We start from the raw sequence: 72,089 nt of genomic DNA, 5'->3' as shown, positions 1-72,089 counted from the left end.
CAGGTCCTGTCAGGACTCTGCAGGTGGAGATACGGTGGACCCCCTCCCACCCGCTCTATGGAGGTCCACTAAAACCAGCCCATAATAGGTTCCCATTTACCCTCTCAGCACTTAGTGTGCTGGAGGCAAAAACACTCTGGTTTTACATCACTGACCGCAGTATGCGCAGTGGCACGTATCTCTCTTTGCATACTATGCCAGTGATTCTGTCACACCCTATACTGTAATAATGTTCTCCAACCTGTAATAATGTCCTCCATCCTGGCCCTTGTCTTGTAATAATGTCCCCCGCACTGGACCCCTGACTTTGGCATGCCAGCATGGGCAGCGCATGGAGTCATAGTAATCCGCCGCTTGTCACTGGCAAGCCAACATCTTCCCAGGAACAACCTCCATGCTACGGCTCTTCAATACATGTGTGCAAGCGTACCTACAGTAGAAGAATTGATGCTTTGATGCTGTTTTGAAGGCAAAGGAAGGTGACGCCAAATATTGATTTAGTTTCGATTTCTCTTTTGTTCATTCACTTTCCATTATGTTAATTGTTGTATGCATATATGCATTGCATATATTCATTATAACTATACATATGATGTTGTCATGAAAATCATAAAAACTGGTAATTAATGCCTATTGTTCACATAGCAGCAAATTATTATTTCGTGTTTTCAGGGATGATGGTAAATGTTGTGTTTTCTGCTGTCAAACCCTATCACAGGCATTTTGATTCATACACCATTTACCACAAAACAGAGCAAGGGTTATTATAGAGGCAGCGGATCAGTGCATTACATTTCATTCTTGCGTGGCACAATGTAACCTCTATGTTCAGTCTAGTATAAAACAAATGACTTATGCTTTTCTCTTGTTAACAATGTTATGTCCTTGTTACAGTTGCTGAAATGATGCACATGGTATTAAAACCTTCTTCTGCAGCAGTTCCTTATGCTGCAGGGATTAGTGAACACTGAATTCCCCCGCAGCAATAAGTGGTTAAATATTTATTTGCTGAGTCGATTAGAAAGACAGCTTTAATGATACAAGGAACATGTCTCATGAAATTCCATCACTAACAGACACACGCTTTCCATCTAGTTGATCTAAACCTAAATAAATGGTGAGGGAGGAGCACTAACGGGCAAGACATGAAACGTTCCTACTAAGGGCTAATGCACACTACGAAAAATACGGTAACGTGCAGCACTGACAGCACCTACAGATGTGTAAGCTGCACAACTGACGCTCCATGTTGTGTAGTAATCTTTCTTATGTTTCCATATCACGTTCACACTTGCGTTTGGTTGGTCTGCGAATGGCTGCGTACTTCTTCCCTTAAGCTCCGCCTGCTTCCGCAGGCGTCTTGCGTCATCCTGCATACCTATCTTTAACATTGGGTATGCAGGGACATGCGTTGTATGCAGATGCGTCCGCATGTGGCGTTTTGACGTGCCCGCCGAACGCAACAAGTTGCATTTTCTTGCGGTCGGCGTGCACATCAAAACGCTGCATGTGGATGCAGGATAATGCAGGAGGCATGTGGAAGTAGGCGGAGCTTAAGGGAGGAAGTACACAGCCATACGCAGACCAGGCAAACGCAAGTGTGAACTTGGCCTTAATGAGCCTATAGGCCCCTGTTGTTATGACCTGGTGGTTACGGAGAAGCACTGAAATGACCTGGTGGGTAAAATGAGTCATGGGACAAGCTCTGGGAGGTGGTAGCTTTACTGACCGCAGTTCCTAATCCTAACACCAACACTAGAAATAGCCGTGGGACGTTCCTGTCACTCCCTAGACGCCTCGTCACAGCCTAAGAACTAGCTACCCCTAAAGATGGAAACAGAAAACTATCTCGCCTCAGAGAAATTCCCAAAAGGAAAGATAGCCCCCCACAAATATTAACCGTGAGTAGAGAGGGAAATGACATACACAGAAATGAAATCAGATTTTAGCAAAGGAGGCCAATTCTAATCTAGATAGACAGAAAATAGAAAAGGATACTGTGCGGTCAGTATTAAAAACTAAAAATCCACGCAGAGTTTACAAAAATGATCTCCACACCGACTCACGGTGTGGAGGAGCAAATCTGCTTCCCCAGAGCTTCCAGCTACCCTGAATATTTCATAATGACAAGCTGGACAAAAGAAACATAACTTAACTGAGCAGTAAGGTCCAAAGCAAATGGACAACCAAAGAACTAGCAAGAACTTATCTTATGCTGAAATGGACAGGCCATCAGAGAAATCCAAGTAGAGATCTGAATCCAACCCAGAGAACATTGACAGCTGGCATGGACTACAGACCAGAGCCAAGTTAAATAGCAAGGCCAGTGGAGCCGATTAGTGAAAGCAGCTGCTGCAGAACCTCAAGGAGCAGCAGTTCCACTCGAAACCACCAGAGGGAGCCCAAGGGCAGAACTCACAAAAGTACCATTCATAACCACAGGAGGGAGCCCAAGAACGGAATTCACAACACCCTGTGCTGACAAAGGAAGATCACTAAATGTCATTGCCACAGTTTGTGCAATTCTCAATGGCTTTCGTTTACCGGCAAACCAAATGTAGAGCTTTCAAACACAGAGACTTCTTGATTTGGAGAGCCACAAGGGTATTTTGTACTGACTAGCTGGAGGTCATCTATGTCTGACCGGTGGGAATGCGACCTCCCCACCTCTGCTGATCAGCTGTTCCCGGTGTCGGCAGCTGGCAGAATTATATTTTTTTTCCCAGATTGTATGTAAGTTCTTATTTTTTCTATTACTATTTGTTGTTATTTGTATATTTTGCTATTTATATTGTATAACTAAAGCTCTGTTGGCCAATGATGAAAAACTATATCTTCTACCCAATAAATCTTAAGTCCCTGTCTGGCCATCTGAATTGTTAAGAGATGAGTGATTTGCATCCAGCTGTGGCACAAAGCTTTGTCAATTTTGTCATAGTTGTATGGTCTTATTATACATATTCCATTACATAGCACGTTCTTATCTGTTTTGTTGTCATTATTCACATTTATTTGCCAGGCAGCACTCTCTCTTGGGGATTTCAAACTATTTTTTGGATGTTTGTATATATCAAGCAATGCCCTTATTATATTGATGCAGTCTCGCCATCTGGGAGTATGTGACAGGCAATATATACCAAAATGCATAGCTTGTCAGTGAGCATTGCATGTTAACGGGCCCCACGCTGCTGCTGTAAATAATAATGTTTTATGAGGACTTTTTAAACTATTCAACTTAATCTGTATGTAGGGGATTTGGAGCCTTGTACTAGAGCAATGAACTGACCACAATAAAGAAATCCTGAGAAATGTATCAGTACAAAATCTTTGATCTGTCTAATTTGCCAACTTCTGAAAAGGAAAGTCTAAGTGGGATTTAATTAATGATTGCTGGACATGTGTGAAACACATTTTATTGATGTATTTGATAAGAAATATTAATATTCATTGAATGCATTTCCACTGCGTTAGGCAGAGACATATGATCAATTAATTTTCATAGTTTCATATATAGTTTTGCATGGTGTGATTTGTTTTTACTTTTTTTTGGCCTCTATTTTGTCTAGGTAAACTACTGTCATTGCTTAGTATGCCTAAGGGAAAACTACCATTGAGCTTCATTAGCATTCCAAGATTAAATTAGGTCCACCAGGCTCCTATTAATGACATTTTAGATCAGGAACTTGATTTTTTGTTTGTCTACATGCTGCCCTAGTGATTTTCTATAATTTTTCTACTCTGGTTTGTATTTTTGCTCATTTCAACCATGATATCTATATATTATTAATCGTCTTGTTTATTATTATATATTTCTGTGCAGGTTTATGTATTGTATATCAGGTCTTTATGGAATGCAATGACAAATCATCACTGATTTCTAGCTACTAATAAAGCTTAAATCCGTAACTCCTATGGATTTCAATTGAGAGGGCAGCATTGAATTGGAACCTGTTTTTTTGGATAGAAGAGTGTCCCCATGGTGGGGGAAAGTCATGCGTCTTACAGTTGCATCAGGAAATGTACTGTCGACCTACAACTACGGATCATCACTAACTATCATAGTAGATGCAGAGACATGGGCGACATCATGAATCGTCATTGGCCTATATTGAGAGAGGATCCGGAATTGGCTAAATTGATTGAAGGAACATCAAGGATTGTTGCGAGGAGAAGTAAGACCATAGGTGAGATGATTACACATAGCCACTATATTCCTCCTAGGTCGCAATTCATCTTTAATTCAAAGGGACCAACTTGGGGTTCCCGACCATGTGGTGGGTGTAGTGCATGCAGGTACATGGTTAAGACTGATGTGTTTATAAATTCCTCCAATTCCCGTACATTTAAGATAGTACATTCTATTAATTGTAGAACTACAGCAGTAGTGTATTATATTACTTGCCCTTGTGGGCTCATTTACATAGGGCTTACATCAAGACAGCTACGTGTACGGGTTTTGGAGCACATAAGGGACATACGAACAGCCAGATTGATAGGATTTGAGGATTCACATAAAGAGGAAGTTGCGAAGTTAAAAACAATCCCTTCCCATTATCGGGAATTTCATCCTACAGGAACAATTGAGATGCAGGTCAAGGGTATTGATGTGGTCCATTTGGGGGCTCGTAGTGGTCATTTGATGAACAAGCTGGCACAGAAGGAGTGTCGTTGGATAACGACACTTAGGACAATGAAACCACTTGGTCTTAATGATCAATGGGGATTCTCTAGTTTTTTATGATTTGGGTTTTGCTCTCTTGCTGATCATTAGTCTCTATGCCATTGAATTATGTAGATATTTGTTATATAGATATATACCTTAAAGATTGTTAATTATAGTTTGTTATTTTATTGTGTATTCACACATACATATTTATTAGTTTTTTTATTTTTGGTTTTATCTTTTTTCTTTTTAGTTTCTTTTTTGAGGGATTTATAGTCGTATGGATGTTTTTAACTTGTTTTTTGTTTTAGTACTTCAGGTCCACTATGTATGTAATAGGAGTAACCACTAATGACATCTAAAGGATAAGAAGGAGGATTCCATTAGAGTGAAGAAAAAATCTATATTGGAAGACACGTTATTCACTTCAAGAATTTAATTTATTTATTTATTTGTTTTCACTTATTTAGTATATACTATTATATTTATTTTTATATATTGTAAAATGATTTGGCGTTTGTCAATATTTATATTTCACTTTTATATACATGGCTGGTGGTTATTATTTGAATTATTTGGGTATTTATTGGTATAATTTTATTAGGTAGATTTTATATGCACTTTTTTATTCATATTTTTTGTGTCACTTTTACCTTCAATATATATGGTCGCTCTGATATGTTATCATCCTCCTATATCTGTATTAGGTCGGGCTTATTGCCAGTTTTCTTTTTTGCCCTTCTCCTAGCCAGTACATCTTATGGCTGCCCCGGTGTTGTGCGCTTGGTCTGCCTCCCTGCACGTGTGCCTTGTCACGTGCCCTGCCTGTGACGTCGCGGATGGTGCGACTGCGCCCTCTTGTGACGTTGCCGCAGGGCCGGTGACGGGATGCTGTGATGTGTGGCGGTGGATCAAGCGCCGTGTTACACACAGGTGAGCGGCGGATTTTTTATTGGCCGGATTTAATTTTGTGGATCTATATACACTCACCGGCCACTTTATTAGGTACACCATGCTAGTAACGGGTTGGACCCCCTTTTGCCTTCAGAACTGCCTCAATTCTTCGTGGCATAGATTCAACAAGGTGCTGGAAGCATTCCTCAGAGATTTTGGTCCATATTGACATGATGGCATCACACAGTTGCCGCAGATTTGTCGGCTGCACATCCCAAAGATGCTCCATACAAGGCAGGATGGATCCATGCTTTCATGTTGTTTACGCCAAATTCTGACCCTACCATCCGAATGTCGCAGCAGAAATCGAGACTCATCAGACCAAGCAACGTTTTTCCAATCTTCTACTGTCCAATTTCGATGAGCTTGTACAAATTGTAGCCTCAGTTTCCTGTTCTTAGCTGAAAGGAGTGGTACCCGGTGTGGTCTTCTGCTGCTGTAGCCCATCTGCCTCAAAGTTCGACGCACTGTGCGTTCAGAGATGCTCTTAGGCCTACCTTGGTTGTAACGGGTGGCGATTTGAGTCACTGTTGCCTTTCTATCAGCTCGAACCAGTCTGCCCATTCTCCTCTGACCTCTGGCATCAACAAGGCATTTCCGCCCACAGAACTGCCGCTCACTGGATTTTTTTTCTTTTTCGGACCATTCTCTGTAAACCCTAGAGATGGTTGTGCGTGAAAATCCCAGTAGATCAGCAGTTTCTGAAATACTCAGACCAGCCCTTCTGGCACCAACAACCATGCCACGTTCAAAGGCACTCAAATCACCTTTCTTCCCCATACTGATGCTCGGTTTGAACTGCAGGAGATTGTCTTGACCATGTCTACATGCCTAAATGCACTGAGTTGCCGCCATGTGATTGGCTGATTAGAAATTAAGTGTTAACAAGAAGTTGGACAGGTGTACCTAATAAAGTGGCCAGTGAGTGTATATACGACTATAGCCCTCATTTCCTATCACTCCCTGAAGAAGCAACGTGAAACGCGCGTTGGAGTGTGGGATAGCAGCAATACCACGTGGGAAATTAATCCTGGTTAGTATATGGAGTTTTCACTATGCACTAGTCACTTTCCTATTAGGGTTTATTATATGTGATTTGGTTATGTGCACTCTATGGATATGCTTTAGTTATTTACTTTCTATTTATTAAATATATTAAGCTATACTACTTGAATTTAGATATATAGTTATAAGCACTTTATTTATTTATTAATATTTATGAAAATAAAATTTGATATATATAATATGGGTTTCCCTATTTATGGTAGATGAACTTATATAAAAACCGTATGCTATTGTTATGGAATATTCAGGTTATGGGTGGTATTCTGCTCCCTTGGGTTTTTAGACTTGTTGTATATGTTTTTTAATCGTGTTTTTTGTGTCAGATTGGATTGGTGTTCCTAATAAAATTATCTATATTTTGAACATTATTTGTTTCTGTATTATTTATTTATCTTTCCCATATTTATATATATTTGTTTCAAGCGGTTTTCTTTTTTTCATTAATATAGTTGTCTGCTTGATTTTTTCATGGATTTGTGATAGGTTCTATTTTGTGCTCCTATTTTTGTTGGTTTAAAATGTACTGTCGACCTGCCTGAAGCATTTCTAACAATCAGATTTTAAAATCTGTTGGACACACAGCCAGGATTAAGGGTACCGTCTCACATAACGATTTACCAACGATCACGACCAGCGATACGACCTGGCCGTGATCGTTGGTAAGTGGTTGTGTGGTCGCTGGGGAGCTGTCACACAGTCAGCTCTCCAGCGACCAACGATGCCGAAGGCCCGAGGTAACCAGGCTTGATTTTTACACCTTAACATGGACAAAACAGAATTCATCATCTTTTCCCCATGTCATTCAACCCGACAACAGACCTATCCATCAAAATAAATGGCTGCTCACTCTCCGCAATCCCACAAGCTCGCTGCTTCGAGGAAATCCTTGAATCTGCTTTCTCATTCAAACCACATATCCAAACCCTTTCCACCCCCTGTTGACTCTAACTCAAAATTATTTTCCAGATCCATATATTCCTTAACCAAGAATATGCAAAAACACTATTCCATGCACTTATCATCTCCCGCCTTGACTACTGCAACTTCCTGCTCTGTGGCCTCCCTTCTATCAGTCTCGCACCCCTCCAATCTATCTTAAACTCTGCTGCCCGACTAGTCCATCTGTCCCCATGCTATTACCTGGCCTCTCCTCTCTGCCAATCCCTTCACTAGCTCCCCATTGCCCAGAGACTTCTGTTCAAAACCCTAAATATGACACAAAAAGCCATCCATAACCTGTCTCCTCCATACATCTGTGACCTAGTCCTGCACACAACCTCCGATCCTCACAAGATCTCCTTCTCTACTCCCCTCTAATCTCCTCTTTCCACAATGGCATGCAAGATTTTTCCAATGCATCCCCCTAATCTGGTACTCTATACTCCAACACACCAGACTCTTGCCTACCATGAAAGCCTTCAAAGTGACTCTGAAGATCTACCTGTTCTAACAAGCCTACAACGTGCAGTAACCCTCGTTCCATCAAACTGCTGCACGACCACCCTATTGGATCCTCACCCATCCCTTGTAGACTGCGAGCCTTCATTGGCAGGGTCTTCTCTCCTTCTGTACCAGTCAGTGCATCGTTCATGAGTATTGTACTCGTTTTTATTATGTATACCCTTTTTATATGTAAAGCACCATGGAATAAATGACGCTATAACACTAAATAACACTAACAATAAAAAATTAAAGAGTAGCTGTTAAATCAAAGCTTGTCCCTGAAAGAAAAACAAGCCCTAGTATGGTTGTGTAAAAAAAAAAAAAAAGGAAAGAAAAACATAGTTCTTAGAATGAAAGGATGAAAAAAACTAAAGCAAAAAAAAAAAGGAAAATAGCCAAAATAGCACATTATTTCTCATCTGTAACATCAAGCCATCCCATTAGCTGCTTCCTGTATATGGATAGGTACGGATATGAAATGAACTGCTGTTTTCGTGCCCAAGTGGATTCATAGTATATATTTCAACATTAAGCAGATTATTCAGAATAGATATGTCGGTACTCAATGTTTCTCTAATGTCTACTCTTTAAAGGTCACTGTCCTTCAACAAGGGTGACTAGGAATTGCAAAAAACATTCAATATTTGTATATCCCGACAGATTATGCCGTCATTAGAGCTGACATCTAGGATCATCTGTAGGATATGAAACGCAAGGACATGGATAATGGAGAATACTGCGCACCATTCCATTTAGCTGCCTTCAAAAAATGCAAAAATATGTAAAGAAGTGAAAAAGTAGGACAACTCAGGCTATGAAATGAGAATTACTGATGTCGGTTATAGCATGCAAAGAAGTTTTAAGATGCCTTTATTATAAGCTGTGGTTTGTGTGTATGTGGACATGATAAAAAAAAACACAATTGATGGCCATTAACTGGTATCCTTGTTTTCTGCAAGTTCTGATCACGACAAGCCTCAGCAGTATCTCCTTATGTGCTCAACCTGTTTTCCCCTTCAGCATCTCCCATTCCCATCTTCATAAACTCCTACAAACAACAGATGTAAGTTCATTCCTAACTGAAGACAGAACTGTAGACAGACTTTGAGAGTAGTGAATGATTAGTTCATTTGAGAAGAGTTGATTGATAAGAAAAGAGTGGAAGGAAGCATTTTCTTCTAATAAGGTATATTACAAAGTTTCTTGTCTTCATCACTTGAACTGTTGAATGGTGAAAAAAGACTGAAGTTACATTTACAACGTTTATTATAACCTCAGAGCTTTGAACTGATTATCAGAATTGTTAACAATATATAAAGAATTGCTTTATATAGTTATATAGTATAAAATGACAAAAATTGATGTTAATTAAAGTGAATTGATAATAAAGCTAATATAATCTTGTTTTTGTATCCTGTGATACAAAATGGTCAAGGTAAGGCCAATTTTGCTTTTCAAGGATAGAACCCATATCCAATATAGTCTATGGACATGTTTACATATCCATTTTTTTTTTTGTTCATAGACCAATCGCCCGCAGAAATAAAATAGAGAGGTACATTTTGTCCGTAAAAAAATGGATACTGTAATTCTTTTAGAGATTAGTGGGTAGGGACTGCTTGCATACAAGAATAACAGATATCACAATGATGGTAAAAACAGACACATGACCCAATAATGCATAAAAATTGGATCCAGTACAATGAAGAAAATCAGTCTGTTTTTTCTCACAGGCAAAAAAAGGAATGTCTGAATGAGTGGTAGATGGCACGAATAGCTATGTCCAGTGATTGGTTGCAGTGCTGTGGATGTGACGACACCACTGCAGCTTGTACGCAATCATTGGAGCATCAGTGGAGATTAAGCACTCTACCCAGGGAAGGTGCGTACCAGCTAATTACAGTGTGTCCGTAAAGTCATGGTGCACTTTTGACCAGTCACTGGAAAGCAACAAAAAACGATAAAAATGTGAAATCCGCTCCAAATAAAAGAAAAAGTCTCCCAGTTTCATACCTATCACCTTATCATGCATCAGGCCACACCCACATGTTCACTTTATGGGGTGTTACGTTCGTACTCAACATGGGCATGAGGACGTCACAGACCTGGAAGTGTATTAATCAGAGTTCAGTTTATCAGGGGTTAATCGGACTGGGGGCTCAGCAACAGCTTAAATGAGTTTGTGTTGTTTGATTGGTTCTTGTTATCTCTCCTCATGACCAGGTCTGATATGATTGGGACAGAGAAAGGGCGCCAAAATGTAAACTATAAAAGTGCACCATGACTTTATGGACACACTGTATTATTTTTAGCATGGTCACAATGGAAAAAAAAAAGTAAAAAAAAAAAAATGTACATGCATAAGTAAGTAGACAAAATGGTATCTTCCACTATTAAAAATATTCATTGACTAGATCATAAATAATTTAATATACTTACCTGACACTGCTGCCTCTGTCATCACTCTGTGCGCAGTGATTTCGATGGAGAAGGTGGCCCTCCCTGCATTACCATCTCAGCAAGTTGTTGTAACACCTAAATAAAGGTATAGGTATTGCTGAGTGTTATTGCACCGTTTAGGTTGGTCGGGTGTTTATTCTGTCCCGCCTATTGTGGGTCTGGTCAGAAAATGATATTACTATCCCATTCTGTGGCCATTTGAAAATACCACACCCTGTTCAAACTCTCATGAGTCTGCCTGGAGTTGCCAGTTATTGTACTTGGTTTTACTCCTAGTGCGCTATCCTTTCTCTTGTATCCGAATTCTGAACATTGTTTGTGACCCCATCTTCGTCTGGCCCTGTGATTCCCCGAAACCTTGAACTTGGTTTTCTTGACCCTGCTCTGACAGACTCTTTAGTACCTGATCGTAGCTATTCCTTTGACTTAGCTAGGTGTACTGATTATATCCCAGTTATTGTTACTCTATTTATTGCCTGGCACATGTGACCACTCTTGCCTCAAACTTGCTACATTTCCAGACACTACTCCATGGACGCAACCCAGTGGGCCCAATTTTAAATCCTAATCTTTGTAGAGGAAATAACTGTTAAAAGGTGAAGTCCAGCGTGACCTGATACCTGATAAGTGAAGTGTTTTGCACCAAGTCTGTCTGATGAAAACTTTTTGAACCTGAATACCCTTTCCCCTGAAATCATATGAATAAAACTTACTTTTTCGTGCCACGTCATTCTGCTGTCTGAGCATTGTTGGTGTAAACCATGTAGGGATTCACGCTCTCAGGCAATGCGGTTTGGTTCAAACAAGTGCAATTCTATTGCTTTCATAAAACTCCAAGGGATTCAAAACCAAAAACAATATCTTCTGGCACCAAAGGTATAAAAGCAACTAAACAATTCATTCAAAAGGCACATATATGTCAGTTCAGTCTCGCGCGAACAGTTTACAGTCCTTTATACCGGAGCAAACATTATACACAGAAGAGGCACAATCCCACCATTCTCGAATTCCAGCAGATTCAGGCATCAAATAGAAGTTTTCCACTCGGTGCACAGTTCACACTGAACAGGCTGCAGCTTCCACATGATTCTCTCCATCTCCAACACAGACTGCTCAGCTTTTCCTTTCTCTCAGCTACAGCTCACATTTTGTCTGGTCACTCACCAGCAAACTTACACACCTAGTGAACTCAAGCCCTGGTTCTTAGTCAAAACTATAAATGTGCATCTAATCAAGACGTTCAGTACTAGGATTTAACCAAGTTCTACCTGGCTTTGCTACAACCCATTGATCAGTTATTATTTTCCAGATTTTCATCTGCATACATGATGAATTATTGTGCCCACAACACTTATCATCCTCATGTAGTACCATGCTTGTTGTTAGTATACTGATCCACTTGATTCTGGTCACTATAAAGTGTCAGTCAGGCTTATAAAACTTAATTAAAAACTTGTATTAATTTTTGGAAAATGTTGCTTGGCAGCAGTAAATGACTGAACATCGGATATGTTGGCCCTGGCTTTTTTTCTCAGCTTGAAATTCAGCTCAACCATACTTTTCATCACCAGTTGCCACAAGGTTGCAAAAGAGATATATTTCATTTTGGAAAGCTTGTAAGCAGCCTGGGAGACAGCTGGGACTGATATATTGTGCGTGTCATTTGGTTTATGATTGATTTTGTGTTATTTTTGTTTTGCTTGCTGTGAAACTTCTGACTGCTATTAGAGATGATTGCAACTGTCCTGAAATGGAGCCTTTGCTTGTAACAGAGCAGTTTGTTGATAAGATGTGGATAAAGTCTAAAATTCAATTGAAGTTAGCCATTTCTCTTTGGCGGCTGCTTCTGCTCCATGTGACATGTCTAACAAAGAGAAGAATAGCCATGATCAAAAGATGGTACAGTATCAGTGAACTACATCCACCAGTAAGTGCTGCCACCAGTCAACATAAGACCTGTCTGATGATCAATGTGACATCTCTCTTTGTACACCAGATGTATAGCCTCTATGTACCCATTCACAAAGACAATTGTACACATTTTGTAATAAGCACGTAATAGCAGTGTGGCGTGTACCATATTCCCAAAGCACACTGGACTCACATATACATTTATATATGAACTCTATATGCTGCAGCATAGATTGATTCAAGATCCTTTTTCAATACTTATGAAAATTCTGTTTGCGTTAAATGGCAGAGGAGCTTGAAAAACTTTCTACTCAAAAATGGAGTGAAAAAATAAAAAAAGTTTGAAAAGAAAGTAAAAGTTAAAAAAATATATACACTATGTGCAGAATTATTAGGCAAGTTGTATTTTAGAGGATTATTTTTATTATTGATCCACAACTATGTTCTCAATCAACCCAAAAGACTCATAAATATCAAAGTTTCATATTTTCAATTATTAGGCAACTTACTAAAAACAAATACATTCCCATCTCACTTGTTTATTTTCACCAGGTTAACCAATATAACTGGACAAAAATTAGAAACAAACATTTCTGACATGCAAAAACAAAACCCCAAAAAATTAGTGACCAATATAGCCACCTTTCTTTATGATGACACTAACAGCCTTCCATCCATAGATTCTGTCAGTTTCTGGATCTGTTTACGATCAACATTGCGTGCAGCACCCACCACAGCCTCCCAGACACTGTTCCGAGAGATGTACTGTTTTCCCTCCCTGTAGATCTCACGTTTTATGAAGGACCACAGGTTCTCTATAGGGTTCAGATCAGGTGAACAAGGGGGCCATGTCATTATTTTTTCTTCTTTGAGACGTTTACTAGCCAGCCACGCTGTGGAGTAGTTGGAGGCATGTGATGGAGCATTGTCCTGCATGAAAATCATGTTTTTCTTGAACGATACTGACTTCTTCCTGTACCACTGCTTGAAGAAGTTGTCTTCCAGAAACTGGCAGTAGGTCTGGGAGTTGAGCTTCACTCCATCCTCAACCCGAAAAGGTCCCACAAGTTCATCTTTGATGATACCAGCCCATACCAGTACCCCCCCTGCACCTTGCTGGCGTCTGAGTCGGAGTGGAGCTCTCTGCTCTTAAGTGATCCAGCCTCTGGCCCATCCATCTGGCCCATCAAGAGTCACTCTCATTTCATCTGTCCATAAAACCTTTGAAAAGTCAGTCTTAAGATATTTCTTTGAAGGAACAGATGATTGGCCTCGGGGAGACCAAAACATCCAACACCGCGGAGACACCATCACGTGTTTCTCAACGCAGTGATCCAGAACACTGCCCCCATCCCTTCTGGGAAATATGCAAATGCATGTAGGATAGCTGCAGAGACACCATCACATGTTTCTCGACGCAAGCAGTGAATAGCCAGACCTTTCCCCGGGAGGGAACAACCACGGGAAGGGCAGCATCCAATAAAGGAAAACATCCAATACAGGAAAACCACCTATGCCAAGCATGGTATCCATACACAGACAGCTGTTTCGGGGTGTTTGCCCCTCATAAGTGTGGAGTAGGAATCTGGCTATTAGGAGCAGTGCCTAGTAAAAGGCTGTGAAGGAACAGATGATTGGCCTCGGGGAGACCAAAACATCCAACACCGCGGAGACACCATCACGTGTTTCTCAACGCAGTGATCCAGAACACTGCCCCCATCCCTTCTGGGAAATATGCAAATGCATGTAGGATAGCTGCGGAGACACCATCACGTGTTTCTCGACGCAAGCAGTGAATAGACAGACCTTTCCCCGGGAGGGAACAACCACGGGAAGGGCAGCATCCAATAAAGGAAAACATCCAATACAGGAAAACCACCTATGCCAAGCATGGTATCCATCCACAGACCGCTGTTTCGGGGTGTTTGCCCCTCATCAGTGTGGAGTAGGAATCTGGCTATTAGGAGCAGTGCCTAGTAAAAGGCTGTGAAGGAACAGATGATTGGCCTCGGGAAGACCAAAACATCCAACACCGCGGAGACACCATCACGTGTTTCTCAACGCAGTGATCCAGAACACTGCCCCCATCCCTTCTGGGAAATATGCAAATGCATGTAGGATAGCTGTAGAGACACCATCACGTGTTTCTCGACGCAAGCAGTGAATAGCCAGACCTTTCCCCGGGAGGGAACAACCACGGGAAGGGCAGCATCCAATAAAGGAAAACATCCAATACAGGAAAACCACCTATGCCAAGCATGGTATCCATCCACAGACAGCTGTTTCGGGGTGTTGGCCCTTTTACTAGGCACTGCTCCTAATAGCCAGATTCCTACTCCATACTGATGAGGGGCAAACACCCCGAAACAGCTGTCTGTGGATGGATACCATGCTTGGCATAGGTGGTTTTCCTGTATTGGATGTTTTCCTTTATTGGATGCTGCCCTTCCCGTGGTTGTTCCCTCCCGGGGAAAGGTCTGGCTATTCACTGCTTGCGTCGAGAAACACGTGATGGTGTCTCCGCAGCTATCCTACATGCATTTGCATATTTCCCAGAAGGGATGGGGGCAGTGTTCTGGATCACTGCGTTGAGAAACACGTGATGGTGTCTCCGCGGTGTTGGATGTTTTGGTCTCCCCGAGGCCAATCATCTGTTCCTTCATAGCCTTTTACTAGGCACTGCTCCTAATAGCCAGATTCCTACTCCACACTGATGAGGGGCAAACACCCCGAAACAGCTGTCTGTGGATGGATACCATGCTTGGCATAGGTGGTTTTCCTGTATTGGATGTTTTCCTTTATTGGATGCTGCCCTTCCCGTGGTTGTTCCCTCCCGGGGAAAGGTCTGGCTATTCACTGCTTGCGTCGAGAAACACGTGATGGTGTCTCCGCAGCTATCCTACATGCATTAAGATATTTCTTGGCCCAGTCTTGACATTTTATCTTATGTTTCTTTTTCAAAGGTGGTCGTTTTTCAGCCTTTCTTACCTTGGCCATGTCCCTGAGTATCGCACACCTTGTGCTTTTTTGTTACTCCAGTAACATTGCAGCTCTGAAATATGGCAAAACTGGTGGCAAATGGCATCTTGACAGCTTCACGCTTGATTTTCCTCAATTCATGGGCAGTTATTTTGTGCCTTTTTTCCCAACACGCTTCTTGCGACCCTGTTGGCTATTTGCCATGAAACGCTTGATTGTTCGGTGATCACGCTTCAAAAGTTTGGAAATTTCAAGACTGCTGCATCCCTCTGCAAGACATCTCACAATTTTGGACTTTTCAGAGCCCGTCAAATTTCTCTTCTGACCCATTTTGCCAAAGGAAAGGAAGTTGCCTAATAATTAAGCACAACTTATATAGGGTTTTGATGTCATTAGACAACACCCCTCCTCATTACAGAGATGCACATCACCTGATTTACTTAATTGGTAGTTGGCTCTCAAGCCTGAACAGCTTGGAGTAGGACAACATGTATAAAAAGTATCATGTGATCAAAATACAACTTGCCTAATAATTCTGCACACAGTGTACACATGAACAATATACATTTTGTATCTATCTCCACCTATTTTTCTTTGATTGACAGCTCTGGCTTTACAGGAGCTAAATGAGAGCATATATGGATGTAAAACACCTTATGGGAAGGTGCACTTAACGGTTTAGCCATGTCAAGGCTGCACAGTGCACCTTTGACTGGTTTGAACAGTCAATTTGTGCTGAACTTTAAATACCTAAATTTCCCCTGTCACGGATTCACACCGCTGCCACCAATATGTCACGGATTCACACCGTGACTGTCAATAGTACATTACGATCGGGGTGACCTTTGGCCAGCCCACGGCTATCACATGTGCAGGGGGGCTTATCTTAGTTATCCCTCCACTGCTCCAATGTGATGAAAACACAAACAAGGCTATTGACCTCTTAATTTACCGCAGGGCCTTATTTTAGTTATCCCACTGCTCTACAATATAACACGAACTGCAGGGATTTATGTACATCCCACTTTACAGTTCCGCTTGAAAACTTGCAGCTCTCTGGTGCCCCCTTACCCTCAGGTCAGATTAGGTACTGCACCTAGGGTAATTAGTCGCCAGAAAGGCTGACTGATATGTACTGGCTATTGGGCACGCTGCAGCGAGGCGATATAACTACTCCCAGTCAGGCAGGAACAATAATTACCAACGCCGCCGTCGCTACAACGACTCCCAAAAGCACAGGACAAGGTATGCCGCCACCAGCTTCAATTAACGGGTCCGAAGCTAACCCAAAACAGTAGAGTAATTCCCTTCAGAAGACTTTGGGTACATTTTAAAGCAGGAGAACGAAACTAGAAATTTAAATATTTTACTCCGTAAAAAAGAACAGGCAGTGTTTAAAAAAAGGTATATAAAGATGTTACAATATGAGACAAAGTATAGTATGTACAAAGCAATTATAAAATAAAGGACTAAAGAAGAAAGATAAAACTCACATGTGCTCAGATAATCTCAGGCAAAACCATGCTGGTAGGTGGAGCCAAATATCCCAATTCATGAGATAGTCTTTCTATAGTGAGATCCCAGGCAAAAACTGAAGGCTGGGTGAAGTGCAGGAACTTATAACCGCAGCCTGGTGACATCACTAAAGAGGCTGGTTTCCCTGGACCCTCCCCTCTCCTCAGACATACAGATTTCAACAGCAATTCTTATAACTCTCATATCTTCACTCGAGAATCTGGCAGAGTCATAACACACATCTCATCCATCTTGTATTAAAATTAGCTCTCTATTGATACTAAATTCATCCTAGTTGTTCCACATGGTTCCAGAGAAATCTGTACTTTTTACTTGTTGCATTTAGCTGCTAGTGGTTACAGTGGCTGACAGATCTACCAATGGAAGTTAGCAATATATACAGTACTTATTATTTTTCTAGCCCAAATTGGTGGCCCAATATCTTACTATAAGAGAACAAAGAACCGCATGTCTTGAGAGGGATATCAGACCAGTTTCAGCTGGAGGGAGATTTGTACCTCTACAAGAGCAATAAACATTCCTGACTTGGGGGCGGGGCAGAGCATTGAGAAGAATAGCTTCACACACACAGAAGCAAAGAGAGAAGGGGAGGTCAGAGCCCAGATTGTGCATGGTAACAGGGAAAATGAAAAATCCTACTCCATTTTATACATTATCGTGACATCCCTTTCGGCTAAATTCGACTTTTTTCCCTTATTAAGCCATGGTATAAATTAATCTAACTGCGTTCCTGTATCTTCATCTTACAAAATGTACGTTATTTGTGGCTGCTCAGCATATGTTTATGAGGCCTCCATAGAGCGCAGGTGAACAGCCACATATGGCGCGGAATGTCATTAGGCGCATCTAAGAAGGGAGGGTGTATGTTAAAATGTACATTGTTAAAAATTAAGAATGCACATTTTTATCCCTATGTCTGAAGGTTAATAGTGTTTTCTGAGGTGCCCTTTAAAAGTATGGGGCGTGCTTGTATAATGCTGTTAATAGGCATTTTGTTTAAGTTATGAGCACACCAGAATCCTTCTATACCAATAGTTGCCAGCAGATTCCTTAGCATACTGTTATTAAAGAGAAACTTCTTCCCTAGAAACACTATTTACCTGAAGATATAGGGTTGATCTGCAGGTAAATTGTGTTCTAATAATGTCAGGCCACCTTATTGAAAGTGCAGCTCCGAAGAGCCACCAGCTTTCAGTCACCGGGACATGCTTGGAGCAACTACAAACTACAGCCAATGATGACACCAGCACTCACTATACTGTGAGTGGCGGCTGTAAGCAAGCTGTAGGACTTTGATTGGCAGCCATTTCTACCGTGCATCTGTTAATCAAAGTGCTAGAGTGTGCTTACAGTCACTTCTCACAGCATAGTGAGAGTGCTGTGAATATTGATTGTACCCGCTCCATGCATGCCCTTATGACTTAAAGCTGGCAGCTCCTGAGAGAAAGTTAACTCATTATCTCCCTGTAGCCACACTTTCAGCATTGTAAAGCTAGTTATCTGCAAATAGGGATGAGCAGACCCGTGGATGTTCGTGTTCGTTGGGTTTGACTGCTGTCCAAAATTCGGTTTGGGCACCAGAACGCTACTTGAACTTGAACCCGAACCCAATAGAAGTCAATGGGGACTCAAACTTTGGTGCTGAAAATAGTCATAATAAGGGCTATGGGGTTGCATAAGGAAGCAAAATAGGGTAATAGCAGAACAATTGCCCTGCAAACAAATGTGGATAATAAAATTACTTAAAATAATAGAATATAGAATTAAAAAAATCATATTTTTTAACCAGGAGTCAGAGGTTAAAGAGAAGGTGATATGGAAGTGGCAGTCACTTTGAGGGTACTCTAAAAAATAGCCTGTGTGGGGATACTCTGCAAAACAGCCTTGTTGGGGTACTCTGCAAAACAGCCTCTTTGGGTTGTACTCTGCAAAACAGCCTGATTGAGCATACTCTGAAAACAGCCTCCTTGGGGGTACTCAGGGAAACATACTAGTTGGGGACATTCTATAAAATAGCCTTGTTGAGGGTACTCTGCAAAACAGCCTCACTGGGGTACTCTGAAATCAGCCTCATTGGGGGTACTCTGCAAAACAGCCTCGTTGGGGGTACTCTGCAAAACAGCCTCTGTGGGGGTTCTCTACTAAACAGACTCCTTTTGGATACTCTGCAAAAAGCAGCCTCTGTGGGGGTACTCTACAAGACAACCTGATTACTGGGTGGCCACCCTGCTACAAGGACAATATACTATCGTTACTTCCATCAATAGAGCGTGATTGGAAAATGCAGGAATGCAAGTGCACACTGGTAGATGCACTACTGATGGCATCCCCACCTGACATTGGGGGCTCAGTGGAAGCACAAGGCAGAAGAGGAGGAGAAAGTCGCCAATGCAGTTGGGGCATCACCAGCACCACCTCAGAAGGGATGGTTAGCATGTCTGAAATGTGGAAAACCTTCTTCAGCTCACCACAATATCCAGCACCACCACCTGATATGATCCGTATTAGCCGGAGGCAGCATTTCAACAACATGGTGGAAGGGTATCCACACATCTCCACATACTGAATGATGGGTCTGCTGCATTTAATTTCTGGGTCTCCGAATTGGATACATGGCCTGAGCTTACCCTTTACGCCTTAAAGATGCTGGCCTGCTCTGCGGCAAGTGTACTGTCAGAACATGTGTTTAGCACGGCAGGGGGTGTTATCACAGATAGGCGCATCTGCCTGTCCATAGCCAACGTGGGCAAGCTCACATTCATTAAAATGAACCAGGCGTGAATCCCACAAGATTTGTCTGTACCTTTGGCTGAACATAGAAGTATACCAGCCACATCCACCCACTGTTATTCTCCACCTCAGTTTGTTTGTTTTATTTTGCATTCTCAATGTTTTGGGGCCTCCTGAAAAAATACAAAAAAACAATGAGGCTGTTTTGCAGAGTACACATACAGAACCTAACACTCCCCCTCACTGGAGCTGCATCCAGTTTCCACGCTGGTCACAGCAGAATGGAGGCGCCAGCTGTCATCCGGCAGTTATACAGGCCGGGTCACATGGTGCGCCGGCCAAATACAGCCATGACCATACTCTGCTTGGTTGTGAGACCTGTGGAAGTGCCCACAGACGAAAAGCTTGCTGATTGACTGCGCTGCAGCCTTTCATCAAATTTTATGGAGCAACCAAACTCCGAACTTTAAAACGGACTTCAGCACCAGACACTAGGTGTTCGGTCCGAACTCCGAACTTTACAGTTCGGGTTCGCTCATCTTTATCTGCAGAATATGTCTATCTCTGCAGGTATATTCCGTGGTGAAATGGTCCCCTTTAAAGATATGGGGCATGCTTAGAAAATGCTGTTAATTGGCAACCACTATTTTCCATATACTTTGCAAAACTATTAGGTTTGAATACAGACATTAAAGGTTCCATTTAATATGTGGAAATAAAGGATCTGATCATCCAACTAAAAGTCATTGTAAAGTCTTACGTGATGCTATAAAGTAGTATTCTGAGAGGATCTTTTGAAGTCATGGTGATTTTCAAACTACTCCTTTTATCTTTTGTAAGAATTGCCTTTATGTCATAGGCAGTATCCAGGTGTTGCAGTTCATATGAATTGACATTTGCATGGTGACACTTGTCAGACATCAATAGAAGGAAAAGGAATAATTTCAGTGCTTCAGCAAGAACTATACTCTGTACTACAAAAGGAACACTATTGATCAAAGTCACACAATAAAACATCAGGCCAAAAAAGCAAAGAAAATACATATTCCAGGATTTCATGGCCATGTGTCAGAGATGAAAAAGACATGGAGTCAAAACATGTTGTAGACCAGGTTTTTGGTCAATGTCCATATCCACTGTCTTACTACAGAGTCACCAGAGGGGAATTCATCAGTGCAGAAAACAAAAGATAATGACCCGCTTTCACATAAGGGATGCTGCCTCCACTAGCCTGGCAGTGAACACCAGAAATTGACAGATTATAATGGAGATCTCCGACCTCTTAAAGCAGACTTAGCTCTTATGTATTTGCCAAACTGACAAAGTGTCAAACACGTGGATAGTGGACCACGGTCCAGGCCTACCTTTGGAAGGACAAATAAATAAGGCAGCACACTGCGGCGCTAAAACATGCAAACATGAAACATGAAAATTGAACCGTATTACTGCACTAGAAATATGAAAAAATTAGAGCGTTTAGCGCATAAGTTGGCCAATTTATGTGTACCTGGTAGCCACATTAGGGCATCTCTCGTATACCAGGTCCTACACTTTCCTTTCCTCGCTGAGAATAAACGTCTTCATCTGAATGGGTACCTGTGAAACCTCTTCATAGACTAAAATTCTCTCTCTCTGTGGAGGAGTAATGGACCTGTTGCGATTAAAACACCTGTGGCTAAGAGGCAGGTTGCTCAGTCAGAAGGCAAATGAATACAAATTTCAAAAAAAATGACCGTCACATCCAAACATAGACTAAGTGTGAACAGGTGCTGAACCTAGAGTCACCAACTCGTACACAGACAAATAAATAAGGCAGCACACTGCGGCGCTAAAACATGCAAACATGAAACATGAAAATTGAACTGCATTACTGCACTAGAAATATGAAAAAATGAGACCGTTTAGCGCATAAGTTGGCCAAGGAAGGAAAAGGAATAATTTCAGTGCTTCAGCAAGAACTATACTCTGTATTACAAAAGGAACACTATTGATCAAAGTCACACAATAAAACATCAGGTCTAAAAAGCAAAGAAAATATGCATTCCAGGATTTCATGACCATGTGTCAGAGATGAAAAAGACATGGAGTCAAAACATGTTGTAGACCAGGTTTTTGGTCAATGTCCATATCCACTGTCTTACTACAGAGTCACCAGAGGGGAATTCATCAGTGCAGAAAACAAAAGATAATGACCCGCTTTCACATAAGGGATGCTGCCTCCACTAGCCTGGCAGTGAACACCAGAAATTGACAGATTATAATGGAGATCTCCGACCTCTTAAAGCAGACTTAGCTCTTATGTATTTGCCAAACTGACAAAGTGTCAAACACGTGGATAGTGGACCACGGTCCAGGCCTACCTTTGGAAGGACAGCGCTCCAGCCGGGTGTAGTAATCAAGTAGAAAAGGTCTTTATTCAGCCATGATAAAGCGACGTTTCGACCATACATCGGTCTTTTTCAAGCATGCTTGAAAAAGACCGCTGTATGGTCGAAACGTCGCTTTATCATGGCTGAATAAAGACCTTTTCTACTTGATATCTGTACAAAAGTCTTCCTTTATTGCGGCTTCATGTTAAAAAAGCAGGATATTACAGGGAGAACTGTGGTTCCTAGGAACCACAGTTCTCCCTGTAATATCCTGCTTTTTTAACATGAAGCCGCAATAAAGGAAGACTTTTGTACAGATGGTGAGTGCTCGTTTTCTTGCTATTACTGCCATATAGACATTGTTTCCTGTTTTCACGAGCACCCGATTCTGTTGTGGCAGTAACAACGCCTGGTTATTTGCCAGTAAAGCACAGGTGGGTCGATGCTGATAGTGCGTCAAACTTTTTTTCTTTTTTGTTTTCTTTTCTACTTGATTACTACACCCGGCTGGAGCGCTGTTCTTCTGATTTGGAGTATCTTGATTGCCCAGGAGGGTTCCCTGGACATGGAGTGGGCGCCCCAATAAGTGAGTGCTGTCAGCCACTTTTCTATTGCATACCTTTGGAAGGACGTCGCTAATCGGCCACCTGGTTTTTGCTAGAGCTCTTGATTGTGAAGGTAGACTTGAGCTGGAGAAGGCAACCAGGTACCGCTCCAAGGGCAGTTCCTATTACTTCGCCAGTTGACCCCAAGAGTCAGAATCGCAGACACGGACTCATAGTCCAATGCAGGATTGGATAATGATGCAGGTTCAGACAGTGCAGATCCTGGAACACTTGACAGGACACTGAAACAGGCACTGACTCAGGTACCACCAGAGTGGTTCAGGTTCAAGTTCAAACATGGCAGGTTCAGCAACAGGTTCTAAAAGTTTTAGGTTCAGGAATAGGTTAAATGATAGCTTCAGGGACCTGACAAATAACTAGCTGGGCATATACTCCATACCTGCCTCCCCTCTTGGAAAGAACAAATGAATGGGATTCTTTAGACCTATTCTCTGCATGTGCATATACATATTTGCTGTGCCCTTGATTGATTTTTTCATATGTTATATCATCATAACTTCCAACTCTTTATGGTATAAATACAATCTGGTTAAATTATATTCTATTAGCCTGGTGGATTTGTGCTGTGCTACCTCTCTCCTTAGTCTGGTGGTTTCAAACCCCCATTCCCTTTAGTGTCTTTATGTAAAACTGATTTCTAATAAATAAACACAATTTTAATATCATTTCTTTTTACTTCCTTTCTTATATGGTATTCCATATCTGAATATGTATTTGTTGTATTGTTGAAGTGACTTCAGCCGCAATTAATTAGGACTATGGGAAAAATAACTAGCAGGCACAAATTCAAACTAACATTAAAGAAGGGCATTGTACAAACACCTTCCTACAGGGGAGTGTGCCTTAAATACTAGATGCTTCCTTGCTATTGGTTGGGGGCAGATTCAAAGTGTGCGCTACACCTTTAGCAGGAATAAGTACATACACAATAAGCACGCTGCGGTGAGAGCCACGTTCTGTGTGTGGGCCAAGGAGTAGGAAACTGCATCAGGACAGAGAAACGCTGCCAAACAGCTGTGGCGATGAGTATGTGAACAGGATGAGGAACATGCAGGGAGGCAGGATTTAGCATTACACATAGATAGAGCAAAATTATTTTAAAAAATGTGCAAGTTTCAATAAATTTGGCGCAATCTTTACGAGCATGCATGAAACTCCAGTTTAAGGTTGGATTTTCTGTGGAATTATGAAAGTTTTGCAGTGAATTACAAAGGTAGCTTCATGGATGAGATTTTACAATATTTCTTTCAAACATTGTGAAGAAAACCTGCAAGGAGAGATTTTTTAGAACTGCTTATATTAAACATGCAGCATGACAATAAATTATGTGGATTTCACCATATCTTCAAATTGTCCTGGAGTGGTACCTGGTGGCTACCTACGGTCAAGACTATCCTCACTATCAGAGTCTCTAGTGAATACCAGGGAATCACTTAGTTACACACCTCCAGGATAAGCCTGGTCCATGGCTCAGCGGGTCTCCACCCAACAACGTTAAATATTGTACCAAAATAGAGACCTGTTCTCGTAGCTGCCAGGGCTTACCCAGGTCATAAAGCATGAGGTTCTCACAAAGCCTCATGTTCATGTCAACTTGAGACCCTATCAGATTCCAGAAACCCAATGAGACAGGATCTCAAAACAAGTGAAATGTATGCTGAACCTCGGAGTAGTTGAAGTACCCAAGAAAGGCTTATCTGGTCCCATAGTGTTAGTGCCAATGCCAGAGAGCGGTCCTGCAATGAATACAGGAAGCTAAATGGGGTCTCTAATTCTGATGCCTACCTGATGCCCCTGGTGAATGTGCTCATTGAAAGGCTAGAATTGGCTAGGTCTAGGCAGATCCCCCTTTCCATGGCCAGGGAAAAGATGGCATTGTCAACATCAATATGCCATGATGCCGTTTGATTTGCAGTGAGCACCAGCCACCTTTCAGAGTAACATGGATCGGTTTCCAGCCCCTAACAAAAGGTATGCAGCAGCTTAACTGGGCAATATAGTTGTGTTCAGCCAGGATTGGGGAAGTCACCTGAACTATTAACCTGAAGAAATAGGAGATGGATGAAGCTAAGTACATTCCCTATGTTGTAGGTGAGATCAAACCCCAGATAAGGCAGAGGTGATCCAGAGATGACCACAACCCTTTTCGAAGAAGCAAGTCAGGGCATTTCTAGGTATCGTGGTCTACTACTGAAGGTTTGCCCCTAAATTTGCCTTGATACCAGCCCCTCTGATGGACCTCTTAAAAGGCACAGAGCCTGTCATGGCTCAGAGGTTACCAGAAGACGAGGGGCCATTTCATGAACTAAAGTTAGCGCTCTGTAGGCCGCCAGTACTGATATCACCAAACTTTTCAAAGCAGTTTATTGTTCAAACAGGTACATTGGATGGCAGTTTTGTCACAAGAGGTTAACAGAGAGGAGCACCTGTTCATGTACCTGGGTTGGAAGATGTCCACAAAAAGAAATAGTCTATAGTGAAGAAAGAATATTTATCCATCAATTGGGCATTGGATGCTCTTAAATACTATTTGTTGGAACAGAAGTTTAGGTTGGTGTTTGACCGTGCTCCAGTGTGGTGAATGCAAAAGGGTGAAAAATACCCTGTGTAGAGCTGGTGACTACTAAAGAGTATGAATCTCTACAATATACATATATCATATTTTGCAGACTATAAGATGTACTTTTTCCTAAAAAAAATTAGAAGGAAAGTGGGGGGGTGCGTCTTATTGTCAGAATGTACCTTAAAGTCCAAATGTGGCTGTGGGGTGGGAGTGGCGGCAGAGGAGCGGGTCACAGGAGGCAGGATCCAGTGGCTGTGGCTAACACGTGTCCGCTATTAACCCCTTTCTGACCTCGGACGGGATAGTACGTCCGAGGTCAGAACCCTATTAAATAGTTAAATGCCGCTGTCAAACGCTGACAGTGGCATTTAACTAGCGCTTCTGGCCGTATGGCCGGAAATGCGCGCATTGCTGACCCCCGTCACATGATCGGGGATCAGCGATGCGTCGGCATGACAACCAGAGGTCTATTGAAGACCTCTATGGTTGTTAATGCCGGATTGCTGTGAGCGCCACCCTGTGGTCGGCGCTCATAGCAATACAGCAATTCTACTACATAGGAACGATCTGAGCATCGCTCCTATGTAGCAGAGTCGATTAGGCTATTCCAGCTTCTAGCCTCCCATGGAGGCTATTGAAGCATGGCAAAAGTAAAAAAAAAATGTTTTAAAAAATATGAAAAAAATAAAAAATATATAAAAGTTCAACCCCTTGCTGACCTCGGACGGGATAGTACGTCCGAGGTCAAATACCCCGCTTTGATGCAGGGCTCCGGCGGTGAGCCCGCATCAAAGCCGGGACATGTCAGCTGTTTTGAACAGCTGACATGTGTCCGCAATAGCGGCTGGTGAAATCACGATTCACCCACCGCTATTAACTAGTTAAATACCGCTGTCAAACGCTGACAGCGGCATGTAACCGGCACTTCCGGCCGGGTGGCCGGAAATGAGCGCATCGCTGACCCCCGTCACATGATCGGGGGTCAGCGATGCTTCTGTATAGTAACCATAGAGGTCCTTGAGACCTCTATGGTTACTGATCCCGGCTAGCTGTGAGTGCCACCCTGTTGTCGGCGCTCATAGCACACCTGCATTTCTGCTGCATAGCAGTGATCTGATGATCGCTGCTATTTAGCAGAGCCGATCGCGTTGTGCCAGCTTCTAGCCTCCCATGGAGGCTATTGAAGCATGGCAAAAGTAAAAAAAAGTACAAAAAAATGTGAAAAAAAAAAAATATAAAAGTTTAAATCACCCCCTTTCGCCCCATTCAAAATAAATCAATAAAAAAAAATCAAACCTACACATATTTGGTATCGCCTCTTTCAGAATCGCCTGATCTATCAATAAAAAAAGCATTAACCTGATCGCTAAACGGCGTAGCGAGAAAAAAATTCGAAATGCCAGAATTAAGTTTTTTTGGTCGCCACGACATTGCATTAAAATGCAATAACAGGCGATCAAAAAAACAAATCTGCACCAAAATGGTATCATTAAAAACGCCAGCTCGACATGCAAAAAATAAGCCCTCAATCGACCCCAAATCATGAAAAATTGAGACGCTACGGGTATCGGAAAATGGCGCAATTTTTTTTTTTTTAGCAAAGTTTGGAATTTTTTTCACCACTTAGCTAAAAAATAACCTAGTCATGTTAGGTGTCTATGAACTCGTACTGACCTGGAGAATCATATTTGCAGGTCAGCTTTAGCATTTAGTGAACCTAGCAAAAAAGCCAAACAAAAAGCAAGTGTGGGACTGCACTTTTTTTGCAATTTCACCGCGCTTGGAATTTTTTTCCCGTTTTCCAGTACACGACATGCTTAAACCAATGATGTCTTTCAAAAGTACAACTTGTTTTGCCAAAAATAAGCCCTCACATGGCCATATTGACGGAAAAATAAAAAAGTTATGGCTCTGGGAAGGAGGGGAGCAAAAAACAAACACGGGAAAACGGAAAATCCCAAGGTCATGAAGGGGTTAAATCACCCCCCTTTTTCCCCACTCAAAATAAAACAATAAAAAAATCAAATATACACATATTTGGTATCGCCGCATTCAGAATCGCCCGATCTATCAATAAAAAAAGATTAACCTCATTGCTAAACAGCGTAGCGAGAAAAAAATTCTGAACTCCAGAATTACGTTTTTTTTGTCACCGTGACATTGCATTAAAATGCAATAACGGGTGATCAAAAGAACGTATCTGCACCATAATGGTATCATTACCAGGTCACGAAAAATGGAGACACTACGGGTATCGGAAAATTGCGCAATTTTTTTTTTTTAGCAAAGTTTGGAATTTTTTTACCACTTAGATAAAAAATAACCTAGATATGTTTGGAGTCTATGAACTCATAATGACCTGGAGAGTCAAAATGGCAGGTCAATTTTAGCACTTCAACCTAGCAAAAAAGCCAAACAAAAAACAAGTGTGGGATTGCACTTTCTTTTGCAACTTCACCGCACTTGGAATTTTTTTCCTGTTTTCTAGTACATGACATGCTAAAACCAATGATGTCATTCAAAAATACAACTTGTGCCACAAAAAATAAGCCCTCACATGGCCATATTGACGGAAAAATAAAAAAGTTATGGCTCTGGGAAGGAGGGGAGCGAAAAACAAAACGCAAAACCAAAAAAAGCTGGGGTCATGAAGGGGTTAAAGAAAATGAATATTCACTGCTCCCCATGCCACCCAGCTCTCGCATTGGCTTCAGTGCATAGAGGTGGGAGGGACTATGGGTGTGTCGCATAGTGAATATTCTTTCTTTTTAATAGCAGGCACACGTGTTAGCCAAAGCCGCTGGCACCTGCAGCAGCTGGGCAATCACGTGTGCCTGCTATTAAGGAAAATGAATATTCACTGCTCCCCACTCCAATAGTCCCAGGTGTGGGTAGAAGTGAATATTCCGGCAGCTGACGTCAATGTGTGGGGCATATGGCAGTGACATAATTCACTGCTTACATGCTGAAGTCCGCTGCCGACATCAGAACAGGAAGCCACACTGCAAAGAAGCAGAGGCAAGGTGAGCAGAATTGTTTATTCTTTTATGTGTGCAGCATACTGGGGGCCATGTATATCATGATAGGGTGCTTTGTATACCAGGATGGGAGGCCATGTATACCAAGATGGTGGGGGATCATGTATATCTGGATGTGGAGCCATTTATACCAGAATGTGGGGCCATGTATACTAGGAGGGGGGTGTCACGTACACACTTCTCAGCACGTGAAGGGTGAGCATAAATCACACCTTGACACATTCAGCACACCCTTATTTCTTAGCACGCTGCCATCAGTCATCAAATACATGGGGTGATGAGTCCGCAAAATATGTAACTGTCAGCACATGGCAGTGACATCATGCGCTACTTACACGCTGAAGTCAGCTATTGACATCAGAACAGGAAACCGCGCTTCGAGAGAACAGAGGGAAGGTGAGTAGAATTGTTCATTCTTTTATGTGTGGGGCGTGATGGGGGCCACCACTTCCCTTTTCTCTAATGGTCACACCTGGATCTGGGTGTTTATAACTCCCAACTTGCTGTTGGGAGTTGCAGATTATATTTTCTATTTGCACTTCACTGTTCAGGCTTGGAGCTACAGCAGTCGGCTAGCGTCCTCTTTAGAGTATGAAAGACAACCGTGTTTCTCTCTGAGTCTACTCAAGCTAAATTTCCCAGTGTTTTGTGTATCCTAGCTGTCTTTAGTGTTAGTGGGGTTCGACCAGTGTCCACCCTTTAATTCCCTAAGCGGGGCTTACCACTAGGGTCTGACAGGGACTAGGTATCCTGCTCGGCGATAGGTGCCGAACCTGTTTAGGGTCTCTTAGGGCAGACAAGGTGATGTTAGATCTGCCTAGGGGTCTCCACTCTCTGCTTCCCTGGTTTTGGGCCCCCCTTCCCCTTATCACTTTCTGTTGCATTTAGTCTGTCCTACGCTATGCATGACACAAGTCCTATTTAAGTGATTTCTTGATTGAGAACATGTGTGGCAGTAAACAGACCTGGGTGTGATTAGGGAATTTGACCTCAGCCTCCCACAGATGTGATAAACCAAAGGTAATGTATGTTTTAGGGGGAGGAGGGAATCACTTTTCACACAGGCCCTGTAGGTAAGGATTTATTTTTCAATTAATAATAAAAAACTTTATTTAAAAACTGCATTTTGTGTTTACTTGTTTTATCTTTGTCTAATATTTAAATTTGCTTGGTGATCTGAAACATTTAAGAGTGACAAACATGCAAAAGAATAACAAATCAGTGGGGCAAACACTATGATGTATAGCGATTCATGTTCTGGGGTAACCGGTATGATAAGGGTCCATCTCTGTTGTTGTATACTTGTGCAGCGCCACAGAGTCCTGGTCGTTGCAGTACTGTCGCTCCGCCGCTAAGGGGAGTGATGGTTTGTCTGAAGGCACTGAAGGAGTTTACCTGACCAGGTATCACAGACACCAATACACTTCATATTCTGGCCTCCAGGGGGAGCTAAGGGTGCTATGTATTAGGCCACTCCTCACAATCTGGTAAAACTGGGGGTTGGATAGAAAGTTAGAGAGAAGCTGACTGGGTTGGAACCAGGCAACATCCTGTGGCAGAGGGTGTTGCAGGGGAAGATTCAGGGGGGTCCCTGTCAGGGGTGGGATCCTGACAGAGGCCTAGCGAAAAGGACAGAACGTTAAGGAACCGCGCCTGCACTACATCGCGGTGGTATCTCAAGAAAGGACAAGAAGTGAGGTTTATTGTGGAGAGTGAGAAACGAGATCAAAGCAAAAAGGAGATAACACCAGTAGGAGTCGTGCTGTAAGACCGAGGCAACATCCTACTGAGGCGCGTAGCCGGTGGCCGGAACGCCGAGGAAGTATTGGGCTCCAAACATTACTTCAAACCAACGGCAGGACAGTTAATTATAGGTTGGCTGTCTCACCTAAATCACCTAAGCAGACATAGGGGGCAACTGTGGGAGAGGGGCGTCACTAGGGTCCCGGAAGAACTCCAGGCCTACCCGTCATACGGGTGCGTCTTATCCATATCATCTGGGGGACGGAGAAGAACATCAGAACAGACATAAGTTGTGGGAAAGAACATCAGAAACAGACACAACAGTTGTGAGGACATCCCGTGGTGCTCAGCAGGGAAGTACTACAACACACAGGTGCTAGAAGATAGGCACAGATTTCCACCTGCAAAGGGAACTCTGGAGGTGCCATCGGACCGGCCGGTCTCAGACAGCCCTGTTAACCGTACTCTGGATTGAGGATCTTGAAGCCTTCAGTAAAGAGGTAAAGAGACTGCAACCCTATGTCCTTGTTATTCATTGCGACCGGCACCACGCACCACCACTTACAACTTTCATTGGACGCCCCTTAGCAGGGTCATGGACCGGGTCTAGCCACCGTGACAACCCCGGGAACTGAGACAGAGAGGCCCGGTACCGAGTACCCCGCGGCCCTGCGTCTGGGGGCGCTCCAAACTTGGCGTCACGAACAGGATCTACTTAAGCCTGAAGAATCAGGTCATGTGTGCCTTGGAACTGTGATTTATTGTGCTTGGACTGTGACTTATTGCAAAGACTGTGGATTGCCACTTGCCACCAGAAGTTCCCGCCAAAACCGCCGCCATTACAGCGCTAAGAGGAGCGCAGGAGAAGAATAAGGGCATGGAAGTGGGTGTGAACGAGCTGAAGAGCGCGGAAAATCATGGCCGCCCAGTCTAAATATTATTGCACCGTGAGGACGTGTCCATCAGCAGCCAAAATCCGCCTCCTGATTCTCAATGGTGGGCGGAGGCAGAGGAAGCAAAACCGCCCACGAAGGAGAGAGCGGGAAAAAGACCAGGAAGTGACCCACGTGGAGGATGTGATGGCTGATCGCTGAGACCCAGAATGTGGGGTTGAAGTGGAGAACTCCCCCAACTACCCGGAGGAGCGTAGCAGCCCCGTTTCCACAGCCGATGTGGGTCTCCTGCAACTCGAGATGGAGGACTTAATCGGACAACTTCTCCAGCTGCGGGTGGAAGCCAAGACCGCATCCCAGGAAACGCCAGCGGAGGATCCCCTGACCTCGGTCCCTGCACCGCTGTTCGGGTTGCTGCCGACGTCTCCATCGATGTCACCACCAGGGGAGCCAGCTGCGCGGGAGGACGTTGCACCGGCCGGTAAGCCCATCGACCCTGCCCCATTAGCATAGGACCTGCTGATAGGCCCAGTTGCAGTGCCACCTCCCCCTGGGACCTACCGACTCCAGCGCCTCCTTCCCTGGGACCAGGCCACCAGCATGGAGCACCTTCTAAAGGCCCCGATCTCACCAGTCATGCTGTCGGGCACGGTCTATGCCGAGTGCACGGTGTGCCACTGGGTGAACCCCGGATCCGACTTTATGGGGTTCCCCGGGGTGGCGACCCAAGAAGGAGAGATGGTACAAGCCCTCAGCTGGGAAGAATATCAGGCCCAGCTGGAACGGCAGTGGGAGAAGCGGGAGAAGGCGTACCAGGCCGGGCTGGAGGCCCATCACCAAAAAGACTTAGCCGTGAAGGACCGGGCCCACTACTCATCAGGCCCCACGCAAGCAGGGCATCGTCATCGCCTTTAAGCTGCGTGGAGGCTGGGGCTTTATTAAAGAACCGGACCTGTACGCCAAGGTGTTTGTTAACCGGAGGGATGTTGATTCCCGCCTGAGGGAGGGTCATCCGGACCGGGACATCTACTGTCATGTTCTCAATGGCAAGAGAACATAGCATCAGCATATATAGGAACTAGCTCTTGGAAGATGGGAACTGAGCTGACCATGAACTAAACCTAACACACAACTAGCAGTGGCCGGGTAGCATGCCTACGTTGATTCTAGATGCCCAGCACCAGCCGGAGGACTAAATAATGCTAGCAGAGGGAAATATTAGTCCTAGCTCACCTCTAGAGAAATACCCCGAAAGGAGACAGAGGCCCCCCACATGTATTGGCGGTGAATCAAGATGAAATAACAAACGTAGTATGAAAATAGGTTTAGCAAATTTGAGGTCCACTTACTACATAGCAGAAGACAGAAAGGGCACTTTCATGGTCAGCTGAAAACCCTATCAAAACACCATCCAGGAATTACTTTAAAACTCTGGCATTAACTCATAACACCAGAGTGGCAATTCCTGTTCACAAGAGCTTTCCAGACACAGTAACGAAACTACAGCTGTGAACTGGAACAAAAATGCAAAAACAAACATGGACAAGAGTCCAACTTATCTAGTAGTTGTCTAGGAGCAGGAACAAGCACAGAGAGGCTTCTGATAACATTGTTGACCGGCAAGCAACTAACAAAGCAGCAAGGTTATATAGCGACTCCCACATCTTGATGGGAACAGGTGAACAGAGAAGATGAAAACACCAGTTCAATTCCACCAGTAGCCACCGGGGGAGCCCAGAATCCAAATTCACAACAGTACCCCCCCCTCAAGGAGGGGGCACCGAACCCTCACCAGAACCACCAGGGCGATCAGGATGGGCCCTATGAAAGGCACGAACCAGATCAGAGGCATGAACATCAGATGCATTCACCCAAGAATTATCCTCCTGGCCGTATCCCTTCCACTTGACCAGATACTGGAGTCTCCGTCTGGAAACACGAGAGTCTAAGATTTTCTCCACAACGTACTCCAACTCACCCTCAACCAACACCGGAGCAGGAGGCTCAACGGAAGGCACAACCGGTACCTCATACCTGCGCAATAATGACCGATGAAAAACGTTATGAATAGAAAAGGATGCAGGGAGGTCCAAACGGAAGGAAACAGGGTTAAGAATCTCCAATATCTTATACGGGCCGATGAACCGAGGCTTAAACTTAGGAGAAGAGACCCTCATAGGGACAAAACGAGAAGACAACCACACCAAATCCCCAACACAAAGCCGAGGACCAACACGACGGTGGCGGTTGGCAAAAAGCTGAGTCTTCTCCTGGGACAACCTCAAATTGTCCACCACCTGCCCCCAGATCTGATGCAATCTCTCCACCACAGCATCCACTCCAGGACAATCCGAAGATTCCACCTGACCAGAGGAAAATCGAGGATGAAACCCCGAATTACAGAAAAACGGGGACACCAAAGTGGCAGAGCTGGCCCGATTATTGAGAGCGAACTCAGCCAATGGCAAAAAAGCAACCCAATCATCCTGGTCAGCAGACACAAAACACCTCAGATATGTCTCCAGGGTCTGATTAGTCCGCTCGGTCTGGCCATTCGTCTGAGGATGGAAAGCGGACGAAAAAGACAAATCTATGCCCATCCTAGCACAGAATGCCCGCCAAAATCTAGACACGAATTGGGTCCCTCTGTCAGAAATGATATTCTCAGGAATACCATGCAAACGAACAACATTTTGAAAAAACAGAGGAACCAACTCGGAAGAAGAAGGCAACTTGGGCAGAGGAACCAAATGGACCATCTTAGAGAAACGGTCACACACCACCCAGATGACAGACATCTTCTGAGAAACAGGCAGATCTGAAATAAAATCCATCGAGATGTGCGTCCAAGGCCTCTTAGGAATAGGCAAGGGCAACAATAATCCACTAGCCCGAGAGCAACAAGGCTTGGCCCGAGCACAAACGTCACAAGACTGCACAAAGCCTCGCACATCTCGCGACAGGGAAGGCCACCAGAAGGACCTTGCCACCAAATCCCTGGTACCAAAAATGCCAGGATGACCTGCCAACGCAGAAGAATGAACCTCAGAGATGACTCTACTGGTCCAATCATCAGGAACAAACAGTTTATCAGGTGGGCAACGATCCGGTCTATCCGCCTGAAACTCCTGCAAGGCCCGCCGCAGGTCTGGAGAAACGGCTGACAATACCACTCCATCCTTAAGGATACCTGTGGGCTCAGAGTTACCAGGCGAGTCAGGCTCAAAACTCCTAGAAAGGGCATCCGCCTTAACATTCTTAGAACCCGGTAGGTATGACACCACAAAATTAAACCGAGAGAAAAATAATGACCAGCGCGCCTGTCTAGGATTCAGGCGCCTGGCGGTCTCAAGATAAATCAAGTTTTTGTGGTCAGTCAATACCACCACCTGATGTCTGGCCCCCTCAAGCCAATGGCGCCACTCCTCAAAAGCCCACTTCATGGCCAAAAGCTCCCGATTCCCAACATCATAATTCCGCTCAGCGGGCGAAAATTTACGGGAAAAGAAGGCACAAGGCCTCATCACGGAGCAGTCAGAACTTCTCTGCGACAACACTGCCCCAGCTCCGATCTCAGAAGCGTCGACCTCAACCTGAAAAGGTAGAGCAACATCAGGCTGACGCAACACAGGGGCAGAGGAAAAACGGCGCTTAAGCTCCCGAAAGGCCTCCACAGCGTCAGGGGACCAATCAGCAACATCAGCACCCTTCTTAGTCAAATCGGTCAATGGCTTAGCAATATCCGAAAAACCAGCAATAAATCGACGATAAAAGTTAGCAAAGCCCAAAAATTTCTGAAGACTCTTAAGAGAAGAGGGCTGCGTCCAATCACAAATAGCTTGAACCTTGACAGGATCCATTTCAATGGAAGAGGGAGAAAAAATATATCCCAAAAAGGAAATCCTCTGTACCCCAAAAACACACTTAGAACCCTTCACACACAAAGAATTAGACCGCAAAACCTGGAAAACCCTCCTGACTTGCTGGACATGAGAGTCCCAGTCATCCGAAAAAATCAGAATATCATCCAGATACACAATCATAAATTTATCCAAATAATCGCGAAAAATATCATGCATAAAGGACTGGAAAACTGACGGAGCATTTGAAAGACCAAAAGGCATCACTAAATACTCAAAGTGGCCCTCGGGCGTATTAAATGCGGTTTTCCACTCATCCCCCTGCCTGATTCGCACCAAATTATACGCCCCACGAAGGTCAATCTTAGAGAACCACTTGGCCCCCTTTATGCGAGCAAACAAATCAGTCAGCAACGGCAATGGGTATTGATATTTTACAGTGATTTTATTCAAAAGCCGATAATCGATACATGGTCTCAAAGAGCCGTCTTTTTTTGACACAAAGAAAAAACCGGCTCCTAAGGGAGATGACGATGGACGAATATGTCCCTTTTCCAAGGACTCCCTTATATATTCTCGCATAGCAGCATGTTCAGGCACAGACAGATTAAATAAACGACCCTTTGGGTATTTACTACCCGGGATTAAATCTATGGCACAATCGCACTCTCGGTGCGGAGGTAATGAACCAAGCTTGGATTCTTCAAAGACGTCACGATAGTCAGACAGGAACTCAGGAATTTCAGAGGGAATAGATGATGAAATGGAAACCACAGGTACATCCCCATGAGCCCCCTTACATCCCCAGCTCAACACAGACATAGCTCTCCAGTCGAGGACTGGGTTGTGAGACTGCAGCCAAGGCAATCCTAGCACCAAATCATCATGTAGATTATACAGCACCAGAAAGCGAATAATCTCCTGGTGATCCGGATTAATACGCATAGTTACTTGTGTCCAGTATTGTGGTTTATTATTAGCCAATGGGGTGGAGTCAATCCCCTTCAGAGGAATAAGAGTCTCCAAAGGCTCTAAATCATACCCACAACGTTTGGCAAAGGACCAATCCATAAGACTCAAAGCGGCGCCAGAGTCGACATATGCGTCCGTGGTAATAGATGACAAAGAGCAAATCAGGGTCACAGATAGAATAAACTTAGACGGTAAGGTGCAAATGGAAACAGATTTATCAAGCTTTTTAGTGCGCTTAGAGCATGCTGATATAACATGAGTAGAATCACCACAATAGAAACACAACCCATTTTTCCGTCTAAAATTCTGCCGCTCGCTTCGGGACAGAATTCTATCACACTGCATACTCTCTGGCGACTTCTCAGTGGACACCGCCAGATGGTGCACTGGTTTGCGCTCCCGCAAACGCCTATCGATCTGAATAGCCATTGTCATGGACTCATTCAGACCCGCAGGCACAGGGAACCCCACCATAACATCCTTAATGGCATCAGAGAGACCCTCTCTGAAAGTCGCCGCCAGGGCGCACTCATTCCACTGAGTAAGCACAGACCATTTACGGAACCTTTGACAGTAAATTTCCGCTTCATCTTGCCCCTGAGATAGGGACATCAAAGTTTTTTCTGCCTGAAGCTCCAAATGAGGTTTGTCATAAAGCAACCCCAAGGCCAGAAAAAACGCATCCACATTGAGCAACGCAGGATCCCCTGGTGTCAATGAAAAAGCCCAGTCTTGAGGATCGCCCCGGAGCAAGGAAATCACAATCCTGACCTGCTGTGCAGGGTCTCCGGCGGAGCGAAATTTCAGGGACAAAAATAATTTGCAATTATTTCGAAAATTCTGAAACCCAGATCTATTCCCCGAGAAAAATTCCGGCAAAGGAATTCTCGGCTCAGATATAGGTGCATGACAAACCAAGTCTTGCAAATTTTGTACCTTCGTGGCGAGATTATTCAAACCTGCAGTTACACTCTGAAGATCCATTACAAACAGGTGGACACAGAGCCATTCAAAGATTAGAAGGAGAAAAAAAAAAAAAAAATTCTCAGCAGACTTCTTATTTCTCTCCTTTCTCAGCCAAGGATTTTAACCCTTTAGTGGGCCGGTCAAACTGTCATGTTCTCAATGGCAAGAGAACATAGCATCAGCATATATAGGAACTAGCTCTTGGAAGATGGGAACTGAGCTGACCATGAACTAAACCTAACACACAACTAGCAGTGGCCGGGTAGCATGCCTACGTTGATTCTAGATGCCCAGCACCAGCCGGAGGACTAAATAATGCTAGCAGAGGGAAATATTAGTCCTAGCTCACCTCTAGAGAAATACCCCGAAAGGAGACAGAGGCCCCCCACATGTATTGGCGGTGAATCAAGATGAAATAACAAACGTAGTATGAAAATAGGTTTAGCAAATTTGAGGTCCACTTACTACATAGCAGAAGACAGAAAGGGCACTTTCATGGTCAGCTGAAAACCCTATCAAAACACCATCCAGGAATTACTTTAAAACTCTGGCATTAACTCATAACACCAGAGTGGCAATTCCTGTTCACAAGAGCTTTCCAGACACAGTAACGAAACTACAGCTGTGAACTGGAACAAAAATGCAAAAACAAACATGGACAAGAGTCCAACTTATCTAGTAGTTGTCTAGGAGCAGGAACAAGCACAGAGAGGCTTCTGATAACATTGTTGACCGGCAAGCAACTAACAAAGCAGCAAGGTTATATAGCGACTCCCACATCTTGATGGGAACAGGTGAACAGAGAAGATGAAAACACCAGTTCAATTCCACCAGTAGCCACCGGGGGAGCCCAGAATCCAAATTCACAACAATCTACCCAGGGGACCAAGTCACCTACACCCGGCACTTTGGGGAGAAGGGGTGGTTCGCGTTGAATGTCCACAAGAGACACGACCCCGTGACACCCCCAACCAAGGTGCCAGCAAAACAGCCCCCTGCGGTGAAGACGCCCTCCTGCGACCGATCCACCATTACTACAAAGACCACGGTGGTTACTCCAACTTGCACCGTGGTAAAGACCACAACCTGCATTGTTGCTACCACCACCACTGTGGTGGCCGGAAGCCTGGCTGCAGTGGTAACTGGTGCTCAAGCTGGCGCCGAAACTAAAACGGTGGCCACCCAGACCCTTGTCTGGGACAAGGAGACCGTCTCCTAATCAGACAATATGAAGCCCTAAAGTTCTACAAACTGTAAATAGTTAACTGTTCGTCTTTTGTGTCTTCTGCTGCTAGTACCCGACCAGGGTTGTTCTTAAAGGGATCCCTTTGTTTTCCCGGGATCCCTATTGCTTTTTATTTTTGCTTTTGGTTTTTCTTTTTACTCCTTTGTACCCCTATTTTGAAAAGACTGCCGAATCATGGACAGTGAATGGTTCACAAACTGTGATGTAAATAGTTCGCACCCTATTAAGGGTGCCCTCTACTGGTTTTACGAGAAAAAGAACTCTTTGCGAAGAAACTGTTCCTGGAAACAGTACCGGAGTTCCTGCCCTACATGGACTTGCAACTTGAACAGTTGCACTACCTCAAAGAGACTTGGTTCCCTCTTAAAGGGAATGTTCACCATTTGCACTTAATGTACAATGTTGCTTTAAAAGAGAGTGAACAGTAATAATGTTTTACATAGTAAGTTATATGTAGCCAGTTAGTTAGCTATAGAAAATGTTTGATAATGTTGCTAGAAGATTGAGGACAGGAAGTGAGCCGGTAGGGGTTAGTGGGTGAGTCCTCCTAGGAGCCATAGAGAGATGGCTCAGTGATCCTGTACTACGAAAAGAGGCAGTAGGCCTGGGCAGATAGACAGGCGGTCCTGCATAAGACCAATCAGAGAGTAAGAAGAAAATATTGCACTTAGAAGAGAAAAATGAAGAAAAGTTAATTTATATTTTAGGAGTTTATTAGTAAGCCTTTAGTGGATCCAGCTTATACGTCCTTAAAGGAGAAGTTAAATTATTGTTGAGAATTTGCACTTAAGTAGAATACCCGGCTGGGTAAGCAAAGTTATTTACAGACTGTTATTTAAAATATTTAACCATGTTTCAGTTGTAACGTTCAAGTGTCCTCACCTCCCATAAAGGGAAGCTCTGTTCAAATTTACTTGTTTCATGCATTTCAAAATTTGTATGTCTTTTTGCTGACGTATTGTTGTTTTCTTCCCAGTCCAGGAGTACTGGATTTAACCGGGGGGGAGTGCAGCGCCCCAGAGTCCTGGTCGTTGCAGTACTGTTGCTCCGCCGCTAAGGGGAGTGATGGTATGTCTGATGGCACTGAAGGAGTTCACCTGACCAGGTATCACAGACACCAATACACTTCATAGTCTGGCCTCCAGGGGGAGCTAAGGGTGCTATGTATTAGGCCACTCCTCACAATCTGGTAAAACTGGGGGTTGGATAGAAAGTTAGAGAGAAGCTGACTGGGTTGGAACCAGGCAACATCCTGTGGCAGAGGGTGTTGCAGGGGAAGATTCAGGGGGGTCCCTATCAGGGGTGGGATCCTGACAGAGACCTAGCGAAAAGGACAGGAGGTTAAGGAACCGCGCCTGCACTACATCGCCACGGTATCTCAAGAAAGGACAAGAAGTGAGGTTTATTGTGGAGAGTGAGAAACGAGATCAAAGCAAAAAGGAGATAACACCAGTTGGAGTCGTGCTGTAAGACCGAGGCAACATCCTACTGAGGCGCGTAGCCGGTGGCCGAAACGCCGAGGAAGTATTAGGCTCCAAGCATTACTTCAAACCAACGGCTGGACAGTTAATTATAGGTTGGCTGTCTCACCTAAGCAGACATAGGGGGCAACTGTGGGAGAGGGCCATCATACGGGTGCGTCCTATCCATATCATCTGGGGGACGGAGAAGAACATCACAACAGACATAAGTTGTGGGAAAGAACATCAGAAACAGACACAACAGTTGTGAGGACTATCCCGTGGTGTTCAGCAGGGAAGTACTACAACACACAGGCGCTAGAAGGTAGGCTCAGATATCCACCTGCAAAGGGAACTCTGGAGGTGCCATCGAACCGGCCGGTCTCAGACAGCCCTGTTAACCGTACTCTGGATTGAGGATCTTGAAGCCTTCAGTAAAGAGGTAAAGAGACTGCAACCCTGTGTCCTCGTTATTCATTGCGACCGGCACCACGCACCACCACTTACAACTTTCATTGGACGCCCCTTAGCAGGGTCACGGACCGGGTCTAGCCACCGTGACAACCCCGGAACTGAGACAGAGAGGCCCAGTACCGAGTATCCCGCAGCCCTGCGTCTGGGGGCGCTCCACTTGCATTATTTGGCTTGGGAACATCTAACACAGAAGAACTGTTAATTTCTTCAAGGAAAAAGAAGATCCCTGCTTGCTGCCGCCAAGCGAAGCAAACAGATTTGTACTGCTCCCTTTGGGTTCAACATCACTGTCTAAGTTAGTTAGCTCTCCTTAGTGGTAAGGGGCCAAAGGCAGTGAATTTGGAATTCTATGTCTCAAATACAATGCTCCAAATCTCAGACTCAGATTGTCTAGGAGATATTTTCAAAAGCTACTGTCAACCTCAGTCCCATGTCAATTATTTGGCCTGCCATTGGCAGTGGGTCTCACTTACAATGCCTCACAGGAGATGCCCTTGGCAACCAAATGACAACAAAGTCTTGTGATGAACAAAAATGGTCAGCAGAAAAATTTTCAAGATTTGTAGTCTCCATTTTTTCACATATTTAAAATGTTTTTTTTTGCTTACACTCACTGGATTATGGACTATCTCACCATGAGCTAGGTGCTTATCAGAGGTGTAACTTAATTATTTATTATCATTTTATTTATTATGCTTTGCTTATATAGCGCTATCATATCCTGTAGTGCTTTACATACATTATCATCGCTGTCCCCAATGGAGCTCACAATCTACATTCCCTATCAGTATGTGTTTGGAGTGTTGGAGGAAACCTGGAGGGAACCCACACAAACATGGGGAGAACATACAAACTCCTTGCAAATGATGTCCTTGGTGTTTCTTGGCCTCAATGCAAAATCTACAAAAGTGCCCCTAACCACTATATGCCATTTTATTAATTATTCGGCAGTGCAACTTTTGGACCCCCCTCGAGTAACAGGACGCTGGAGTTACTGCCTTTAGATTTCAATCTCTACGGCACCAATGGTACAGATTTTACTAACTTATATTGCTTCATCTCTGCATGTCATGTAGATGGGACTCAGCCCACTCCGTAATCATAACACAACATTTCCGTTTTACTAGGAGAAAGAACACATTTCTGCTTTATCTACTTAGAAATTACGTAGAACCAATGTGTTAAAAGCCAACATATCAGATTTTATGTCATAGATCTGCTTTATTATTCCATGTTCTAAGCGGCATTTGTGTTTGTGCAGAGTGTTTCCATACAAGTCTTATTACAGTTTTCCATCTCATTAGCCTAAACTGCAGGTAACTATGAGCCTCAGGAGAGTGAATTTCATAGTCACTTGTACACAATGTGTTGCATATTGCTTAGAGACAAGATTTCTAGACTGAATTTCAATAGCATTTAAATGCATTCAATGAATAAAATATTAATAATACCAGGAAAATATGAATAACACATGACAGCGTATCAACCATGTTGTTCTAAGCAATGGTTTTGTCACAACACGCTTCATTTCCCAATGGGTAAAGCATTGGCACCAGGGCTACTAAAACATAGTGACCGTAGTGGATACAGCGACCTTCTCATCATCGTTCAGGGCTTTTTCATGTTTAGTTAATTTGCTTTCTTCATTTACAATGACCTACAGAGATTTACGGTAATTGCAAAACTGAAGTTGATCAAAGTCATAGAGTATAGAAGACGTAAAAATCCCTAATATTAGCAATGGAAATAATGCAACAAAGGCTCAAGGAGATATCGGTGTTGAAATGGAGGAGTCACCATGAAAAACTCGCTGTCCCACTAGGCTACTTTCACACATCAGTTTTTTATCGACAGACACAATCCGGCGAATTTTGCAAAAAACGGATCCGGCAAAAATTTTGAAAAACTGATACGATGGATCCGTTTTTTGCTTGATCCGTTTTGATTCGTTTTCTTTTTAATTCGGGGATAAAATTTGGACTTCCTGCTCGAGAGAGAGAGAGTGAGACACCGGAAAACTAATTTTGGACGGATCCGGCAAAAAACGGATGAAACGTTAGGCCATCCATAGCAATCTGTCGCTAATACAACTCTATGAGAAAAAACTGACCCGGCGGAAAAAAAATGGATCCGTTTTTTTTCAAAATTCGCCGGATTGTGCCTGACTGCAAAAACCTGATGTGTGAAAGTAGCCTAAGCTGTTGTGCAGTCTATTCAACTTCACTTTTTATCCCGCAGTGATTGACAGGAAGCAAATTATGGAAACTGAAGCCTTGAATCTTAAGCAACCCACTGAAAATCAAGTAAGATGCAACCCTTTCTCACTATTCTAGACCACATATTACCTCTTTTAAACATTTCACCATCTTGCGGTTTTCAGTTTTTGCTCCTGTTCTTCCCATAGCCTTAACTTTTTTATTTTTCTGTCAGTATAAGGGCTTGTTTTTTTGCGGGACGAGTTGTATTTTTGAATGGCAAAATTGATTTTACCATATAACATACTGGAAAACGTTTAAAGGGAATCTGTCACCCCAAAAAATCGCCTATAAGCTAAGGCCACCGGCATCAGGGGTTTATCTACAGCATTCTGTAATGCTGTAGATAAGCCCCCAATGTCACCTGAAAGATAAGAAAAACAGGTTATATTATACTCAATCAGGGGCTGTGGGTCCGATGGGCGTCGTGGTCCGGGTCCAGCGCTTCCCATCTTCATACGTTGACGTCCTCTTCTTTTCTTCCTGCTGCGGCTCCGGCGCAGGTGTACTTTGTCTGCCCTTTTGAGGGCAGAGCAAAGTACTGCAGTGCATAGGCGCCGGGCCTCTCTCTTTTACCGCACAGTTAACAGTGCAAAAAATAAATAATAAAAACAATAACTGAATTGCTGTTTTTTGTTCATTCTGTGTCTGAAAAAAAAAAGATCAAAAAATATTGTGTACTTCAAAGTGGTACGATAACAATCTGCAATTTGTTCCGCAAAAAATAAACCCTCATACAGCTCCGTTTGCTAAAAATTTAAAAAATTACAGTTTTCAGAATGTGGCAACAAAAAAATTACTTTTTATTAAAAAAAAAGCATTTTTACTGTGTGATAGAATCAAAACATAAAAAATCTGATATAAATTTGGTATCTCTGTAATCACGCTGACCCGAAGAATAAATACGGGTTATCACTTATACCGCATGGTGAACCGCAGAAAAATAAAAATCAGACATATTCTTGTACTGCTGTCTATTTGTTCAGTCTACCTCACAAAAATCGAAATAAGGCTCATCTCACATTTATCCTGCGCTCTCCGCTGAGCACTTACATAGAGGTTTCTGTGTAAATTCTCTAAAACCCCAATTTAGACAAAAGCCCCAATGAAACCACTCATTTATGAGACAGATGGAGTCCCTTTGGACTGGTCTGTGTTCTGGCAGTGCCCCATCATTTTAGGTGTCTTTTTAGGCTCAGGTATGGGCGACCACTAGTGTTGAGCATTCCGATACCGCAAGTATCGGGTATCGGCCGATACTTGCGGGTATCGGAATTCCGATACCGAGATCCGATACTTTTGTGGTATCGGGTATCGGTATCGAAACAACATTAATGTGTAAAATAAAGAATTAAAATAAAAAATATTGCTATACTCACCTCTCCGACGCAGCCTGGACCTCACCGAGGGAACCGGCAGCGTTGTTTGCTTAAAATGCGCGCTTTTACTTCCTTCCGTGACGTCACGGCTTTATTATTAATTCTAGGCATTCATGATTTTAAAATTACGTTCCGGCTTGTGATTGGTCGCGTCGTGGTCACATGGGCGACGCGACCAATCACAAGCCGTGACGTCACGGGAGGCAGGAGACGCGCGCATTTTTAAAATTACGTCACGGCTTGTGATTGGTTGCGTGCTGCCCATGTGACCGCGACGCGACCAATCACAGCAAGCCGTGACGTAATTTCAGGTCCTGATGCCTATTTCTTAATTCTTTATTTTACACATTAATATGGATCCCAGGGCCTGAAGGAGAGTTTCCTCTCCTTCAGACCCTGGGAACCATCAGGATACCGTCCGATACTTGAGTCCCATTGACTTGTATTGGTATCGGGTATCGGTATCGGATTAGATCCGATACTTTGCCGGTATCGGCCGATACTTTCCGATACCGATACTTTCAAGTATCGGACGGTATCGCTCAACACTAGCGACCACAGATCTGTGCACACCTAAAAAGATGGAAACCACTTGAGCTTATGCCAAATTAAGTCCAAAGAGTCTCCATTTGCCTCATAGTGGGTGGTTCCGTTGGGGATTTTGGTATGAATTGCATTTTTGTGGGATTTACATAGAAAGGCCAATGTAAGTGCTCAACGTGGAACACAAAAATGTGATCCTAGTCTTATTCTGAAAGTGATCAAAAATTGTATGTACCCCAAAATGTTACCAATAAAAACCCTAATTTATCCTGCACAAAACCAGCTCCCATTCAGGTCATCTGTCACTGTCTATCACTATCTGTCACATAGGGGGTTCCCACATTACTGGCAGAAAAAAAATCTGTCTCTCGCTCCCTCAAATAAAATCCAGTGAATTTTGCACTTTCAAATCCAAATACCTCCTCCTTCTGAGCCCCACTGTGACTAAACCACAGTCACTATGGATGTGACGGTCAGTTTTTTCAAATAAACCACAGTAAGAGGCCACATGTTTGGCATTATTTTAATGGAGAGAAAGCACTTAATTTATGAGTGCATGTCACCAGAAGCACAAGCTGGGCACAATGTATGGGGGAGCTACAATATATGGGGCTCTACATTTCATGAAGGCACAATGTATGGGCACTAAACTGGCATATTTGCAATTCTCCAGAAAAAAAAGCCTGGTGTGGATGTTACAAAATAGTCACAAAAGCCGTAGATGAATTAATTGAGAGGTGCAATTTCTACAATGAGGTCACTTTTGAGGTTTTTCTGCTGTTCTGGCACCTTCGGGGCTTCTCAAATGCCAGCTGTAAACTGGTAAACTAGTCTACCAAAATCTGTGCTCCAAAAGTGATATAACGTTTCTTCCTTCTGAGCCCTGATGTGTGGCATATCAGTAATTTCTGATGACATATGAGGCATCACCGCATTCAGAAGAAATTGCGCCAAAAATTGTAGGGTCCAGTTTCACCTACTAACCCATGTATACCTGACAAATTTGCAGCAAAAAGAATTTTTTTTACCACTAAAATGTCATATTTCCACATCTCAATGTTATAAAATTCTGTGAGGCAACTATGGGTTCAAAATACTCACTACACCCTAAAATTAATTCCTTAGGCAGTCAAGTTTCCAAGATGGAGATCTGCTGTTCTGGTACATCAGGGGCTCAGCTAATGAAGCACACAATCTATTCAAAATAAATCTATGTTCTAAAAGCCAAGCAGGACTCCTTCACATCTGATCATTGCAGTGTGCTCAAACAGTAGAATACAACCACATATTGGATTCTGCCACATTCGGGAGAAATTGTATAACAAATTGTATGGTTCCATTTTTCCCATTACCCCATTAGTGTAAATTATTAATTTAGTACTAAAACAGTACTTTCATGAAAAAAATTTGGGTTCCCACATCTAACTGTTATAAAGTAATGTGAATCACGTGTAGGTTATACATGTAAAATGTTCAGTATACCTCTAGATGAATTCTTTGAGATGTCTAGTTTCCAAAATGTTGTCACTTGTGGGGGGGGGCTCTACTGTTTTCGTATGTCAGGGGCCCTTCAAATGCAACATGACATTCACAATCTACACCGTGTGCAGAATTATTAGGCAAGTTGTATTTTAGAGGATTATTTTTATTATTGATCAACAACTATGTTCTCAATCAACCCAAAAGACTCATAAATATCAAAGCTTAATATTTTTGGAAGTTGGAGTGTTTTTTTTTTAGATTTGGCGATCTTAGGAGGATATCTGTTTGTGCAGGTAACTATTACTGTGCAGAAATATTAGGCAACTTAATAAAAACCAAATATATTCCCATCTCACTTGTTTATTTTCACCAGGTAAACCAATATACAGTTAGGTCCATATATATTTGGACAGAGACAACATTTTTCTAATTTTGGTTATAGACTTTACCACAATGAATTTTAAACAAAACAATTCAGATGTAGTTGAAGTTCAGACTTTCAGCTTTCATTTGAGGGTATCCACATTAAAATTGGATGAAGGGTTTAGGAGTTTCAGATCCTTAACATGTACTATCCTGTTTTTAAAGGGACCAAAAGTAATTGGACAGAATCAATAATTTTAAATAAAATGTTCATTTCTAGTACTTGGTTGAAAACCCTTTGTTGGTAATGACTGCCTGAAGTCTTGAACTCATGGACATCACCAGACACTGTGTTTCCTCCTTTTTGATGCTCTGCCAGGCCTTCACTGCGGTGGTCTTCAGTTGCTGTTTGTTTGTGGGCCTTTCTGTCTGAAGTTTAGTCTTAACAAGTGAAATGCATGCTCAATTGGGTTGAGATCAGGTGACTGACTTGGCCATTCAAAATATTCCACTTCTTTGCTTTAAAAAACTCCTGGATTGCTTTGGCTTTATGTTTTGGGTCATTGTCCATCTGTAGTATGAAACGATGACCAATCAGTTTTGCTGCAGTTGGGTGGATCTGAGCACACAGTATGGCTCTGAATACCTCAGAATTCATTCGGCTGCTTCTGTCCCGTGTCACATCATCAATAAACACTAGTGGCCCAGTGCCACTGGCAGCCATTTATGCCCAAGCCATCATACTGCCTCCGCCATGTTTTACAGATGATGTGGTATGCTTTGGATCATGAGCTGTACCACGCCTTCGCCATACTTTTCTCTTTCCATCATTCTGGTAGAGGTTGATCTTGGTTTAATCTGTCCAAAGAATGTTCTTCCAGAACTGTGTTGGCTTTTTTAGATGTTTTTTAGCAAAGTCCAGTCTAGACTTTTTATTCTTGATGCTTATGAGTGGCTTGCACCGTGCAGTGAACCCTCTGTATTTACTTTCATGCAGTCTTCTCTTTATGGTAGATTTGGATATTGATACGCCGACCTCCTGGAGAGTGTTGTTCACTTAGTTGGCTGTTGTGAAGGGGTTTCTCTTCACCATGGAGATTATTCTGCGATCATCCACCACTGTTATCTTCCGTGGGCGCCCAGGTCTTTTTGCATTGATGATTTCACCAGTGCTTTCTTTCTTTCTCAGGATGTACCAAACTGTAGATTTTGCCACTCCTAATATTGTAGCAATTCCTCAGATGGGTTTTTTCTGTTTTCGAGGCTTATGGATGGCTTGCTTCACCTGCAGGGAGAGCTCCTTTGACCGCATGTATACGTCACAGCAAAACCTTCCAAATGCAAGTACCACACCTCAAATCAACTCCAGGCCTTTTATCTGCTTAATTGAGAATGACATAACGAAGGGATTGCCCACACCTGTCCATGAAATAGCCTTGGAGTCAGTTGTCCAATTACTTTTGGTCCCTTTAAAAACAGGGTGGCCCATGTTAAGGAACTGAAACTCCTAAACCCTTCATCCAATTTTAATGTGGATACCCTCAAATGAAAGCTGAAAGTCTGAACTTCAACTGCATCTGAATTGTTTTGTTTAAAATTCATTGTGGTAATGTCTATAACCAAAATTAGAAAAATGTTGTCTCTGTCCAAATATATATGGACCTAACTGTAACTGCACAAAATTTAGAAATAAACATTTCTGACATGCAAAAACCAAACTCCCCAAAATTTGTGACCAATATAGCCACCTTTCTTTATGATGCCACTAACAGCCTTCCATCCATAGATTCTGTCAGTTGCTTGATCTTTTTACGATCAACATTGCGTGCAGAAGCCACCACAGCCTCTCATACACTGTTCCGAGAGGTGTACTGTTTTCCCTCCCTGTAGATCTCACATTTTATGAGGGACTACAGGTTCTCTATGGGGTTCAGATCAGGTGAATAAGGGGGCCATGTCATTATTTTTTCTTCAAAATCATGTTTTTCTTGAACGATACTGACTTCTTCCTGTACCATTGTTTGAAGAAGTTGTCTTCCAGAAACTGGCAGTAGGTCTGGGAGTTGAGCTTCACTCCATCCTCAACCCGAAAAGGTCCCACAAGTTCATCTTTGATGATACCAGCCCAGCCCATACCAGTACCTCACCTCCACCTTGCTGGCGTCTGAGTCGGAGTGAAGCTCTCTGCCCTTTACTGATCCAGCCTCTGGCCCATCTATCTGGCCCATCAAGAGTCACTCTCATTTCATCAGTCCATAAAACCTTTGAAAAGTCAGTCTTAAGATATTTCTTGGCCCAGTCTTGACGTTTTATCTTATGTTTCTTGTTCAAAGATGGTCGTTTTTCAGCCTTCCTTACCTTGGCCATGTTCCTGAGTAGCGAACACCTTGTGCTTTTTGATACTCCAGTAACGTTGCAGCTCTGAAATATGGCAAAACTGGTGGCAAATGGCATCTTGGCAGCTTCACGCTTGATTTTCCTCAATTCATGGGCAGTTATTTTGCGCCTTTTTTGCCCAACACGCTTCTTGCGACCCTGTTGGCTATTTGACATGAAGCGCTTGATTGTTCAGTGATCACACTTCAAAAGTTAGGCAATTTCAAGACTGCTGCATCCCTCTGCAAGACATCTCACAATTTTAGACTTTTCAGAGCCCGTCAAATCTCTCTTCTGACCCATTTTGCCAAAGGAAAGGAAGTTGCCTAATAATTAAGCACACCTTATATAGGGTGTTGATGTCATTAGACAACATCCCTCCTCATTACAGAAATGCACATCACCTGATTTACTTAATTGGTAGTTGGCTCTCAAACCTGAACAGCTTGGAGTAGGACAACATGTATAAAAAGTATCATGTGATCAAAATACAACTTGCCTAATAATTCTGCACATGGTGTATTCCAGACAAATAGCGTGCTTTCCTTCTCTTGCCCTCCCATGTGCCGAAACAGAACTTATTGACCACATATGGGGTATCACTGCATTTAGGAGAAATTATGTAGCAATTTATAGGGTCCATTTTCACCTATTTTCTTTTATGAAAATTACAAATTTTCAGCTAAAACAACATTTTTGTGAAAAAAATGAAAAATTTCAACATAAAGACCGAATGTTATAAAACTCTGTGCAGTACCTGTGGGTTCAAAATGCTCACTATACCCCTGAATAAAATCCTTGAGGGGTGTAGTTTCCAAAATGGTATCAATTGTGGGGGTTTCCACTGTTTAGGCACATCAGCAGCTCTCCAAACACAACATTCTGTTCTATCAAAGTCTGTGTTTCAAAACATTACTCTTTCCTTTCCAAGCCCTGCCGTGTGCTCAAACAATAGTTTCCCCCCACATATGGGGTATTGGTGTACTTAGGAGAAGATGAACAACAAATTGTGGGGTCCATTTTCTCTGTTACGCTTTGGAAAAGAAAAAAATTGGTCTAAAAGTACATTTTTATGAGAAAAATTAGATTTTGTATAATTTTCTCAGTTCTACATGATGAATTTCTGTGACGCACCTGGTGGTTCAAGGTGTTCACCACACATCTAGATAAATTTCTTGAAACGTATAGTTTCCAAAATGGGGTCACTTGTGTCTTTTTTTCACTGTTTATGCACATGAGGGGCTCTCCAATTCAGACCTGGCATCCATTCTCTATTTCAGACATTTTTCTTTAAAAAAAAGGCAAACGGTGCTCCTTCCTTTTCGAGCCCTGCTGTGCACCCAAACAGTAGTTTTCCACCACATATGAGGTATTAGTGTACTCAGGAGAAATTGTTCAACACATTTTGTGGTCCATTTTCTCCTGCTATCCCTGTGAAAATAAATAAATTGTGGGCTAAAATAATTTATTTGTGATAAAAAGTTAAATGTTCATTTTTTTCTTACATCTTGTTTTAGTTCCTGTGTAGACCTGAAGAGTTAATAAAGTTCTTGAATGTGGTTTTGAGGACTTTGAGGGGTGCAGTATTTAGTATGGTGTTGCTTTTGGGTATTTTCTTTGATATGGGCCCCAAAAATTCACTTTAAATATGATGTGGTCTCTAAAAAATGGTACTGTAAATTTTGTTAGAAAAATGAGAACATGCTGATCAACTTTTTAGCCTTCTAACTTCCTAACAAAAAAAATGTTTAAAAAAATCATGCAGATGTAAATAATATTTGTTAACTATTTTGTGTCACGTAACTCTCTGGTTTAAAGGCATAAGAATTAAAAGTTTAAAAATTGAGAAGTTTTCTAAATTTTCCAATAGTTTCACAAATAAATGCAAGTCATGTAGAACAAATTTTGCCACTAGCATGAAAGACAAAATTCCATGAAAAAACAGTCTCAGAATAACTAGGATCCGTTGAAGCCTTCCAGTTATTACCAGATAAAGTGACACTGATCAGATTTTAAAAAATTGGCCTTGCCATTAAGGTTAAAACTGGCTTGGTCACTAAGGGGGTAATACACACAGTAGATCATCACGTTTTTACACTCTGAAATATAATTATGAGCCTCTTTAGAAAATTGAATAGTTAGTCCTATTGTACACTTGATCTGTTGATTAACTCACACAAATTCAAATGTGATGAGTATCTAGAAGAGTGTTTCGTCAGATGTTTCTCCAAATAAAGCTTCATCAGAAAAACATCTAGTGATGCGCTTTGGGACCTCCCGTCGATTTGTTTGTTGGGTTGATACAATTACAGCAATACCAGATTTATATTGTTTTGTTTTTTTTAAGCTGCTATTTTTATACAGTAAAAATAATATATAATAAAAATGAATATGTTTTTCCATCGGCATATTTTGAGAGCTTTAACTTTTTAATTTTTTTTATAAATGAGCCATATTAGGGCTTGCTTTTTGCAGGATGGTTTGGTGTTTTTATTTATACAATTTTTTTTTTTACATATGACTTCTTGATCACTTCCTATTCAGTTTTTTTGTGAGTTGTTATGATGAAAAAGGGACATTTTTGGTATGTTTTTAATTTATTCTTTTTTTACGGAGTTCACCATACGGAATAAATGACATGCCAGTGCAACACCCCAGGTAACTGGTTGTTGCAGTGATGTTACCTTCCTTTCGGGAAGGGTAATATCATGCTCAGAGGCAATGGAATTCTCTTTATCAGGTAAGGCACTGACATGCAACATATTCCAAATCCAGAGCAGGAGGGTGAGCTCAGGACCCGGATACAGGGGAGCTTCCCTCAAATATGGATATATGTCCTGGTTTGGAGGAGGAGTTAGCCAGTCTAGGAGAGACACAGAAGGAGAAGGAAGTCTGAGAGAGCAGAGAGAGAGGCCCAGCAGCCACATGGGAGCTGCAGCCTCTGCAAGGGTTGTATGTGGTGGAGCTTCAGAGGAAAGGAGCAGAGGAGAGGAATAGAGCTCAGTGGGGAACTGTGACTGGGCACCCTCAGAGCCGAAGCGCAGTACCGGGTATCGGGAGCCCGAGTCTATAGTGGAACTGTAAGACACTTGGCAAAACCATAGGGTTCAGAACTTTAAGTGAACAACCCGCACCATGCCTGAGACGCAGCAGCACCTGAGGAGCCCAGGGCATGATAGAGTCCCTATAAAAAGGCTCAAGCTGCCTGTCGTGCAGGTACCTGTCCTAGGACAGGGGGAAAAGAGAACTTTGCCAGTAAGCTTCAGGCAGCAGGGACCTCACATAGAACCTCGCTAGTTGGAAAGGCTCACGGACCTCAACTGGAAAAAGGGATTTTTCCATTGCCTCTAAGCCTGCCGGCACACATCACCATCCGTGCCTGGTACCCTGGACCGTGGCCTGCCAACTACAGTAAACCAGGTAAAGACTTTTCAACTTGTGTCCTTTACTCATTGCCCAGTGTACACCATCATCGCCATACACTATAGGACCCCTGGGGACCCCGCTTCACCTGTGGGAAGCGTTACCATCTTTACTGCAACAACATCTCCCAGAGGACCCCATTAAAGCAGCGTCAGTCCTACTATTGACCGAACACCACAGGTGGTATCACAACAGACTCATTTACAATACCCCTTTAAAGACCTTTCCCCTTTAATTGGACGCCCAGGGCCACGGACCAGGTCGCAGCCACCGTGACATCCCCTTTAAGATCGGACCCGATACCGAGTACCCCGCTGCCCTGGTAGGGCGCTCCCCCAGTTTTATATATCAAGTTGTTCCAATACCAATTACGTATACTTTTTTGTTTATTTTTGTTTTATCACAAATACTGCGTTTAATGTGGCAAAATGACTTTTAATTTTGTATGCACTTTTCTATGTTTTTTTTTACTTTTTTACATATTTTATTTTACTTTTTTTTACTTTTTGACTTTAGTCCTACTGTGGGACATGCCTAATTTTTCTTTTGATCACTGGTCTCATACACTGCAGTACTCTTGTACTGCAGTGCATGAGACTGTCAGTGAGTCACTGACTCAGCCTGTGAGACCAAGCTTATAGCTGTATTTCACAGGCCACCATACCGTGGGGTCACCTCATGACCTCAGGGAACCATGGTAATCATTGTGGGGGTCCGATGGTTACAACAGGGTTTCTTGTAACCCCCTTGTAACCAATTAAATACCGCAGTGATGATTGACATCAGTATTTAAGGGGCTAATTGGCCCTGATCAGCTCCAAAACCATCCGGTGCCGATAACGTAGTGTGTCAGCTGTCATGTACAGCTGACAACCTCTGTAATTTCCGCAGTTAAAAAGCAGCGCTGAGGAATAGGGCCCATTAACAGCCACCAATAAAAGGTGTATTGGCAGTTGTTAAGGGGTTAATCACCCACACATCAATCTGGTATGTTCTCTGTTCTGCTATCCCTGTTATTGATATGCAATAGAGGTGCAATGCCCTTTTATTATTTTTTAATATACAGTATGTGTCAAACATCAGTTGTGTCATGCTACTTTTTAAGTTATTTTATGAAAGTTAAGTTTTGGCCTTCTAACACTTTCACTTGTTGTATATTATCTAACAGTTAATCGTATTTATTCATCGGTACTTGAATAGACTATTGGCTGCTTGATTATCTTTATTGTTATCACCGGCAGCAAGCTGAAATCTTTAGAATGCTGATGAAGTCAAAACTATACAGAACATTTCGTGGAACAGTGTATTTGTAAAGAATAGACCTATGTAATAAATGAAATTCACCTATATTTGAACTAATGCAAGAAGCAATGTACTTACATCATATTGGTACATGTAAAAACTATAAAGAATCATGCAAAACAGTGGCAACTTGCATTGCCAAATTAACCAAAAAAATAAAGAAGAAAAAAAAAAATTATATGTTGTCAAATATGTTGTGTGGCACTGAAATCAATAATCTCTAGCAAAAAGGTTAATAACCACTCAATTAAAGAAAAAATGGGTACCCAAAATATGTTTAGAATAGCAAAGGGAAACCTAAAACATAAACTTTATTTTTAACCGTTTTAAAATAGGACGACACAACAAACAAGGACAGACATGTACATTAACCAACAGTTAATCTGACAGTATTCTGATAATAAGTCCAGAGGCAAATAATCTGTAGACAGACTTGTTCACTGCACAACCCTCATGGTCTCCATTCAAAAAGACATCTACTTAGGTGAAGCAAGAGAACCGAATGCATACATCCACAAAGATATAAATGCTACTGTCAGAAAAGAAAAAACAACATCTATAGGGTGATAAATCAATACCACTGATGATCACCCGTACTATGTTGTAAGCAAGAGAAGACACATAAAAATTAGAACGGTCTCACCCAATTATGACGATGTCGCACACTGAAATGTGTCCCTCTCATCCAGACAAGAGTCCAATGGGTCACTTTCCACTTCATTAGATTCGTTATATTCCAGGACCACCTCCCGTATTCAGGACCACCTCCCTACGCGTTTCATCCCAGGGCAGAATCATCAGGGGACAGGGCAGTCAGTCTGTGGTAATAATGATGGAGTGCTCCACCGTCATTGGTATCTCTAAGGAGCCGCACATAGATAGTATCTGAAATGGCATCTCTTAAATAAAGTACCGTACTCATATCAGGGGTAATGCCCACCCATCAAAACCAGCTGGTACACAGCCTATCAAAGGTCAGCTATACAGCCGGTGCCCAGTAATTACACTCACCTCATTGGTGGTTCAAGGGTGCAGCTTCTGGAGCACTACATGTTACAAGTGGAACGCACGCCAAAAAAGGCGTGCAGCAGTTGTATAGGCACTTCCGCATTGTCATCCCTGGTCGCGCGCCAATGACTCAAAACAATGAGTCACTGAAGCGCGCAGTGAGAACCCTGGAACACAAGCGGTAAAGGGGCGTGTACCTGGTCTGTGACTACTTCCGGTTTGGCGGCTCAGGTCTCAGACATCGGACATAGCGGCGTTACTCTCCAACCGCTACATGTCCAACTGCACCCGCCGGAAAAACACCAAACAAGCAGAATACATGAAAACAATGCACACACAGTTCAATCCCAAGCGGCGAGCACCGCGGCCACTCATATGAACATGCAAAGCCTAATTACACGTGTATACCCCATACAGTCATAAATTTTACCATAAGTGAAGCCCCTTGATTTTAACATTATAGAACATCCCATATTACTAATAACCATATAACAGAGTTAATACTTGCACCTCCCCTATTTAATTAAACCCATTACTCACTCTCACAGCTAGAAAAATTTCATTTCTACATTATGTGCCACGTAGTCAGGGTATGAGTACTATAACCCTGTGTGTATCCCTACTTCTATTAAAAAAAAGGGGGGGTATATAGATATACACCTATTAAATGGCTATAAATATGGCTAATTATAATAAGGGAGACATACCACTGGGCTATGATGAAGAGCACTAGACAGTTGTGTCCTAGAAAAACATGCTCATAGGTCCTAAAGAATAGAATAGACCAAAGAACATGAAAGAATCTGATACTTGTATCAGTATAAAATAACGAGTATTTTTGGCTGGCTTCTCATGTACGACATGAACAGACAAACTTGGTCCCAGAGAGACAAGGACACCTAAAAAGGATGGTGAAGAAACAAGAGAGTTTTGCAAAAATAGGGCAAACAAGGCACCAGTTCCACAGGGTATATAAAAGCCACCGCCACAATAGAAAAAGGGGGGGAAAGAGGAATAGGGAAAAAAGGTTAGGATACCAAAAAAGCCTTAACATTGCCCTGATGTTTTCCTATACTACATATGCCCTGCCTAACAGCGGAGGTTGGCACCCTATACCTGCGCAGTGGAGCTCCCACTCGACGGCGGCTGACCCTTACTGGAGTCACCTGTTAAGGCCCTTACATCTTTATAAAAAGGAGACAAAAGAGAGTTGCTCATTCAATCCCGCTGGGTACATAGAACCCATTTTATATATCCATCTTGCCTCATGCTGAAGGATTATTTTATCCCAGTCTCCACCCCGTGATGGTTTTATGACCTTTTTTCAATGCCCATGAATTTTACTGGTGTTGTATCACCCCCATGGACAGAATTCATATGTCTAGCCAACGGGGTGTCCCTCTTCTTCGTGATGTCTCTAAGGTGTTCTCCAACCCTCCTCCTTAACTCTCTGATCGTTTTGCCAACATATATGAGATCACAGTCACAGATGGCTCTGTAGATGACAACCTCACTCTTGCAGTTTATAAATGATCTGATCTCAAATTTTTCATGTGGAAAGTGACCCATTGGATTCTTGTCTGGATGAGAGGGACACATTTCAGTGTGCGGCATCGTCATAATTGGGTGAGACCGTTCTGATTTTTATGTGTCTCCTCTTGCTTACAACATAGTATGGGTGATCATCAGTGGTATTGATTTATCACCCTATAGATGTTGTTTTTTCTTTTCTGACAGTAGCATTTATATCTTTGTGGATGTATGCATTCGGTTCTCTTGCTTCACCTAAGTAGATGTCTTTTTGAATGGAGACCATGAGGGCTGTGCAGTGAATAAGTCTGTCTACAGATTATTTGCCTCTGGACTTATTATCAGAATACTGTCCAATTAACTGTTGATTAGAGATGAGCCACCTCCCCAGTGTTCGGGTTCGGTTCGGTTCGTCGAACAGGGACATGTTCGACGAACTGTTCGTCGAACGTTCGACGAACACCATCGAACCCCATTGAAACCAATGGCAGGCAAACACAAACACATACAAACACATGGAAAACACATAGAAAACACCTTAAAAGGTGTCCAAAAGCTGACAAACTGCTCAGAAGACACAACAAACACATGGAAAAGTCACAACTACATATAGTCATGCGAAAAGAAAAGAGGTGGAGAAGGAGACACAGATATAGGCATGTCAAGTCTTTCTAAAATCAAGAAAGGCTGGAGTAAAAATCTAAACTCACTCTACCAACACCCAGACGTCTTGGCAAAAAAAAAAAAAAAAAAAAAATATCTTTAGGTAGAATGGCGGCGGGTCCATTCAGAACACTTTCCTTAGAGGACGTAGTGGTACCCCCGTTGGGAGTTGTGCCAAAAAATGAACCCAATACATTCAGACTAATCCACCATTTGTCATATCCAAGGGGCAGGTCAGTAAACGACAACATCGACGCGGAACCAAGTACAGTACTATGTACTGTACCTCCTTTGACGAGGCAATCAGGCAAGTCAAGAAGTTGGTAAGGGGCACCCTAATGGCCAAAACAGACATTGAGAGGGCAATCCGGTTACTACCTGTGCCTCTGAATAGTGTCCTCCCATTGGGCTGCTTCTGTGAAGGAACATACTACATAGATCGCTGTTTGCCCATGGGGTGCTCCATATCCTGCTCACTATTTGAGGCATTTAGTTGCTTCCTCGAATGTGTCGTCATGGACGTTTGTAAGGCGGCACATATTATCCATTACCTCGACGACTTCTTATGCCTGGGCCCAAAAGATTCGCCACAGTGTGAAAACACGCGGTAGTCCACCTGTGAGAAGGAGAGAGCTGGAGGGAGAGTGGACACCCCAGAGCCGAGGGGTTAGATTGAGAAAGAAAGAAGGCGGTGTAGCTTGCTTCATGGGTGGGGTACTCTGCTGAGTAGCAGAAATTGCTACCAGGCCCAAAAGGAATTCCTGGGCCAGATGCCGTTACAAAATAGTAGTTAGGTAAACAGGTGGTGTAGCTTGCTTCATGGGTGGGGTACGCTGCTGAGTAGCACCAAATTCTACTAGGCCCAAAAGGATTTCCTGGGCCAGATGCCGTTACAAAATGGTACTTAGGTAAACAGGCGGTGTATCTTGCTTCATGGGTGGGGTACTGTGCTGAGTAGCACAAAATGCTATTAGGTACAAAACAATTTCCTGGGCTAGATGCAGTTAAAAATTAATAATTAGATCAACAGGCGGTGTAGCTTGCTTCATGGGTGGGGTGCGCTGCTGAGTAGCACTAAATTCTACTAGGCCCAAAAGGATTTCCTGGTCTAGATGCCGTTACAAAATAGTAGTTAGGTAAACAGGCAGTGTAGCTTGCTTCATGGGTGGGGTACGTGTTGTGAATTTGGATTCTGGGCTCCCCCGGTGGCTACTGGTGGAATTGAACTTGTGACATCATCTTCCCTGTTCACCTGTTCTGATTAGATCTGGGTGTCGCTATATAACCTGGCTTCTCTGTTAGATGCTTGCCGGTCAACAATGTTATCAGAAGCCTCTCTGTGCTTGTTCCTGCTCCCAGACATCTACTAGATAAGTTGGACATTCGTCCATGTTTTGTTTTTGTATTTTGGTTCCAGTTCACAGCTGCAGTTTCGTTACTGTGTCTGGAAAGCTCTTGTTGATCAGGAATTGCCACTCTGGTATTATGAGTTAATGCCAGAGTCCTAAAGTAATTTCTGGATGTGTTTTGTTAGGGTTTTCTACTGACCATGAAAGTATGCTTTCTGTCTTCTGCTATCTAGAAAGCGGACCTCAAATTTGCTAAAACTATTTTCCTGCTGCGTTTGTTGTTTCATCTCATATCACCGCCAATATATGTGGGGGGCTTCTGTCTCCTTTTTGGGCATTTCTCTAGAGGTGAGTCAGGTCTTATATTTCCCTCTGCTAGCATTATTTAGTTCTCCGGCCGGCGCTGGGCATATAGGGATAAAAAGTAGGACATGCTACCTGGCTACTTCTAGATGATGCGGTAGGTTTAGTTCATGGTCAGTACAGTTACATCTTCCAAGAGCTTGTTCCTATTGAGGCTTATGCTAGTTCTCTGGCCATGGAGATCATGACAGTTTGACCGGCCCACTAAAGGGTTAAAATCCTTGGCTGAGAAAGGAGAGAAATAAGAAGTCTGCTGAAAATTTTTTTTTTTTTTTTTTTTTTTTTTTCTCTAGTAGTTAGTGTGCTCTTAATTGGATCACTTGCCAGTCTGTCTATGCTGCAGTCTTTTTTTTTTTTCTCTCTCCTTCTAATCTTTGAATGGCTCTATGTTCACCTGTCTATAATGGATCTACAGAGTGTAACTGCAGGTTTGAATAATCTCGCCACGAAAGTACAAAGTTTGCAAGATTTTGTTGTTCATGCTCCGGTATCAGAGCCGAGAATTCCTTTGCCGGAATTCTTCTCAGGGAATAGATCTAGCTTTCAGAATTTTAGAAATAATTGTAAGTTATTTTTGTCCCTGAAATCTCGTTCTGCTGGAGACCCTGCACAGCAGGTTGGGATTGTGATTTCCTTGCTCCGCGGCGACCCTCAAGATTGGGCTTTTGCATTGGCACCAGGGGATCCTGCGTTGCGCAATGTGGATGCGTTTTTTCTGGCCTTGGGCTTGCTTTATGAGGAACCTCATTTGGAACTTCAGGCAGAAAAAACTTTGATGTCCCTATCGCAGGGGCAAGATGAAGCTGAAATTTACTGCCAAAGATTCCGTAAATGGTCTGTGCTTACTCAGTGGAATGAGTGTGCCTTGGCGGCTACTTTCAGAGAGGGTCTTTCTGATGCCATTAAGGATGTTATGGTGGGGTTCCCTGTGCCTGCAAGTCTGAATGAGTCCATGACAATGGCCATTCAGATCGATAGGCGTCTGCGGGAGCGCAAACCAGTGCACCATCTGGCGGTGTCCACTGAGAAGACGCCAGAAAACATGCAGTGTGATAGAATTCTGTCCAGAAGCGAGCGGCAGAATTTTAGACGGAAAAATGGGTTGTGTTTCTTATCATGATCTCTGCAAGCAGAGATCATAGCAAGCCTATAGAGGGACAAGCTCTCGGAAGATGGAACTATACTGACCATGAACTAAGCCTGCCGCGCAACTAGAAATAGCCAGGTAGCATTTCCTATTTATCGCTAGATGCCCAGCTCTGGCCTAAGACCTAAATAGCTAGCAGAGGGAAATATAAGACCTGGCTCACCTCTAGAGAAATATTCCAAAGAAGACAGTAGCCCCCCACATATAATGACGGTGAGTTCAGATGAAACAACAAACGCAGCAGGAAAATAGTCTTAGCAAATTTGAGGTCCGCTTACTAGATAGCAGAAGACAGATAGTATACTTTCATGGTCAGCAGAAAAACACTAACAAAACACCATCCAGAGATTACCTTAAACTCTGGCATTAACTCATAACGCCAGAGTAGCAATCCCTGATCAACGAGAGCTTTCCAGACACAGTAACAAAACTTCAGCTGTGAACTGGAACAAATAGGCAAAACAAAACATGGACAAAAGTCCAACTTATCTAGTAGTAGTCTAGAAGCAGGAACAAGCACTGAGAGGCATCAGATAACATTGTTGACCGGCAAGAAACCACCAGAGAAATGAGCTTAAATAGCGACACCCACTACTGATGGAACCAGGTGAAACAGGAAAGAGGATGACAAGTCCAATTCCACAAGCGGCCACCGGGGGAGCCCAGAATCCAAATTCACAACAGTACCCCCCCCTCAAGGAGGGGGCACCGAACCCTCACCAGATCCACCAGGGCGACCAGGATGAGCCCTATGGAAGGCACGAACAAGATCAGAAGCATGAACATCAGATGCATTGACCCAAGAATTATCCTCCTGGCCGTAACCCTTCCAGTTGACCAGATACTGGAGTCTCCGTCTGGAAACACGAGAGTCCAAAATTTTCTCCACAACGTACTCCAACTCACCCTCAACCAACACCGGAGCAGGAGGCTCAACTGAAGGTACCACAGGTACCTCATACCTGCGCAATAACGACCGATGAAAAACGTTATGAATGGAAAAGGACGCAGGGAGGTCCAAACGGAAAGAAACAGGATTAAGAATCTCCAATATTCTATAAGGGCCGATGAACCGAGGTTTAAACTTAGGAGAAGAGACCCTCATAGGGACAAAACGAGAAGACAACCACACCAAATCTCCAACACAAAGCCGAGAACCAACACGACGATGACGGTTGGCAAAACGCTGAGTCTTCTCCTGGGACAACTTCAAATTGTCCATAACCTGCCCCCAGATGTGATGCAATCTCTCCACCACCGCATCCACTCCAGGACAATCCGAGGATTCCACCTGACCGGAGGAAAATCGAGGGTGAAACCCCGAATTACAGAAAAACGGGGACACCAAGGTGGAAGAGCTGGCCCGATTATTGAGGGCGAACTCTGCCAATGGCAAAAAAGCAACCCAATCATCCTGGTCAGCAGAGACAAAACACCTCAGATATGTCTCCAGGGTCTGATTAGTCCGCTCGGTCTGGCCATTAGTCTGAGGGTGAAAAGCAGATGAAAAAGACAAATCTATGCCCATCCTAGCACAGAATGCCCGCCAAAATCTAGACACAAATTGGGTACCTCTGTCAGAAACAATATTCTCAGGAATACCGTGCAATCGGACAACATTCTGAAAAAACAGAGGAACCAACTCAGAAGAAGAAGGCAACTTGGGCAGAGGAACCAAATGGACCATTTTAGAGAAACGGTCACAGACCACCCAGATGACAGACATCTTCTGGGAAACAGGCAGATCTGAAATAAAATCCATCGAGATGTGTGTCCAAGGCCTCTTAGGAATAGGCAAGGGCAACAGCAGTCCGCTAGCCCGAGAACTACAAGACTTGGCCCGAGCACAAACGTCACATGACTGCACAAAGACTCGCACATCTCGTGACAGGGAAGGCCACCAGAAGGATCTTGCCACCAAATCCCTGGTACCAAAAATTCCGGGATGACCTGCCAATGCAGAAGAATGTACCTCAGAGATGACTCTGCTGGTCCAATCATCCGGAACAAACAGTCTATCAGGCGGACAACGATCCGGTCTATCCGCCTGAAACTCTTGCAAGGACCGCCGCAGATCAGGAGAAACGGCCGACAAAATTACTCCCTCCCTAAGGATACCTGTGGGTTCAGAATTACCAGGAGAGTCCGGGTCAAAACTCCTAGAAAGGGCATCTGCCTTAACATTCTTAGAACCCGGTAGGTATGACACCACAAAATTAAAGCGAGAAAAAAATAAAGACCAGCGCGCCTGTCTAGGATTCAGGCGTCTGGCAGTCTCAAGATAAATCAAATTTTTGTGGTCAGTCAATACCACCACCTGATGCCTAGCCCCCTCGAGCCAATGGCGCCACTCCTCAAACGCCCACTTCATGGCCAAAAGCTCCCGATTCCCAACATCATAATTCCGCTCTGCGGGCGAAAATTTGCGAGAAAAGAAGGCACAGGGCCTAATGACGGAGCAGTCGGAACCTTTCTGCGACAACACTGCCCCAGCTCCGATCTCCGAAGCGTCAACCTCAACCTGAAAAGGCAGATTCACATCAGGCTGACGCAACACAGGGGCAGAGGCAAAACGGCGCTTAAGCTCCTGAAAGGCCTCTACAGCATGAGGGGACCAATTAGCAACATCAGCGCCTTGTCTGGTCAAATCAGTCAGTGGTTTAACGACATCCGAAAAACCAGCAATAAATCGGCGGTAAAAGTTGGCAAAGCCCAAAAATCTCTGAAGACCCTTAAGAGAGGAGGGCTGAGTCCAGTCACAAATAGCTTGCACCTTGACGGGATCCATCTCAATGGAAGAGGGAGAAAAAATATACCCCAAAAAGGAAATTTTCTGGACCCCAAAAACGCACTTAGACCCCTTCACACATAAAGAATTAGACCGCAGAACCTGAAAAACTCTCCTGACCTGCTGGACATGAGAGTCCCAGTCATCAGAAAAAATCAGAATATCATCCAGATATATTATCATAAATTTATCCAGAAAATCGCGGAAAATATCATGCATAAAAGACTGGAAAACTGAAGGGGCATTAGAAAGACCGAAAGGCATGACCAAATACTCAAAGTGGCCCTCGGGCGTATTAAATGCGGTCTTCCACTCATCCCCCTGCCTGATCCGCACCAAATTATACGCCCCACGAAGATCAATTTTAGAGAACCACTTAGCACCCTCTATACGAGCAAACAAATCAGTAAGCAATGGCAATGGGTATTGATACTTAACAGTGATCTTATTCAGAAGCCGATAATCAATACATGGTCTCAAAGAGCCGTCTTTTTTTGAGACAAAGAAAAACCCAGCTCCCAAGGGAGAAGAAGATGGACGAATATGTCCCTTTTCCAAAGACTCCTTTATATATTCCCGCATAGCAGCATGTTCCGGCACAGACAGATTAAACAAACGACCCTTGGGATATTTACAACCCGGTATCAAATCTATGGCACAATCGCACTCACGGTGCGGAGGTAACGACCCAAGCTTGGGTTCGTCAAAGACATCTTGATAATCAGAGAGGAACTCAGGGACTTCAGAGGGAATGGACGACGAAATAGAAACCAAAGGTAAGTCCCCATGAATACCCTTACATCCCCAGCTCAACACAGACATTGCTCTCCAGTCCAAGACTGGGTTGTGAGACTGCAACCATGGCAATCCCAGTACCAAATCGTCATGTAAATTATACAGCACCAGGAAACGAATAATCTCCTGGTGATCCGGATTGATACGCATGGTTACTTGTGTCCAGTATTGTGGTTTATTATTAGCCAATGGGGTGGAGTCAATCCCCTTCAGAGGAATAAGAGTCTCCAAAGGCTCTAAATCAAAACCACAACGATTGGCAAAGGACCAATCCATAAGACTCAGAGCGGCGCCAGAGTCAACATAGGCGTCCGTGGCAATGGATGACAAAGAGCAAATCAGGGTTACAGACAAAATAAACTTAGACTGAATGGTGCCAATGGAAACAGACTTATCAAGCTTCTTTGTACGCCTAGAGCATGCTGATATAACATGAGTAGAATCCCCACAATAGAAACACAATCCATTCTTCCGTCTAAAATTCTGTCGCTCGCTCCTGGACAGAATTCTATCACACTGCATACTTTCTGGCGTCTTTTCCATAGACACCGCCAGATGGTGCACCGGTTTGCGCTCCCGCAGACGCCTATCAATCTGAATAGCCATTGTCATGGACTCATTCAGACCTGCAGGCACAGGGAACCCCACCATAACATCCTTAACGGCATCAGAGAGACCTTCTCTGAAAGTTGCCGCCAAGGCGCACTCATTCCACTGAGTAAGCACAGACCATTTACGGAATTTTTGGCAGAAAACTTCAGCTTCGTCTTGCCCCTGAGATAGTGCCATCAAAGTTTTTTCTGCCTGAAGTTCCAAATGAGGTTCCTCATAAAGCAAGCCCAAGGCCAGAAAAAACGCATCCACATCGCGTAACGCAGGATCCCCTGCTGGCAATGAGAAGGCCCAATCTTGAGGGTCACCCCTGAGCAAGGAAATCACAATCCTAACCTGCTGAGCAGGGTCTCCAGCTGAACGAGACTTCAGGGACAAATAAAGCTTACAATTATTTCGGAAATTCTGGAAGCTAGCTCTATTCCCTGTGAAGAACTCCGGCAAAGGAATTCTCGGCTCAGATACCGGAGCATGTACCACAAAATCTTGTAAATTTTGTACTTTCGTGATGAGATTATTCAAACCCGCAGTTACACTCTGGAGATCCATTATTGTCAGGTGCACACAGAGCCATACAGAGATTAGGAGGAGAAAGAGAAAAAAGACTGCAGCAAGGCAGACTGGAGGAAAAAAAAAAAAAAAAAAAAAATTCCAGCAGACTTCTTATAACTCTCCTTTCTCAACCTGGGTCTTTAACACTTTATTGGCCGGTCAAACTATCATGATCTCTGCAAGCAGAGATCATAGCAAGCCTATAGAGGGACAAGCTCTCGGAAGATGGAACTATACTGACCATGAACTAAGCCTGCCGCGCAACTAGAAATAGCCAGGTAGCATTTCCTATTTATCGCTAGATGCCCAGCTCTGGCCTAAGACCTAAATAGCTAGCAGAGGGAAATATAAGACCTGGCTCACCTCTAGAGAAATATTCCAAAGAAGACAGTAGCCCCCCACATATAATGACGGTGAGTTCAGATGAAACAACAAACGCAGCAGGAAAATAGTCTTAGCAAATTTGAGGTCCGCTTACTAGATAGCAGAAGACAGATAGTATACTTTCATGGTCAGCAGAAAAACACTAACAAAACACCATCCAGAGATTACCTTAAACTCTGGCATTAACTCATAACGCCAGAGTAGCAATCCCTGATCAACGAGAGCTTTCCAGACACAGTAACAAAACTTCAGCTGTGAACTGGAACAAATAGGCAAAACAAAACATGGACAAAAGTCCAACTTATCTAGTAGTAGTCTAGAAGCAGGAACAAGCACTGAGAGGCATCAGATAACATTGTTGACCGGCAAGAAACCACCAGAGAAATGAGCTTAAATAGCGACACCCACTACTGATGGAACCAGGTGAAACAGGAAAGAGGATGACAAGTCCAATTCCACAAGCGGCCACCGGGGGAGCCCAGAATCCAAATTCACAACAGTTTCTATTGTGGGGATTCTACTCATGTTATATCAGCATGCTCTAAGCGTACTAAAAAGCTTGATAAATCCGTTCCCATTGGCACTTTACAGTCTAAATTTATTTTGTCTGTGACCCTGATTTGCTCTTTGTCATCTATTACTACGGACGCCTATATCGACTCTGGCGCCGCTTTGAGTCTTATGGATTGGTCCTTTGCCAATCGTTGTGGGTATGATTTAGAGCCTTTGGAGACTCTTATTCCTCTGAAGGGGATTGACTCCACCCCATTGGCTAATAATAAACCACAATACTGGACACAAGTGACTATGTGTATTAATCCGGATCACCAGGAGACTATTCGTTTTCTGGTGCTGTATAATCTACATGATGATTTGGTGCTAGGATTGCCATGGCTGCAGTCTCACAACCCAGTCCTTGACTGGAGAGCTATGTCTGTGTTGAGCTGGGGATGTAAGGGGACTCATGGGGACGTACCTTTGGTGTCCATTTCATCATCTATTCCCTCTGAAATCCCTGAGTTCCTGTCTGATTATCGTGACGTCTTTGAAGAACCCAAGCTGGGTTCGCTACCTCCGCACCGTGAGTGCGATTGTGCTATAGATTTAATTCCGGGTAGTAAATACCCAAAGGGTCGTTTATTTAATCTGTCTGTGCCTGAACATACTGCTATGCGAGAATATATAAAGGAGTCCTTGGAAAAGGGACATATTCGTCCATCGTCATCTCCCTTAGGAGCCGGTTTTTTCTTTGTGTCAAAAAAAGACGGCTCTTTGAGACCATGTATTGATTATCGGCTTTTGAATAAAATCACGGTTAAATATCAATACCCATTGCCGTTGCTGACTGATTTGTTTGCTCGCATAAAGGGGGCCAAGTGGTTCTCTAAGATTGATCTCCGTGGGGCGTATAATTTGGTGCGGATCAGGCAGGGGGATGAGTGGAAAACCGCATTTAATACGCCCGAGGGCCACTTTGAGTATTTGGTGATGCCTTTTGGTCTTTCTAATGCCCCTTCAGTCTTCCAGTCCTTTATGCATGATATTTTCCGCGATTTTTTGGATAAATTTATGATAGTGTATCTGGATGATATTCTGATTTTTTCGGATGATTGGGACTCTCATGTCCGGCAAGTTAAGAGGGTTTTTCAGGTTTTGCGGTCTAATTCTCTGTGTGTCAAGGGTTCTAAGTGCGTTTTTGGGGTTCAGAGAATTTCCTTTTTGGGATATATTTTTTCTCCCTCTTCCATTGAGATGGATCCTGTCAAGGTTCAAGCTATTTGTGATTGGACGCAGCCCTCTTCTCTTAAAAGTCTTCAGAAATTTTTGGGCTTTGCCAACTTTTATCGTCGATTTATTTCTGGTTTTTCGGATGTCGTTAAGCCATTGACCGATTTGACTAGACAGGGTGCTGATGTTGCTAATTGGTCCCCTGATGCTGTGGAGGCCTTTCAGGAGCTTAAGCGCCGTTTTTCTTCTGCCCCTGTGTTGCGTCAGCCTGATGTGACTCTTCCTTTTCAGGTTGAGGTCGACGCTTCTGAGATCGGGGCTGGAGCAGTGTTGTCGCAGAAAAGTTCTGACTGCGCCGTGATGAGGCCTTGTGCCTTCTTTTCCCGTAAATTTTCGCCCGCTGAGCGGAATTATGATGTTGGGAATCGGGAGCTTTTGGCCATGAAGTGGGCGTTTGAGGAGTGGCGCCATTGGCTCGAGGGGGCCAGACATCAGGTGGTGGTATTGACTGACCACAAAAATTTGATCTATCTTGAGACCGCCAGGCGCCTGAATCCTAGACAGGCGCGCTGGTCATTATTTTTCTCTCGGTTTAATTTTGTGGTATCGTACCTACCGGGTTCTAAGAATGTTAAGGCGGATGCCCTTTCTAGGAGTTTTGAGCCTGATTCACCCGGCAACTCTGACCCCACAGGTATTCTTAAGGAGGGAGTTATCTTGTCAGCCGTTTCTCCAGACCTGCGGCGGGCCTTGCAGGAGTTTCAGGCGGATAGACCGGATCGTTGTCCGCCTGATAGGTTGTTTGTTCCTGATGATTGGACCAGTAGAGTCATCTCTGAGGTACATTCTTCTGCATTGGCAGGTCATCCTGGAATTTTTGGTACCAGGGATTTGGTGGCAAGATCCTTCTGGTGGCCTTCCCTGTCACGAGATGTGCGAGGCTTTGTGCAGTCTTGTGACGTTTGTGCTCGGGCCAAGCCTTGTTGTTCTCGGGCTAGTGGATTATTGTTGCCCTTGCCTATTCCTAAGAGGCCTTGGACACACATCTCGATGGATTTTATTTCAGATCTGCCTGTTTCTCAGAAGATGTCTGTCATCTGGGTGGTGTGTGACCGTTTTTCTAAGATGGTCCATTTGGTTCCCCTGCCCAAATTGCCTTCTTCTTCCGAGTTGGTGCCCCTGTTTTTTCAAAATGTTGTTCGTTTGCATGGTATTCCTGAGAATATCGTTTCTGACAGAGGAACCCAATTTGTGTCTAGATTTTGGCGGGCATTCTGTGCTAGGATGGGCATAGATTTGTCTTTTTCGTCTGCTTTTCACCCTCAGACTAATGGCCAGACCGAGCGGACTAATCAGACCCTGGAGACATATCTGAGGTGTTTTGTGTCTGCTGACCAGGATGATTGGGTTGCTTTTTTGCCATTGGCGGAGTTCGCCCTCAATAATCGGGCCAGCTCTGCCACTTTGGTGTCCCCGTTTTTCTGTAATTCGGGGTTCCACCCTCGATTTTCCTCCGGTCAGATGGAATCCTCGGATTGTCCTGGAGTGGATGCGGTGGTGGAGAGATTGCATCATATCTGGGGGCAGGTGATGGACAATTTAAAGTTGTCCCAGGAGAAGACTCAGCTTTTTGCCAACCGTCACCGTCGTGTTGGTCCTCGGCTTTGTGTTGGAGATTTGGTGTGGTTGTCTTCTCGTTTTGTCCCTATGAGGGTCTCATCTCCTAAGTTTAAGCCTCGGTTCATCGGTCCGTATAAAATATTGGAGATTCTTAACCCTGTTTCCTTCCGTTTGGACCTCCCTGCATCCTTTTCTATTCATAACGTTTTTCATCGGTCGTTATTGCGCAGGTATGAGGCACCGGTTGTGCCTTCCGTTGAGCCTCCTGCTCCGGTGTTGGTTGAGGGTGAGTTGGAGTACGTTGTGGAAAAAATCCTAGACTCCCGTGTTTCCAGACGGAGACTCCAGTATCTGGTCAAGTGGAAGGGATACGGCCAGGAGGATAATTCTTGGGTCACTGCATCTGATGTTCATGCCTCTGATCTGGTTCGTGCCTTTCATAGGGCCCATCCTGATCGCCCTGGTGGTTCTGGTGAGGGTTCGGTGCCCCCTCCTTGAGGGGGGGGTACTGTTGTGAATTTGGATTCTGGGCTCCCCCGGTGGCTACTGGTGGAATTGAACTTGTGACATCATCTTCCCTGTTCACCTGTTCTGATTAGATCTGGGTGTCGCTATATAACCTGGCTTCTCTGTTAGATGCTTGCCGGTCAACAATGTTATCAGAAGCCTCTCTGTGCTTGTTCCTGCTCCCAGACATCTACTAGATAAGTTGGACATTCGTCCATGTTTTGTTTTTGTATTTTGGTTCCAGTTCACAGCTGCAGTTTCGTTACTGTGTCTGGAAAGCTCTTGTTGATCAGGAATTGCCACTCTGGTATTATGAGTTAATGCCAGAGTCCTAAAGTAATTTCTGGATGTGTTTTGTTAGGGTTTTCTACTGACCATGAAAGTATGCTTTCTGTCTTCTGCTATCTAGAAAGCGGACCTCAAATTTGCTAAAACTATTTTCCTGCTGCGTTTGTTGTTTCATCTCATATCACCGCCAATATATGTGGGGGGCTTCTGTCTCCTTTTTGGGCATTTCTCTAGAGGTGAGTCAGGTCTTATATTTCCCTCTGCTAGCATTATTTAGTTCTCCGGCCGGCGCTGGGCATATAGGGATAAAAAGTAGGACATGCTACCTGGCTACTTCTAGATGATGCGGTAGGTTTAGTTCATGGTCAGTACAGTTACATCTTCCAAGAGCTTGTTCCTATTGAGGCTTATGCTAGTTCTCTGGCCATGGAGATCATGACAGGTACGCTGCTGAGTAGCACCAAATTCTACTAGGCCCAAAAGGATTTCCTGGGCCAGATGCCGTTAAAAATAGTACTTAGGTAAACAGGCGGTGTAGCTTTCTTCATGGGTGGGGTACGCTGCTGAGTAGCACTAAATTCTACAAGGTCCAAAAGGATTTCCCGGGCTAGATGCCATTACAAAATAGTGTTAGGTAAACAGGCGGTGTAGCTTGCTTCATGGGTCAAGTACGCTGCTGAGTAGCACCAAATTCTACTAGGCCCAAAAGGATTTCCTGGGTTAGATGCCGTTACAAAATAGTACTTAGGTAAACAGGCAGTGTAGCTTGCTTCATGGGTGGGGTACGCTGCTGAGTAGCACCAAATTCTACTAGGCCCAAAAGGATTTCCTGGGCCAGATGCAGTTACAAAATAGTACTTAGGTAAACAGGCGGTGGGTGGCTGGGCTACTCTGCTGACTAGCAGACACTGAAGCTTTGGAGCAGACTTCTGAATCCCAGGCCATAGTATGAGTAAACAACTCTGCAGACGACCCCACCCACCTGGAATTGAAGATGGCAACGTCATGTAAATCTCAGCAAGGGGACTAAATAAAAGAGTCTCCATTTTTTCAAAAAATTCAGCCACAGACACCACTTAAGTGGCATCAATTTTGCCAGAGTTTTTTAAAGCGGTGAGGTGATTTTAAAAATCATCAAGCTTTTAGTCTCCCCAAGATGACACAGGGGTAGAAAAGTCCTTGTGGATCCAGGATTTGTTTATCTTGATGAACGTTAGTCTGTCCACATTGTCACTGGACAGCCGCGTGCGCTTATCTGTCAGCACACCACCAGCAGCGCTGAACACACGTTCAGAGAGAACGCTGGCTGTGGGGCACGACAAGATCTCCAAGGCGTGAGTGGCGAGCTCAGCCCATTTTTCAAGATTGGAAGTACAAAATGAGCAAGGGTCCAGTTCCACAGTCATGGCATCGATGTTAACTTGGAGATACTCTTGTACCATCCTCTCTAGGCGTTGGCTGTGCATCAGACTTCTTGTCTCCTGTGGCCTTGCAAAGGATGGTCTAAAAAAATCTTGAAATGATTGGAAAAAATTGCTGTTACCACCAGATACGATGTTACTGTTACGGTTAGAGTTATGACTCGATAGTCCCACGGCTGGCAAGTTAGAACTCAGAGACTGACTACGTGCACCACTGGTGTTTTGTGGAAAAGCAAATATTAGATTCAGTAACAGTCTCTGCTGATACTCCTGCATGCGTGAATCCCTTTTTATGGCAGGAATTATTTCGCCAAATTTGCTTTTGTACCAGGGATCTAAGAGTGTGGCAACACAGTAGTCGGCATTACTTCGGATTCTGACAATCCGAGGGTCATGTTGCAGGTAGTGCAGCAAGAAGGCACTCATGTGTCTTGCGCATCCAGGAGGACCAAGTCCTTGTTGTCTTGGTGGTGGCAAGGTGAGAATCATCTTCCTTCGTCTGCCCTCTCCTCCCAACCTCGCACAACAGAAATTTGATCAAGGTCTCCCTCATCTGATGAGTCTTCCATGCCCAGCGCCAGTTCGTCCTCCACTTCTTCCTCGCCTCCTGCAGCTTCCTCAACAGTTTGGCTGCTGCCATGCACCCTCAGTAATCCCTCTCCCCCAGCCTCCAATGCCAGCCGCCTTGGTGCTGCCAACCTTCTTGACCTTGGATATACGATCCCTTCTGCATATGACTCCTCCTGTTCCTCCTCCTCCTCTTGTTCCACCACCTGACTCCGAACACTGTGTAAAGTGTGCTCCAGCATGTAAATCACCGGAATGGTCATGCTGATAATGGCATCGTCAGCACTAAACATCTTCGTTGCTATTTCAAAACTGTGCAGAAGGGTGCATAGGTCCCTGATCTGAGACCACTCCTGCAGCGTGAGTTGCCCCACCTCTTGAGCTCATTGGCCCAGGCTATACGTCATAACGTATTGCACCAGGGCTCGTCGGACAGTGCAGATACTGCTCCTAGGCCCAAAACTATTAACTGGATTAGATGCAATAAAAATTGAGATACACAGGCGGTATAGTTTGGTTCACAGGCGGGCTACTCTGCTGACGTGCAGACACTGCTCCTAGGCCCAAAACTATTAACTGGATTAGATGCAGTGAAAATAGAGATACACAGGCGGTGTAGTTAGTTTCACAGGAGGGCTACTCTGCTGACGTGCAGACACTGCTCCTAGGCCCTAAACTATTAACTGGATTAGATGCAGTGAAAATAGAGATACACTGGCGGTGTAGTTAGTTTTACAGGCGGGCTACTCTGCTGACGTGCAGACACTGCTCCTAGGCCCAAAACTATTAACTGGATTAGATGCAGTGAAAATAGAGATACACTGGCGGTATAGTTAGTTTCACAGGCGGGCTACTCTGTTGACGTGCAGACACTGCTTCTAGGCCCAAAACTGTTAACTGGATTAGATGCAGTGAAAATAGAGATACACAGGCGATGTAGTTAGTTTCACAGGTTGGCTACTTTGCTGACGTGCAGACACTGCTCCTAGGCAAAAACTATTAACTGGATTAGATGCAGTGAAAATAGAGATACACTGGCGGAGTAGTTAGTTTCACAGGCGGGCTATTCTGCTGACGTGCAGACACTGCTCCTAGGCCCAAAACTGTTAACTGGAGTAGATGCAGTGAAAATAGAGGTACACAGGTGGTGTAGTTAGTTTCACAGGCGGGCTACTCTGCTGACGTGCAAACACTGCTACTAAGCCCAAAACCCCAAAACGATTTACTGGGTTAAATGCAGTAAAAATTGAGATACACAGGCGGCGTAGCTAGCTTCACAGGCGGGCTACTCTGCTGACGTGCAGACACTGCTACTAAGCCCAAAACCCCAAAACGATTTACTGGATTAGATGCAGTAAAAATTGAGATACACAGGCGGTGTAGCTAGCTTCACAGGCGGGCTACTCTGCTGACGTGCAGACACTGCTACTAAGCCCAAAACCCCAAAACGATTTACTGGGTTAGATGCAGTAAAAATTTAGATACACAGGCGGTGTAGCTAGCTCCACAGGCGGGCAACTCTGCTGACATGCAGACACTGCTATTAAGCCAAAAACCCCAAAACGATTTACTGGGTTAGATGCAGTAAAAATTGAGATACACAGGCGGTGTAGCTAGCTTCACAGGCGGGCTACTCAGATGACTATCAGACAATGCTACTAGCCCAAAAGGATTGGCTGAGCTAGATTACACC

Source organism: Ranitomeya variabilis, chromosome 7, assembly GCF_051348905.1.
Source record: "Ranitomeya variabilis isolate aRanVar5 chromosome 7, aRanVar5.hap1, whole genome shotgun sequence".
NCBI classification, from domain to species: domain Eukaryota; kingdom Metazoa; phylum Chordata; class Amphibia; order Anura; family Dendrobatidae; genus Ranitomeya; species Ranitomeya variabilis.
Note: the sequence above shows the minus strand (reverse complement) of the source record.